This window comes from Pelodiscus sinensis, chromosome 26 (assembly GCF_052426305.1).
Source record: "Pelodiscus sinensis isolate ZL-2025 chromosome 26, ASM5242630v1, whole genome shotgun sequence".
NCBI lineage: Eukaryota > Metazoa > Chordata > Testudines > Trionychidae > Pelodiscus > Pelodiscus sinensis.
The window spans coordinates 5,108,434-5,179,429 of record NC_143077.1 but is presented as its reverse complement, the minus strand read 5'-3'; positions in this window follow the sequence as shown (position 1 = coordinate 5,179,429).

Sequence of the window (70,996 nt, the reverse complement as noted above, 5' to 3'; positions counted from 1 at the left end):
CCTTCTAATCTGTGAGGTGAGACTGACGACTAATCCAGCTCACTACTCCGAGAAACACAGCTCCTATTCCCCTCTGCACTGCCCCGGTTGTGCCCTTACATTGCTGAGTCTTCAATACCTTCGTAAGACGGGGCTCGGACAGGAATGAAGCAGGCAGCAGGGTTAAGCAGGCCGTCCAATCAGCAATGTAATTCCACGTTAGCATCCCTTTCGCTCTCTCTCATCCCGGCAGAAGTGAGCCCGAAGGAGAAAGGCAGTGAAAGAGCAAGGAAACGAGGGGCAGAGGGGGGGAGGGGGAACATCTGGGCTTGGGCGTAGCATGTGGAGGGCTGCTACTCGCAGTCTAGGGCAGAATGGAGGTGAGCGAGGCAGAGGGAAGGCTGGGAAAATCCCCTGCCCTAGGAATGTAATTTTCCACTGGGCTGTATTCATGCATGTTAGAGCAGGAAAGGGTGGCTTTGGCCATGCAAAGGAAGCGCAATTAAATTGTCTGCCCAGGGTGCCGGAATGGCTCGGTCCGGCCCAGGACACCACCCAAAAGGACGGCATAACAAGCCAGCAAGCCGGCCGAGTGCCTTTAGAAGTCGGTAACGATTTGGAGGATCCAGCTCCAGACATTGCAAGGGGAGCAGATTTTCAGAAAGAGGCGAGGCGCCAGCCGCTGCAAATCAGGCCCGTTTTAAGGGGGTCTCGAATTGGACCCAGCGACACTGAGATCTCCCTCCAAAATCCCGGCTCCCTTTTGACAATTGGGGGCCTAACACTGGAGCCGAATTTGCAAAAACCAGGCAAAAGGCTGCATATGGGAGCATCAAAATCAGGGCCCAAGTATCATAATGGGAGCTGCTGGAGGGGGAGCCTTTGTGAGTGTTTGGCCCTGAGCTCTTTGGAGCATGAGGCCAAGCCGCGGCGGTAACGCCCTCCCAACGTCCCCCTTTTAGGGTGCCCTCCATCCCGCAGGATCCCAAAGCTCGGTGCAACCTAAAGAGCTGCGGCGCTCGGCTCCCGCAGCATTAAAATGCAGCTACTTCAGCACACGGCGAGGGAGCCGCGTGAACGGCGCGCTGCCACGGCGTAGGGCAGGAGGTGAAAAAAACAGGGCATCCGGCCGTAACGGCAAGAGACACCTTGGGAGGCAGAGGGGAGCCGAGATGCATATTCATCGAGAGACACGGCGAACATCACAAACACGGTAGCAATGCATCTGGCTAATTATTAGGACAAAAAGACTTTCCGCTGGATGTGTGAGGTTCTTATTCCTGTTACACAAGGGACAGGAGAAGGGGGAGGGGGTAAAGGAAGGAGCAGAGGAGAGAACAGACAGGCACATGTCAGAAAAATTCTTGTACGCCGGAACATCACAGGACTACGAATCCCCGACTTCACAGGCGGAAGGAGCATTTTGTATGGAAGACGAGCTGCCGAGGCCTCACCAAAAAACACAGGCGGCGAAGGGGGAGGGGGGCGGGGGATAGAAAACTGCCCTTGCTCTGCGTGTGTTCGCTAGCACGCCTCCATCTTAAATGAGTTTCCCGGAGAACAGCACAGCCGCCTGTTGATTTCTCACGAGGGCCGGGGCCTCTGCCATTCATTTGTGTAGTGTCGCCGGGAGATCTTTGAATAAAAACCACCACAAATACACCAGCGCTGAGCGGCCTGCTTCTAGGCTGCAAAGCAGCTCCAAGGGCAGCGTGGCTTGCACGGCTAGTAGCTCGGGCCTGCAGAGCCTGTCGGCCGGCTGGATATTCCACCCCTATTTGCTTACAGAAGCTGGCTGCCTCTCCCCTGGAGTGGGCTGCTATTCTAAACAGCAGCACGGTGCTCTGGGAGACCTCCCCTTGGCCAGCCGGCATGGGCAGGAATGAATAGCCAGCAGGGGAAAGCAAACCCCGGCCCCGCCCCTTTTGCCTGAGGCCCCGCCCCTTTTGCCTGAGGCCACGCCCCTTTGGCCTGAGGCCCCGCCCCTTCCGCAACCCACTCCATCCCATGGAGCCAAGCCCAGGCTCCACAGCAGCAGCCGATCTCCATCCCAGGTTACTGTCCCAGCCCCTGAACACCCGCAGCTACCTTAGACTCAGCCAGCCCAGCGGATGGTGCCACCCCACCCTTCCTGGCCAGCTGGAGGGCCTGGCAGCCGAGATCTGGGCAGCCGTGTCACAGCCTGATGCTTCCTGGCTGGCCAGCGAGCCGGGGGGGGTGCAGCCCCAGATCTCTAGGGTGGCAGGAGCATGGGCAGCTGCCTACATTACCCCTCGCCCCTGCCCACTGGGACAGCAGACCCTCAAGTTGTTTCTTCTCAAGGGCAGCGAAGGGGCCACAACGGAGCTGGGGAAAACAGCAACGGAGTTTAAAGAAGAACTGGCCGAGGAGGACTATTCGGGGTGTCCCACAGCCTCTCTCCACGGCCAGCCCCCAGCTTACGGCTTTGGGGAAGTTAGAGCCGATTTCACAATCGTGCCAGGACTGGTGCCGGAGCCCACTAAGCTTTCCTGGCATTTGGCGCTGCGCCCCCCAGACCTCCAGCCGGTGCCTTACGTCACCAGAACAAAGTCTCCGCCAGTGATCCAGCCTGGAAGGCACCATTTCAAAAATTAACCCTGGGCAGGGCGGGTGACGGAGCAGGCCAGGTCTGGGCATGGCTGAGGGCGTTCACTCAGGGTGAAATGCTGACACTCAGGGCTCCTTACAGCCCCTGACTGGCGACCATCCCAAACAGGTCACAAACCAGTCACACCGAGCAAAACCCCTCAGACACCCCAGCTCTCTCTGTGCCACCATCAGCCCCGGGCCTACACACAGGTGAGGGGTTATAGAACCCAGTTGCACCTACCCCAAATGGGTCTTTCTGGTCCCAAAGAACCAGCCCCAGTTCCCGATCAATTCACACTCTGGATCGTACCCGCAAGATCACGCTGGGCCAGTCCTTTAGAATCTAAACCATAAAGATTTATTAATAAAAGAAAGAAAAGCACGAGGGTGAGGTTGTTAAGGAGAATGCGTTACGTGCACCGAATCGCCCAGTTCTCAATGCAGGCTCGCAGCAGAGATGTTGCACACTGCTGGCTTAAAAGTCTCTGCTGTACATCCTATGTCAGGATGGGTCCATGATTCTTCCCGGCTCTCTGTCCCTCGCAAGGCTGCATCTGGGATCGGGAGCAGAATTGAAGACAAGATGGAGTCTGCCTGATGGCACTTTATATCCATCCCTGGTACCTGCCAAGCTGGAGCGGGTCACGTGGCCCAGTGACCTATCCCTGTGTCCCATGTCAGCAGTCCTGACACTGGCTGGTTCGCAGGTCCTGGACACATTCCTCCGGTGTGTGTTGGCCTCTCTGAGGGTATGTCTACACTACCCCCCTAGTTCGAACGAGGGGGGGTAATGTAGTCATACGGAGTTGCAAATGAAGCCCAGGATTTGAATTTCCCGGGCTTCATTTGCATGAAGCCGGCCGGCGCTAGTTCAGATAGGAAGCCTAATCCGAACTAGCTAGTCCGTGCCGCGTGTAGCTGCACGGCACGCAGTCTGAACTAGCCGGCATTTAAAAATGGCGCCGGCCGGCTTCATGCAAATGAAGCCCAGGAAATTCAAATCCCGGGCTTCATTTGCAACTCCGTATGACTACATTACCCCCCCTAGTTCGAACTACCCCCTAGTGTAGACATACCCTGAGAGCCTTGCTAATTAGTATAGTCACTGACTGAGCATTTCTGCCCCTTTGCTCTGTCTCGGACAGAGACTCTTCCAGCACCAACACAGCGTCCATGTTCATAACTCCACATACAGACACAGGGGCGGATATACGGCAGGGCGAACGGGGCGGCCGCCCCGGGCCCCACGCTTCGGAAAGCCCCGCGCATGCACCGTGGCAAAGGGGGGGCCTCGCGGAATTATGCTGCCCGGGGCCCCGCAAAACCGTCATCTGCCCCTGTACAGACATCACACAAGTACGGGAGCAGAATGCATAGAATCAGTAGGGGTATGTCTACACTGCCTCTCTAGTTCGAACTAGGGTGGCTAATGGAGGCATTCGAAGTTGCAAATGAAGCCCGGGATTTAAATATCCTGGGCTTCATTTGCATCTTGCCAGGCGCCGCCATTTTTAAAATCCCATTAGTGCGGACTCCGTGCCCACGGCTACACGCGGCACGGAGTAGGTAGTTCGAATTAGGCTCTCTAATTCGAACTACCGTTACGCCTCGTTAGAGAGCCTAATTCGAACTACCTACTCCGTGCCGTGTGTAGCCGCGGGCACGGAATCCGCACTAACGGGGATTTAAAAATGGTGGTGCCCGGCAAGATGCAAATGAAGCCCGGGAGATTTAAATCCTGGGCTTCATTTGCAACTTCGAATGCCTACATTAACCACCCTAGTTCGAACTAGGGTGGCAGTGCAGACATACCCTAGGACACAAGCTTTCATTTGACACCTCCCATGGCCCCCTTTGTACAGGCTTTGGGGCAAACACTCCACCCCCCATGCAGGGCCAGCTTGAATCATTCTTGCGCCCCGGGCAACGGATGCACGACGCATGCATGGCCCCGCCCCTGGCATACTGTGCCCCTTAGAGCTGCCATCAGGCGACACACACCTGGGGCCGGGGCCCACACAGCGCCCCTTACAGCTGCCATCAGGTGCCACGTGGCCCCCGGCCCCAGGCGCATGGCGCCAGATGGCAGCTCTAAGGGGCGCTGCGTGGCTCCCATCCCCGGGCGTGCGGTGACTGATGGCAGCTCTAAGGGGCGCTGCGTGGCTCCCATCCCCGGGCGTGCGGTGCCAGATGGCAGCTCTAAGGGGTGCTGCGTGGCTCCCATCCCCGGGCGCATGGCGCCAGATGGCAGCTCTAAGGGGCGCTGCGTGGCTCCCATCCCCGGGCGTGCGGTGCCTGATGGCAGCTCTAAGGGGCGCTGCGTGGCTCCCATCCCCGGGCGTGCGGTGCCAGATGGCAGCTCTAAGGGGTGCTGCGTGGCTCCCATCCCCAGGCGTGCGGTGACTGATGGCAGCTCTAAGGGGTGCTGCGTGGCTCCCATCCCCAGGCGTGCGGTGCCTGATGGCAGCTGCCCGGGGTGCTGCACGGCTCCCCCTTAGAGCTGCCATCAGGTGCCCCCCCCATAGGTTGGCACCCCGGGCAGCTGCCCAGCTAGCCCCCCCTTAATCCAGCCCTGCCCCCATGGATGCAACAGTGATCTGGCTTCTTCCTTTAAAATCCAGTAACGTGACAGGGGGTCACAAGCCCCACACTCAGGATGGACCCACTCCTGGCTGTGCCGTCATCTCCGGAGAGAGATTCGGCCCGCGCTCCCGAGCGGATGGAAAGAGGCGCGGCTGCCTCGTCTTCAAGGCCACACGGACGTTGGCTCAAGTGGAGCGACACCCCGCTCGCCGGCCGGGGACCCCTACCCGCTCCCAGTGCGGCTCTAGGCCACACCAGGACCTGCTGCCGTGGCAACGCTGCCCACCCGCCCTGCGCACCAAAGAGCTTCCGCAAAGCGGGCCCTGAGCACCGACGCTGTCCACGAGACCACAATCGACCAGCAGCGAGAGGCTGTCGGGGCAGGCGACACGGCATTTAGGGTTCCATCGATCTTCGGGCTGCCGCCGTTTTCTGGCAAAGACAGAACAGCCTGGCCGAACGGCATCCTCGGTGTCTCTTCAATACCCAGGCCCTGCCTTCCCTAATTATTATTGTTGTTCATTATGTGGCGCTCTCAAGCCCCAGAAGTGCCCGTGGAGAGCTGCTTAATGCTGACAGCCAGGCAGGTGGCCTGCGAGTGGTGATTTCCTGCCTCTCCCGGACTCATCACACATGCGTCAAGCAACGTCTGGACCCCCCCCAGCAGCCGGCGGCGCTTCTTTATTGACTCATCTCGCCACGTTTTTAAAAACCGGGCGACGTGCCAGTTAGCTGCCTTCTTCCCCGGGCGCGGCCGTGTCTGGACAGCCGGCCGTCATGCCTGGGCTCAGCTGTAAGTGCCCGCTGCGCCGTGATCCTCCTTGGGGTTCAAATAGGCAGGGCCAGGGGGTTTGCAGGCAGGTTCGCTGCTCGAGTGATGTCTCTCCGGCACAGGAATCCTGAGTTCAGACTCAGCAGTAAGCCCCAGCCCCATTACTGCTTGTAACGCCGACAGACCCCGTCATCTGCGGGGGCATCTGGAGCCTGAGCTCAGGCCCACCACCGGGGGAGCAGAAGGGGCAGGTCCTCAGGGCCTGCTGGCACCAGTGGCCCAAGTACTGAGCCCGGCGGTGGCCGGAGTACTGGGCCCTTTAAATCGCCACCAGAGCCCCGCGCAGTGTGCTCCAGGCAGCACAAGAGGGCTTTTTCCCGAACGGAAAATCATAGTATTTGCAGAAGAACACTGACAATCTGACATCAGATCGTTGGTGTTCTTGCACAAATTCAAGCGGCCAGTGTAGATAGCTGGCAAGTTTTTCCGCAAAAGCAGTCGCTTTTTACTAGACATAGGAAAATGAAGCGGCGATTATTTAAATCGTCACTTCACTTACATCAAAATGGCTGCCGCGCTGTGCCGATCAGCTGTTTGGCGGCACAGCGCGGTAGTCTGGATGCTCCACCGTCGACAAGGGAAGCCGTTGTGCCCCACGAGGCATAATGGGGCAGTCAACAAAGGCTTCCCTTGTCGACCGCGGAGCGTCCAGACTACCGCGCTGTGCCTCCAAACAGCTGATCGGCACAGCGCGGCAGCCATTTTGATGTAAATGAAGCGGCGATTATTTAAATCGCCGCTTCATTTTCCTATGTCTAGTAAAGTAATCTATATGGCTCCGTTGACAGAGCCACATAGTCTAGTTAGACAAACCCTAAGAGCGCACGGTGTATTGCACTGGGGCTATGCCTTAATTGGCTCGCATGGCGCTGTTGTAATAGAAATAGCAATTACCATACCCGCCGGTGTTCACACAGTGCCAAAGCACCGGGCGCCAGATTAAACCCAAATGCAATGTAAAACTCACCCCCTTTTCCGACGGGAACACGTTGGCGCCAGCGAGGAAGGGAGCGGCCCTAAATACGCAGCGTGGAGGGCTCTGTAAACGCCGGTGGGCTGAAGAGAAGAAGCGTCCAGGGGTGTTTGAAAACAGCAGCGGGAATTGGGGGCAGGGGAGTTCCCGCCTCTGGGCTGTGGCCGCCAGCTCCCACCCACCCACCCACCCAAGCAGGGCTGGAGCAGAGATAGCCGAGGGTGGGGTAGAGGGAGTGTTAGGTGCACACGCATCACATGGCTGGAGAACACAGGGCAAGTTTCAAACCCGGCACTAGATGGCCTCACCTGTGCCCAAGGGGGCTGTGGCAAAGCAGGGACTCGAACCCCAGTGTCCCAGGCTCCCCGCCAGCAGGGCATCTGGAAGGGGGAAGGGCAACAGAGAGCAAAGCCACTGGGAAATGACCCACGCTGAGGATCAGCCCCAGCCGAGATGGAGCCTGGGTTTTCGGCCTCAGAGGGGTCGCTGGGTTAGTCTGAGGCCGCAAACCCAGGGGCGCATCAGAGACTCACAGATGTATTAGGGCTCCAGCTTGCGTGGGTACAGCCACTTGGTCAGATGGGTCGGAGTGGGCGGTGCAGAAGCAGGGGCGTATAGATGAGGAAGAAGTTGCTTGCGTTAATGAAGTGAATCGAGGCCGGGAGGAAGCAAGCTGTTCAGTGAGGCCCAGCAGCCTGAGACAGCAACCAGCCCCTGCCTTCAGGGCTGTGAGGCCCAATGGTCAGAGTCCCAGAGTCAACATCAGCACCCCTTTTGCACAGAGTCGCCCGGCCTAACAGACCACAGCGACCGTTGTAGCATCCCCCTTGGGAGTAGATGGGGGTAGCGGAGGGGGAACCCAAGCCCAGTCTCTCCACCAGGGCCCAGCCTGGGATCCTGGCAGCAGCGAGGTGGCCCACCCCTGGCTCGGCAAGGAATCCACCCAAAACATGCCAGAGGCTACGTCTACACTGGCAGCTTCTTGCTCAAGAACTCTCCCACAAGAGCGCGTCTACACGGCCATGTGCTTTTGCGCAAAAGCCTCCATGGCGGTGTGGACACTCTTGCGCAAGAAAGCTGACGGCCATTTTAGCCACAGGGGCTTCTTGTGCAAGAAATTCCTGTTGCCTGTCTACACTGGCCTCTTCTGGAAGAGCTCTTGTGCAAGAGGGCTTATTCCTTGTGGCTGTGTCTAGATTGGCCAGTTTTTCTGGAAAATCAGCCGCTTTTCCGGAAAAACTTGCCAGCTGTCTACACTGGCCGCTTGAATTTCTGCAAAAGCACTGACGATCTCATGTAAGATTGTCCGTGTTCTTGAGGAAATACTATGCTGCTCCCGTTTGGGCAAAAGTCCTTTTGCGCAAAACTTTTGCGCAAAAGGACCAGTGTAGACAGCTCAGATTTGTTTTCCGCAAAAAAGCCCTGATGGCGAAAATGGCAATCGGGGCTTTTTTGTGGAAAAGCGCGTCTAGATTGGCCCGGACGCTTTTCCACAAAAAGTGCTTTTGCGCAAAAGCATCCGTGCCAATCTAGACGCTCTTTTCCGAAAATGCTTTTAACGGAAAACTTTTCCGTTAAAAGCATTTCCGGAAAATCATGCTAATCTAGACGTAGCCCGTGGGGAGAGGAATAACTCTTCCGGAAGAAGCCCTGGTTTACAACGCTAGACTGTAAATCTACTTCTGGAAGAACGCGCGTGCAGTGCAGACAGCCAGCACGTTTTTGCAGAAGAACGGCTGTTCTTCCGCAAGAAGCTGCCAGTGTAGATGTAGCTGCTGACTTCTCGGGGAACTAACTCCCCACGCTCCCCGGCACGGTAGCAGCCTTCTTCGCCCCTTTCCTCTGGCCTGGGGGCTTCTCTGGCCACTCCCTCCTGACTGGCCTCCGCACCTCGGTCCAGACGTAGCCCTTCTCCCCCCCCGCCCAGAGCTCCAGGAGCACCTCCTTCCTCAGTGGCCATCAGCCCCGACTGAGCTGCTCCACCGGCCTTTATATCTGTCCTCCAGCTGGAGCATGCCCAGCAGAGCCGTGGGGCGGGGCTTTTGGCCAGGTAGCCCTGGTTAACCCTTGCAGGCCCAGAGCGGGGTTGGTGCACCCCAGCCCAGATCTGAAGATGTGAATATCCAGAGAGGGGAAACTGCCTTTGTCATGCGGTAACCAGCTGAGATCCTAATTCAATCCTAGGTGGATAGTGCTGAATTTGGGTTTCAAAATTCTGTTGCAGAAGGATGGCTCCTTTCTAACCCGTTAGGGCCTGTCTGGGGATGTTAAAGTGTCGCTGACACCGCGGCCTCCTCTCACGTGTTCATACCTGCTGCTGCCTGCTCCGTTCTGCCAATTCAGGGTCACCGCTTCTCCCTCCCTGATTCCACAGCCCCTTCTCTGCCCAGTCGTCCCCATTCATCGGGGGACGGAGTGCACAGGGTGGTGGTGGGAAAGGATTTGAGGAACAGGACCGGACATGCCGCCCGCAGCCCACCTGGGCTGGATTGCAAAAATGCTCCTGCAAAAATGGCCCAGGGACCATGAGTTTGAGACCCCTGCAGGACAGACTCATGGCTTTAGCCTCTAAGGTCCCAAACAAGCCCCCATGTGTAACACTAACAGACCCTGATTGTCAGCAGGTGGGATTGAACCTGGGACCTTTGGGGCTAAATCCATCAGCCTCTGCCACATGAGCCAAAAACCAATTGCCCCTTACCTAAAGTTGTAGAGCAGACTCATGGAACGAGGTGTACCAGTAGTTTGAATTAGAGATCCTAATTCGAACTACCTACTCCGTGCCGCATGGAGTTCGGACTAAGGGGGATTTAAAAATGGCGGCGCCCGGGGAAGATGCAAATGAAGCCCGGGATATTTAAATCCCGGGCTTCACTTGCAACTCCGGTTGCCCTCATTTGCCTACCTAGCTCAACTAATGAGACATATCTTCAGAGCTTCTGAGTCTCACATGTTTGGATATTTCCATCCACGTGCAGAACAATTTTTTTAATGCGCACTGAGGCATGTGTGAATGTGCACCACCAGTAGAAACCAAAACCTATCCGCAGGCGCTTTGCTAATCAGCTGGGTGGCATTTGAATGGCTCCTAAGCGGCTGCACATACGTACAGCTTACAGGGAACACTGCTCGCAAAAGAAGTAGGCAGGACCGAAAGGAAGCCATTTCATAGACAGGGAAACTGAGGCATGAAGCGACGCACCAATGCGTCCATGGTCACACTAGGAGACTGGGGCAGAGCAGGGAATCAAAGCCCAGTTTCCTGTGTCCCAGGTCACCTATCAGCAGGGCAGCTGAACTAACCAGGAAAGGAGAACGGAGAGCAAAGCCAGTGAGGCAGGTTCAGCACCACCCCATGTCCTCTGGGGCAGAAGCTGCCCCCAGCACCCCCTGCGCTTTCTCATCGCACGGAGGGGTGGGACGAGGGCAAGGTGGCGGCCTGGGCTTCCGAGAGCTGATCCCCCTAAGCAGACGAGCTTATTAACGGCAAGCATTTCCACCCGAAAGGTACAGCTTCATTTCCTCGCCGTGGTGCCATGGCAACCTCGCCTGACTTTGTTTAATTACAAAGACAGATCACCTCCCCGAGAGCGGTTCGCTCCCCGGGGCCTGCCCGCCAGGGAGTGAGAGAAGAAAGGAGCAACTCCCAGCTCATGATGAGGGCAGGGCCGCAAAGCCCCGTCCAGCGGTGGGAGGGTGGAGGAAGGTGCCGCCGCCGCCTGTGCCGAAGGGCTGTATTAGCGCATCCTTCCGGGCCTTCCAGCCCCGTGTCCCACCACCAGCGACGGCCGACAGCGCCCACCCTTCCCATAATGCATCTGGTCCTCCCCGGCAGAGTGCGCCTCCTGACCAGTGTTGGGGAGGGGCTGGCGCCCTGGAGCACGCGAGTGGCTCGCGGGAGCAGGAAGGGCGGGGCCTCCTGTTGACTCCGCCCTGTTAGCCGTCGATGGAACCCGAGGCGGAAGGGCCGAGGGATTCCGGCTGACTCAGGGCAGCTCCTTAGCCGGCCCCCGGGGCACGAGGAAGGGGCCGGCTGCCCCCCGGGCCGGGTGGAAGGAAGTCGGATTTGGGGACAGAAATTCCGCAGGGAAATCCTGGGAACAGCTTTGCGCGGGGGCGGGCGCGTAGGCTGCGCTTTCTGCCGCGTTCGTGTGATTTCAGCGGCTGCTCACAAACAAAGAGGCCCCGGAAGAGGGCGAGCTTGGGCCCGTGCCCAGAGCGTAGGTGTTTTGTTCTCCAAGCAGAGCAAGGAGGACTCAGCCCGTTTGCATTTAACCTCCTCGTGGCTCGGAGCAAGATAACCGAATCCCGGGCTGCTCACCCCGGGCAGGCCTGGCCCCCGTGGCTTTCCAGCCTAGCGCCCACGGAACCGACTGCACAGGGCGTAACAGCAGGGGAGTTGCCCCGCTCCAGTCCACGCTTCCCATCAACCCGTCCCCGAGGCATGGGGCTGGCTGGTTGACCCCGCCCGCCCCAGAGGAGGCTGCATTTCGGTGCTGCTTGAGGAGGAAAGGTGGCTTGGGAACATGCGGCATCACTGCTGTCACAGCCAACTCGTTCCCAGTCGTGACCTTATCCATGTTACACAACCAGCCCCCTGGATTCCACCGGGCAACGAATCGCACAGGCCTGCTCCCAGGCAGATCTGGAACCCCTCCGCTAACGGCCCCGGGCTGACTCCGGATTTACACCAGTGCCGCTGAGAGCAGAGGCGAGTCCCAAGCGAAGGGAGAATTCCCTTTCATTTGTTGTAACCCGCCTGCCCGGCAGAGCCTGCAGCAGCCAGCGCTGGGTTCAATATCTAGGGGTTCCTCTCCTTCCATCCAACACAGAACCGCAGCCTGCAGCCAGAAACCTGGGAAATTCACACCCCACCCCTGGGCGCCTCGGAGAGGCAATGCTTCCCCCTCATGCTCCTGCCGGCCTCACACCTCTCCACTGCCACCCTGGCCACGTCTCATGCTGGTGACTGTAGCTCTTAGCAGGCAGGGCAGACACCCAGCTTGACCACCACTTGTTACAGCTCCAAATAAGCTCCCCTCGAAATAAAACAGACACCACTAAGGAGCCTTTGTAGCTCTAGTCTTTGAACAGTGGGGAGGAAAAGATCCACCAGTCTAGGGAGTCCAGCCTCCTCCACACAATACCTACCACCCACCTTCTTACTTTCACAGGCCTCTGACAGCCAAGCCCCTGCTGAACAAGGTCCTTTCTGCTGAGGGTGACCCCTTCCTTTGGGGCAGATTATGCACAGTCCTGTTTCCCTGTGTCTGTACAATAATTACAACAGGGTTAACAGCATTTCAGTACCCCCGCACTCTGACCTATCACCAGCCGAAGGAGGAAAACACTGCTCCGCCTGTTGGAAGCTAAGCAAAACAGAAGACAACTGGATTTACATAAGCACGCCCAATGCTTCTCCCCCTCCTAGGGATGCAAATTAGACACATCGCAATTGCAAATGAAGTGGGGATTTAAATCCCCCCTGCTTCATTAGCATAAAAATGGCTGCCGCTTTTTTCCAGCTCGGAGCTTTGCCAGAAAAAAGCGCCAGTCTAGACGAGGATCTTTCGGAAAATAAAGCCTTTTCCGAAAGGTCCCTTATCCCTTTTTATGCTAATGAAGTGGGGGGGATTTAAATCCCCGCTTCATTTGCAATTGCAGTCTAGACACAGCCCCCCTGTTTGCCCCTATTGCAAAGTTAATTCCATCAACGCTTTTGCTCGGAGCAACGCAGACAGTGGCTAGTTCTAAATCACATCCATTCGCCCCAGCCGACTTCAGGCCGCGCGCCAAACTCGGTGACTTGAGTCCGTAACGAGCCACGAGGGGCTGCCTGCACGTAGGCACGCCAAAAACTCGGTAAAACAACCCCCTATGGAGGGGGGGCGACACGACAGATCTGCTGGGCCCTTGGGCGAGGAGGGGGCGTGGCCCCACATTCCTGAAAGGGCGTGGCCTCGGGTGGAAGGGGAGGGGCTGGGCCAACGAGCCGTCAGCACTGCTCAGACCATCACGCTGCCCCCTGGCAGCCACCCAAAGCGGCACTCCAGTGGCGATATACAGGGCCCGGTAGCAGCAGTGGGGGCAGGGACCCTTCTGAACGGCCGGACCCTGGGGCAAATGCCCCTTCTCTGCCCTCCCCCCTTCACAGGCCTGCACCCGCCCCACTTCCCCATGGCTCCACCCTGGGATCCCCATTCCTCGGGGGACGGAGTGCACAGGGGGGAGAGGGCAGGGTGGTGGGAAAGGGTTTGGGGAACAGGCTCGGCCGTGCCCCCCGCAGGCCTCCCTCCCTCTGTGCCCACGACAGCTCATGCTGCCATCGCCGTGTTTTGTTCGGCGCTCTCGGACTATGTGTTGTTTTTACGGTTTTCTCTTTGAAATGGTCAGCCCTCCACAAACAGTCAATACAAACGGCAGGCGAACGCGGGGCCAGGCACTGGGCTGGAAGAGGTGGGTGCCCGGCCTTTGAAAGGATCAGAGAGGAAACCCCCTGGGATTGAAACTCTCCGGGGATCCAACCCCGCTGCCTTTTCCCCCGGTGGGGAACGAGACGAAACAAACCCAAGCTGCCCTCCGCCAGCCGGGACGGTTTCCTGCTGCGCCGGCGGCCTGGGAGACGAGCAGCACCGTTTATCTGGCAGCAGATTAATCATTAATGATTACAAACACTTTTCCTCCATAGACACGGATTCCGGCCCTGGGTCTCGCTGGCATCTCCCCTGCGCTGTGAGGTTCATGTTTTGTTGGTGGAGAATTGAATACCCGTATCAATCCGCCCGGCCAGCCAAGGCGACACAGCCTGGCCTCCGGCACCCGCTTGGCTGAGTTCGCTCTCGCGGCCCCGTCCGCCAGGGGGCAAGAATTCGCTTTTCGATCTGCACCGCGCGCGCCCACTTCCGGAATCGATTGGCTTCTTGCCCCTCCGAAGTCCCCACAGGCTGCCTCTGCCGGGCTGGGCATCCGCCAAGGCCAGCGACCCTCACGCTGGCCGGAAAGGGGGGAGTTAAACGGGTTCATTGCTGCACCTGCTGCAGAGAGCATCCCCCTCCTCTCCCTCGGTGGAGGCCCCCCGCCCGGCCAGCATGGCTCTGCTCCCACGCAGAACAATGGAAGCTCTCTGGCCGTGACAACAGTAGAAGCTGCCAGGAGTTGGGCTCTCTGGACCGTGTAGCCCCCTTACAAACCCGCCCTCTCTGCGGCGCACCGGACAGCACAGGCCGCCAAGGGCGGGGGCGGCGGGGGGACTGGCCCCTGTCTGGGTAGGGTGCGGGGGGCCTGTACCACCCCTGCTCTGCAGTTACAGAGGCCTTTGGGAAACAGACCTGACAATTGCACTCCCTTAGCTCCAGAGCAGAGGCTGGTGGCTTTGGCTGCAAGGGGCACTGAGTTGTGTGCCCAGCGACATGCCACATGCCTCTCTGTGGCTCGTATCCTGTGTGCGCGACCCTGTGTCTCACACGTGCATCCTCGTGTCACACGCTCCCGTGGCTCACAGTGCATCCTCGTGTCACACGCTCCGTGGCTCACAGTGCATCCTCGTGTCACACGCTCCCGTGGCTCACAGTGCATCCTCGTGTCACACGCTCCGTGGCTCACAGTGCATCCTCGTGTCACACGCTCCGTGGCTCACAGTGCATCCTCGTGTCACACGCTCCCGTGGCTCACAGTGCATCCTTGTGTCACACGCTCCCGTGGCTCACAGTTCATCCTCGTGTCACACGCTCCCGTGGCTCACTGTGCATCCTCGTGTCACACGCTCCCGTGGCTCACTGTGCATCCTCGTGTCACATGCTCCCGTGGCTCACATGTGCATCCTCGTTCCACTAACAGGCCCTGGGAGCTACATGTGAGCCACCAGCCCAGCAGTTTTCAACTAAGGGACGTGACCCAGGACTGGGTGGTGGGATGTCGGGCGCCGGGGATCATTGCTGCAGGGGGATCGGGTGAGCAGTGGGGGCGTTAAGGCAGCGACCTGCCTATCCTGGCACCGCAGACTGTGCTGCGCCCCAGAGACAGCCGGCAGCTCCTAGGTAGGGAACCCCCCTGCCCTAGTGCACAAGCGAGCAGCCATGTCGGCCGTAGCGAAGGCTGTAGAGCCGGCCCACAAATCTCTCTGTCTCCGTGGTCTTGGAGCCGCAAGCTGGGACAGAACCCCTCACCCAGCAGTGCATGGGACACGTATGTCTCCTCACCTCACAGGCTCCATGCATGCACGTGGGCGCAGCACCACTAGTGCTCATGGCCCCTCGGGGGACTGCAGCCAGGGGCCGGTACAGGGAGCTGCCCGGAGCCGAGAGCCCTGGTACGTCTGTGTCTCCGCTCCGTGGTTCAAAGGGGGGAGAAATGCTGCCAGCAGATCTGTGGGACGGGGACCGTGGCTGGGGCCCCAGAGCGGGGGGAGAGCCCAGCTCAGACAGTCTGAGTTGGAGACTCAAAGCCACTGACCCCTTACAAGGGCCAGATCCCGCTCCTATCGGATCTCTGACGTGACCTGGATTCGATGCTGTGAAATTGGGTGCCGGTGGCTTCACCCGGGTGCCCGCGCACACACAGGAGCAGCCCAAGTCATTGTCCCAGAAGGGAGAATTTCCCCACCCTGCCTCCACTCCCTTGCCACACTCGCGGGTGTTTGAAAGTTGGAGCTAACTTGACACCAGCTTTGCTCTGACACACGGATACACCCAGAGACATGTACACCCAGAGATGTACACAGCCAGAGATGTACACAGCCAGAGATGGCTCACAGGCGCACAGATACACACACAGAACAGAACATCAGAACGGCCACAGTGGGTCAGACCAAAGGCCCATCCAGCCCAGTATCCTGTCTGCCCACAGTGGCCAATGCCAGATGCCCCAGAGGGAATGAACAGACCAGGGAATCATCCAGTGATCCCTCCCTTGTCACTCATTTCCAGACAAACAGAGGCCAGGGACACCATTCCTACCCATCCTGGCTAATAGCCATTGATGGACCTAACCTCCGGGAATCTATCTAGCTCCTTTTTGAACCCTGTTAAAGTCCTAGCCTTCACCACATCCTCTGGCAAGGAGTTCCACAGGTTAACTATGTGCTGAGTGAAGAGGCATGAAACTTTTCTTTCCCCTCCCCTTGTGGCTTTAAATTGCAGTAGGGTACCAGCCTTGTTTTATCAGCAGCTTCTTGCACAGTGGCTTTGAGAGATGCCCCTGCACTCCTAGAACGTCTGACCCTTCCGAGGAGGAGAACTCCTGAGGTCTCTGCCAACCTAATGATTCTATGAACACCAAGATAACTGCTTCCTGCTATGTTATCATGGGGAGGGATCAAAAGCCCAACTCCTCCTCCCCGGGGGCCAGCCAGGAGAATCCCAGTTTCATCTCCACAGACCTGTGAGAACCACGGCGGGGTCGTGAAGCCACAATGCCCTACGTTTGCGCGGCGAAAGGGACAGAAATGTTTCCTTCCTGGATCATTGACATTTTTCACTCTGTTAAGTTATGTAAACAGCGTGTATGACATTGCCGGTGGGGGTTGGTTGGGTTGGGTTTTTTGCACATTGATTTTCTGCACTGGTTTTTTGCCCCCACTCAATAAGCGTTCTGTTTTTGGAGAATCAAATGATCTTTCTTAGTTCACAAACAAACACTGCCGCATGCCGAGCAGTTATCAAAGCAAACAGAGGCTGTAATTGCACACCGAGCATCGCGGCGTGCATCGCTTGAGGAAAACACCCGGCCGTGCCTATAAACACGCAGCATGCATGACGCCGGTCCCCGCAGCACCCAGAGAGCCAACCCCAGCGGACACGCCAGCAAACGCTTCTGTGGCTCACTGCTTAAGTTGCTCTTTCAAAGCTTCCCTCAGCCAAAGAGCTTGTAGCTGCTGTTCGAAAGCAGCAGAGAGCAACTCCAACTCGGCAGCAGTTTGCACCTCTTTGCTCCCACATATTATGCAGGACACCACAGCCGCTATACCTGCAGGGGTGTTTTTCTCATCTAGCCTGCAGGTTTCTTTCGGAAGAAGCTTTTCCGGAAGAGATCTTCTGAAAAAACGTCTTCCAAAAGAGCATCCACACAGCAAAAGTGCATCGAAAAAGTGATCTGGAGAGATAGAGTCCAACAGATAGAGTCCACGCTGAATGGACGCTCTCTCGCGTATAAGTTGTGATTGCTATGGGCGGAGTGGCCTGTGCTTTTTCCTCTTTCCTCTTCTTGCGAAAGAACACCTTCTTCCCCGTCCACACACGCCCTTTTCTGAAAGAGCTCTTTTGGGAAAAGTCTTCTTCCTCATAGAAAGAGGGTTACCAACGCCGAAACCCCCCAATGTTCTTCCAATTTTCTTTTGAAAGAATGCGATTGCAGTGTGGACGTTTTTCTGACAAAACTCGGTAGTGTAGACATAGCCTGGGAGCCAAGCTCGTGGGTAAGTGTGATGGAGTGTCAGTACCTTGCTGGTTGCTGGGCTTGGGCTGTGGGTGACCCCTACTGGCCTCTGTCTGTAAGCACAGCCCAGCGGGGGGGCACCTGGAGGGCCCCCATGACAGTAACCGAACTGGTTCTACTGGTTAAGGGAAGGGATGGAAAAGGAAGTGAGCACGTGAGGGAAGGGTCAGTCTTGGGCTGGAACCATAAAGGGGACAGAGTAAGGAGGGGCTGGAATCTAGGGGCTCACGGACCCCATCTCATGGGGTCTGAGGCCTCCTGGTCCAGACTCCTGTAGACACATCGGCTGCGTCTAGACTGGCATGATTTTGCGCAAATACTTTTAACGGAAAAGTTTTTCCGTTAAAAGTATTTGTGCAAGAGACCATCTAGCCTGGCATGTGCTTTTGTGCAAAAGTATCCGTGCCGGTGTAGACGCTCTCTTGTGCAAGAAAGCTCCGATGGCCATTTTAGCCATCGGGCTTTCTTGTGCAAGAAATTAACATGGCTGTCTACACTGGCCCCTTGCACAAGAATACTTGCGCAAGAGGGCTTCTCCCTGAGTGGGAGCGTCGGAGTATTTACGCAAGAACCACTGATTTTGTACATTACAAAGTGGCTGTGTCTAGACTGCATCCCTTTTCCGTAAAAGGGATGCAAATTAGACACATCGCAATTGCAAATGAAGTGGGGATTTAAATCCCCCCCACTTCATTTGCATAAAAATGGCTGCTGCTTTTTTCCGGCTCGGAGCTTTGCCGGAAAAAAGCGCCAGTCTAGACGGGGATCTTTCGGAAAATAAAGCCTTTTCCAAAAGATCCCTTATTCCTTATTTTAAATCCCTTTACGGAAAAGGGATGCAGTCTAGACACAGCCCGTCAGTGTTCTTGCTCCAATACTCACGGCCAGTGTAGACAGGAAGCAAGATTTTGCGCAAAAGCAGCTGCTTCTGCGCAAAATCATGCCAGTCTAGACGCACCCGTCGTGTCCATGCTGTCTGTATCCTGGAGAAGCAATAAACCCCCCTGTTGTACTGGCTGGCGGAGTCTGTTCTTGCTGCTGCAGGGGTGCAGTGTCAGGGGAACCCCGACATGTCACAGTAAGCATCGCTAGCGTCCCTTCAATCTCCCGAAAGCCCAATCCACTGTCACTCTGCACCGCCAGACCAAGTAGCTGAATTAGCTTGCTGCTCTTGGGATGGCTAGTGTACTCTGGCTTCATGAGCTAGAGGGGCAAAGGGCCGACTGAGTCCCCCAGGATCCCTACTGGCGTTTCACTAGCGATAGGGGCAATTTTCCAGTCCTGTGTTCTCAACGATGCCCGCATCATGCACCTCCCCGATCAGCCCCCCCACACGAGTGCAGCATCCCCAATGAGCACCAAGACAAGGACCAGCCCTTTCTGTGGCTGTTCTCCCTGGTAAGGCAGGCTGGGGCCAGACAGGGACACGGGGTGCTGTTTAATGCCCCACTGCATTGTGGGAACCCCACCGCTGCCAATCTAGCCACAATTTCCTGCACGTTTCTGAGCGTCACGCCCCTGCGCAACAGGCGACGATAGTGGCCGCCTGCGACGTGGGTTTTTCCAACTCCAAAATGATTTCCCGCTGACCGTAGCAATCCAGAGTCACATCGCTGGGGGCAGGCTGAAGATCTACCCCCGATGTGTGACACTGTCAGCGGTAGTACGGTTCAAGGTGCACACGGCTTTCTGGGGTGGAGATAGCTCGGAAAACCGAATATCTGGGCAGAATTGGCAATATACTTCCGATCCTAGCGGTAGGCCGGGGCGCGTCTTCCGGCCGGATGATGCACACGTGGCGGTCGGAGGATGGTCTATGGTTTAAAGGTGTCTGACCTTCCTGATCTCTGTGGATAAGAATTTTAGCTCAGCACACGGATCCAAGAAGGGGGCCTGTTGCATCCTACAGTCGTGCAACCAGAGCAACCCACCTTTTGATGCTTGTTTCTTGGACCCAGAAGCGACGCTCCACCCTCCGCAGCTGTAACCACCACCTCTGTCTCTCAGCAAACTGCCCTCCGAGAAACCCTCATGCCCCCCACATCCTGTGGTTGGGGTATTTCCAGTAGGTCTGCAAACCCAGGAGACTTCCAGGGCTGGAAGAGACCTCAGGAGTCATTGAGTCCAGCCCCCTGCCCAAAGCAGGACCAATCCCAACTCAATCAACCCGGCCAGGGCTTGGTCAAGCCTGGACTTAAACACCTCTAGGGATGGAGATTCCACCCACTCCCTAGGGAACCCAGCCCAGCGCTTCACCGCCCTCCTAGTAAAAAGTTTTTCCTACTATCCAACCTAGACCTCTCCCACTGCAGCTTGAGCCCATTGCTCCTCGTTCTGCCCTCTGCCCCCACTGAGAACAGCCTCTCTCCATCCTCCTTGGAACCCTCCTTCAGGGAGCTGAAATTGTGGAACTATTTAAAAAAAAAGATGTGACAATTATAGGGCATGGATGACATTAACAGGTGTGTTGTGAGCAAGACTCGAGAAGTCATTCTTCTGCTCTACTCTGCGCTGGTTGGGCCTCAATTGGAGTATTGTGTCCAGTTCTGGGCACCGCATTTCAAGAAAGATGTGGAGAAATTGGAGAGGGTCCAGAGAAGAGCAACGAGAATGATGAAAGGTCTAGAGAACATGAGCTATGAAGGGAGACTGAAAGAATTGGGTTTGTTGAGTTTGGAAAAGAGAAGACTGAGGGGACATGAGAGCAGTTTTCAGGTAGCTAAAAGGGTGTCACAAGGAGGAGGGAGAAAACTTGTTCTTCCTGGCCTCTGAGGATAGAACAAGAAGCAATGGGCTTAAACTGCAGCAAGGGAGGTTGAGGTTGGACATTAGGAAAAAGTTCCTACCTGTCAGGGTGGTCAAACACTGGAATAAATTGCCCAGGGAGGTTGTGGAATCCCCATCTCTGGAGATATTTAAGGGTAGGTTAGATAAATGTCTATCAGGGATGATCTAGACAGTACTGGGTCCTGCCATGGGGGCAGGGGGCTGGACTCAATGACCTCGCGAGGTCCCTTCCAGTCCTAGTATTCTATGACATTAGGGGATCAAGAAAGTTGCATGCTGGGAACTTGGCCCCTACTTCCCAGAGATCCCTGGGCAAGTCAGGATTCTCCCAAAGCCCATCGCAGAACGTCCCCCAGGGCCCTGAGCCGCTAAGATACCTGCCCCTTGTGCACGGCCCGTCTCACAAGGCTGCCCTGGGGGCCTGCCAGGGTGACGTACAAATATCAGCGTCTTTGTGCTGACGTCTGTCCTGGATACAGGCGGGACGGGGAAGGAGGATCCCAAGCATTGCGGGTCTTGCTAAGGGGCTGCCTTCTTCAGGGGTCCAAGGCAGCAGCTCCTCTGCTGGCGGGTGGTTAATATTCCAGCAGGAGGGGCGCACACAGCTGCCTGCGGCTGTCACTCGGCCAGGGCCAACCCGAGAGGGGAAGGAAAATCACCACCCAGGCCTCCCTCTCACCCTCCTCACTATGTCTACTCAAAGCAGCTAGCCCTCCCCGGGGGCCCGATCCCCCATCAATCTGCCCCCTGCGGCCGTTGACGCCAGCCCAGAGCAGATGGGAAAAGCCACAGGCTGGATTCTCAGCTGGCAAAAACTTTTGTTGCCCTGCAGGGAATGGAGATCGGCTGCTTGGCATCAGCAGAGAAGCGCCCCTCGGCATCACCTCCCACGCACGTTGTGCCCCTGTGAACACCACCACAGGGGCAGTGGCAGACACTGGTGTAGACGGGGACACAGCGACACCAGCGAGGCAGGCGCTCCCCAAAGCGTCCGTGCCTCTGGTTCCTGGTCCCACTTTGCCGATGGGGAAACGGGGGCTCATAAAACAAAAGGGAAGTGACTTGCCCAAGGTCACACAGCCAATCAACGGCAGGGCAGGGATTAGGGCCCAGGCACCCTGGCTCACGGCTGTCTGTCCAGTCCCCGAGATCCTCCTGCCTCACGCTCTCCCTTTCCCTCTCTCTAGTGATCCATGGGGGTGAGGGAGCAGCACTGATTGGGCTGGGTCGCAGGCCGTGTTCCCTCTAATTTTTTTCCAGCCGTGCGCAGAATAGATTTTGTTCAGTGCACTGAGCCATGTGTCGATGTGCACCACTAGCGGAAACACAAGCTACCAGCTGTGGGCGCTCTGCTGGGTCCAACTGCTCAGCTTCCAGGGAACACCGGCTGCACCCATCCCTATCAACGTGCAAACAGAAATGTCAGGTTACTTTCTCCGCTGCTACTCGGCGGGCTCAGGGGATGGGGTTGCTTGGAGCAGGGGGCATGCTTTGTCCCAGAATGCACTGGGGTTCCCGTCCAACCTGGTCCCAGCTCGCTGCTCCCATCCCAGCTTTTAGGCAACGCGGTAGCGCCCACGCCAGGCGAGAGCCCAGCATCAGTGCCCCACATCAAGGCCCTGGCTGGACTCCAGATTCGGGGGACAGAACAAGCCGAGTCAGGAATTCCCACCAGCTCCTGGAGATGAAGTCGCTGATCTTCGATTATCAGGCGGGGGAGGGCTCCTAGTCGGCACAATCATTCATTAGCAACAAACCACCCCCATGGGGGCATTGCGGGACCAGTAGCCCAGCTGCTCAGCCATGGGCAGCAGCCCCGAGGCTGGGTGAGGGGCTCTAATGCCCAGTGCCCACTCTGGAGGGCGAGTGGCGCATGGAAGCGAAGACCTATGGGCAAGCTAATTAGCAAGGCCCTGTGGGACAATAGCACTCAATGGGCCAAGGACACACCTCGGGAATGGTGACCGACACCTAAGGACTACCAACAGGGAACACAGGGATAGGCTGCTGGCCAGGTGACCTGTTGCAGCCAAGAAGAGACCAGGAAGGAGGTATAAAGAGGCCATGTGGCTGACTCCATCTTGGTACTCAGCTCAGCACTTCATCCCAGAGGCAGCAGTGCAGGGATCGAAGGGCCGGAAAGAACTGTGGACCCATCCTGATCTAGGATGTGCAACAAGGACTTTTAAGCCAGCAGCTGTCACATCTCTGCTAGAGCCTGCACCGAGAACTGGGAGATTCGATGTATGTCATGTACTATCCTTTAACAACCTTACTCTCGTGCTTTTCTTTCTTGTGGTAATAAACCTTGAGATGGTAGATTCTAAAGGATTGGCCCAGCGTGATTTATGGGTAAGGTCCAGAGGGTAAATTGACCAGGGATCTGTGGCTGGTTTCTTGGAACCGGACAGAATTCGTTCGGGGTAGGTGGGATTGGGTTCTAAGACCCCCACCTGTGTATGAGGCCCGGGGCCATCTGGGGCACGGATATTGCTGGGGTGTCGGAGGGATTTTGCTCGGGAGGCTTCAGGCAGGCTGCTGGAGTGCTCTGTGGGACTGGTTTGTGGCCTGTTTGGAGAGGTCACCAGTCTGGGGGCTGTAAGGAGCCCCAAAGTTGAGCAATTCGTCCTGAGCGGACGCCCTCAGCTGTGCCCAGACCCGGCCCGGTCTGTCACAGAGACCCTATCCTGGTTTTCACCTCTGGGAAACTGAGGCACAGCTGGATCTTCTGCGAGCTCCCGGAATGCTGGGAGCTGCTGGAGAGCTTTCAAAGTGGCTGAGTCTTTGGCAGGGCCGGGGGCTGAATTCAGGAGTCCTGAATCCTGCCATGCTGAGCCTGAAGAGCCCGTCCGTGGTGGAGCCCCGCGGAAAGGAAGGCCGAAGGAGGAGGCCGGGTAACCCACGGCGACAGAGCCAGAGGGGAGGGGAGATGGAGGAAGAGAAGGGAAGCAAGTCTGCTGCCTCTTTTGTCTTTTCAGACAGACCTTTGGCTTTTCTGGACACGGAGCCCCGCGAGAACCCACGCCCAGCCGGGTCCAGCCAAACCAAAGGAATTCAAAGCCTGGGGCGTCCAGTGGGGAGAGGCACAGCGCACTCGTATTGGCAAAGGGCCCATCACCATTCACCGGGCTCTCTGCTGCCAGGGTGCGCAGACCCCGCCCCCCCAGCTCCCCATCAGCGAGTGCGGCAGTAGCCCGGCGGGGCAAGAGAAGGGGCTGCGAGGAGGTGCTGGGAGAAACGGACCAGAGATGGGGTAGAGGCGGGGGCTTCGCTCGGGGGATGGGTTGGCAGCCGGCGGAGGATGGAGCTGCTGCCTCGGAGAATCCGATAAGGCCCAGTTGCCTGGATCGATAAGCGAGGCTCTCGCTACCTGTCCCCGGAGGAGGCTGACACTGACAGATGCACAATCAGATTAGCGGGGGAGGGAGGGGGAAGGGGGCGTTTCATCCTCTTTCTGCAGCTCTTGCTCTCCACGCTGCTCGGGCCAGGCCCTTCCGTGCCGCTGCCGGCTGCTTCTGCCCAGGCCACCCCCTAGCCATGCAGGTGGCCCCGGGGGGCACTGCCATGAGAAAGCTCACAACACTGGAGCCCTCGCTGGCTCAAAGGAGGCCTGTCTCTGAGGAAGCGCCAGGACTAGCTTTGGAGAGCCCTTCTCAGCACCAGCTGGCGCCGAGAGTCTGGGGGGGGGCTCTGGGCAGGTGGAGTGTGTCCGAGCGAGGTGCTTTCCTGCCCAGCGGCTCTATGGAGCGAGGGGGAGATGTCTAGGCCCCACTCCTCAGCCAGTGCTCAGGAAGGAATATCGCTCGGCTGCATTCACACCAGCTGGCCCTTCACACTTAGCCCAGGGACAGGTTTAGACCTAGAACCTGCTCTTCTAGTCCAGGCAAAACTCCCCCGAGGACCAGGGTTCCCTGTAAGCAGCCACCCAGGAGAAATTCAGGTGCTGCCCAGCTGATTAGCAAAGTGCCCACCGCCTCCCACGGCCAGCAGCCTGTGTTTCTCCTGGTGGTGCACATCCAGACATGCCCTGTGCACATGACAAAAATTTATTCCACACATGGATGGAAAAAATTAGAGGGAACAATGCTCAAGACTGCAGGGTTGGGCCCATGGGGAGGCTATGAGCTGGGTGACACGGGTGCATGCTTTGAGAGAGCACCTGCAATCCTCTTGGCTGCCGACAGGCCCAGGATCGGGCCCTCGATTAGCCAATGACTTCCTGGCCGAGCCTCGGGGGAAACGCCCCGGGATGGCAGAGCCCAGCTGTCACAGCTGTGCCATGCTGCCCGCCTGCCTCTCCCAGCCAAGGGTGCCCCACACAAGCTCCGTCCCAGGACAGGACAATGAACAACGAGGGAGTCTGGGCAGACCCAGTGTGGAAACAAGCGCGCCCTTGCTCTTAGCTCTCGCTGTAAGTGTCTAAGTGCCACTGCATGGGCCAGTGACCCACGCTAGGTGGGTGGGTTCCGTAGGCACGTCCACCCGCCTCCTTTGCCCCAGCGGCTTCGCTCGGCTAAGTCCATCACGCCCCCCCTTGTGCTGCGGTGGGATGTTGCTGTGTGCTCTGACCGCGGCCTCGCTCCGCCCCAGCAGTGGCTGCATTTCAGCGGTGTTTTTCCTGCGGGGGTGTTGATTTCCTCTGCCTGGTATGCAGAGGCCTGGGACATAGGGGTGCCCGGGTCCTGCAGCACCCCCAGATTTTCCACCCAGCTTCCCCACACCCAGAGGCCAGCCTCACTACCAACTCCACATCCCGGCCTCTGGACAGCCGCTCTGGAGTCTGCCACCCCCATGTCCCAGTGTCTGGGCAGCCTCTCTGGGGTCCCACTGGTTCTGCTGGCTTCAGTCACCCCGCAGTCCTGCCAACAACCTGCCATCCCTGGAGTCCAGGACACCAGCCCTAGAGGCTGCGCTGCCGCTTGGGGTCCTGCCACCAGCCCGGGTCTCTGCAGCCACCTCCAGCTGTGGCTACTCTCCCAGCCTGGATGCCATTTGCAGCCCTAGATGTGACCCCCGCCTGGGGCAGGGAGGGGCGCCAACACCTTGGGAGAGGGCAGCTCAGCCCCCCCTCCCCGACCCCCCGCAAAATGGTTCCAGTGCTGCTCTGCATGTCCTGCGACTGGGGCCGGGCTGGGGAGGGAGGTGGGGGGGTGCGGGGCCAGGCGACACGCTGCGGATTAGATATAGATTTCTGAAAGGGCTTCAAGATCCTTTAAGATGAAGGAGTTTGTGATAACAACTGTGGCTCTAGCCTGTCCGCAGCAAAGGATAAATTGCCATCAAATATTACACCACCCTAAGAATGCCCCCACAATCGCGGCCTGTCAGCCCGAAGGAGAGGGAGCGCCCAGGGCGCACGAAAGGAAAGGGAGCCTCTGAACAAGGCAGAGGGCGGGGGGGGGGGGCGCACAAAAGGGGCTGTTTGCCCCGGGTCCCTGCGTGAGAGGGCCCCCAAACCAAGTGGCATTGTGACCTGCCATACAGGGTGACAGTCCCAATTACATTGATCCCGGTTGCTCCTACAGAAGGACATAAGAACGGCCAGAGTGGGTCAGATCAAAGGTCCATCCAGCCCAGTCTCCTGTCCTCCAACAGTGGCCAATGCCAGGTGCCCCAGAGGGAGGGAACAGAGCAGGAAATCAAGTGATCCCTCCTCCGTCGCCCATTCCCAGCCTCAGACAAACAGTCTAGGGACACCCTCCCTGCCCATTCTGGCTAATAACTTATTGATGGACATAACCTCTATGACTTTTTAAAACCCTGTTAAAGTCCTGGTCCGCACAACATCCTCTGGCAAGGAGTTCCACAGGTTGACTGCGCGCTGTGTGAAGAAGTATTTCCTTTTGTTTGTTTTGAACCTGCAACCTATTACTTTCATATGGTGACCCCTAGTTCTTCTGTTATGGGAACAAGTAAATCATAGAATCATAGAATCATAGAATAATAGGACTGGAAGGGACCTCAAGAGGTCATCGAGTCCAGCCCCCAGCCCTCAAGGCAGGACCAAGCTCCACCTACACCATCCCTGACAGATGTCTATCTAACCTGTTCTTAAATATCTCCAGAGAGGGAGATTCCACCACCTCCCTTGGCAATTTATTCCAATTTTGACCACCCTGACAGTTAGGAATTTTTTCCTAATGTCCAACCTAAACCTCCCTTGCTGCACTTTAAGCCCATTACTCCTTGTCCTGTTCTCAGAAACCAAGAGGAACAAATTTTCTCCTTCTTCCTTCTGACACCCTTTTAGATATTTGAAAACCGCTATCATGTCCCCCCTTAATCTTCTTTTTTCCAAACTAAACAAGCCCAGTTCATGAAGCCTGGCTTACTTTCTCCACACCAGTCATTATTTTATAGACCTCTATCATATCTCCCCTTAGTCTCCTCTTTTCTAAGCTGAAAAGTCCCCATCTTTTTAATCTCTCTTCATACGGCACCCGTTCCAAACCCCTCATCAGTTTTATGCCCTTTTCTGAATCTTTTCCAATGCCAAGAGATCTTCTTTGAGATGAGGCAACCACAGCTGTACACAATATTCCAGATGTGGGTGTGATGTAGTGGGGGTACCGTGCTGGTTGCTATGCTGGGCAGTGGATTGTGAGTGACCTCCACTGGCTGCAGCAAGGCCCAGCAGGGCAGGGAATGAGTCATTGTGCAAGGGGGCTTCGAACCTGTCTGACGAGTTATCTCCCAGGGAGCGGAACAATGGGAAGAAGGGGGGTGGAGCCCTGGCTGGGGGCAGGGCTGGAAGTGAGTTGGGGAGGTTTCTGGCTGGTATCATGGAGGAAGCAGACTAGGCAACGGGCTGGGATTTAGGGGTCTGGGCTCCCCCATCTAAAGGGGGGCTGAGGCATCCTAGGCCTGCCTTGTAACCAGATTACATCTGTGCTGTGCTGTATCCTGGAGAAGCAATAAACTCCCGCTATTCTACTGGCTGGTGGAGTCTGTCCGTACCATTACGGGGGTGCAGGAGACGGGAAAACCCCAACGCGCCGTCACAGTGGGCGTACCATGGGTTTATACAGAGGCAATAAGATCTTCTCTGTCTTATTCTCTATCCCTTTTGTAACAAACCCTCACATCCTGTTTGCTTTTTTGACTGCAACCAGCAACCAGGCCAATCCTGAATGGTATTGAGAATCCCTGGGCCGGTTCGCAATGCCTGGGACCGGGTCCTGGGGACCAGCACTGCTGCTGTAGGGCGGGTTCACTCCCCACCCTGCACCCAAATGCCCCCCCCCCCAATATTTTTGGCAGGACAAGTCTCCTCAGTGCCAGAATTTGCCCCAGGCTCCCCAAAGCCTCTGCAGCCCTGCTCAAGGGGAGCTAGGGGACAGCACAGTCGACCCAGTAGGGCTGTATAAAAAGCTGGCTGGCCAGGAGGCACTCCCCCGTGCTCTGGCGGGAGAGGGACCTAGCTGCCTGCTAGCCGGGTACCTTGGACAGAGCCTGCTGGGGGAAGGCAGGGCGAGCCAGGGGAGTTCAGGCTGGGGCCCAGGGACATACTAGGGCTGCAGAGGAGCAGCAGCGGCAGGTACTCACCCCCTTGCCTATGATGCGTGGCCATGTCAGACTGCAGTTTGCCCCCGAGGCAGAGGCTAGCTGACGACTGGCAGTGGGTCATGGAGGCAAGGTGGGTCTAGGCGGTTGGGGTTCCCTGGGAAGGGAGGACCGCAGAGTGTGGGGCACTGCCGTGGGGCAGTACCTGAAGGGAAGGGCGACAGTCTGGGAGGGATGCCGTCCTGACAAGAGGTGGAGAACAGACCCAAAGGGTAACAGTGGGCGAGACACCCCCAGCAGAGGGCGCTCTGGGGCTGGACTGAGCTAATTCCCAGAGTGGCCAGCAGGGGGTGCCATGGGGGCTGGAGTTTCCAAAGTTGCAGAGGGGGTTTAGGCACCGGAGGCTGCTTTGGCGCGCTGTGCCCTGCAACTTTACGTCCCCCTGGATTCTGCTGCAGAGCCTGGCAGCTCAGGGCAGACCGCCCCCCCTCCCCTCTGTGCTGTCCCCCAGAGGAGCCCCATCTGGGTTTTCTGTCCTTTAGCCGCTCTTCAGCCAAAGTTGCTCGGCACGGGAACCTGCGCGGAGGACGGGAACGCGCCGAACCACAGGCGGCCCAAGAGCACCACCATGCAAAGCGCGCTTGTCTACAGGTGCCCGGCTGGTGTAAATCACAGCGCTCCACTCAACTCCAAGTTGCTATGGCGACATGCACCCGTTGCAAAGCTGGCCTACGGGCTTTATCAAACAGCAGGGTCAACTTCAAATCAGCGCGGTGCTTCGTTGGCAGCCTGTGCGCGGAGCCCCAGGCCAGGTGCCACATGGCGGCCGCTGAAGCGCATGATCAGTGGTGCCAGGACAGCTGGCACAAGGTCTCCCTGTAAGATGCTGGTCTTGCTAGCGGGGCTGGGCCCGTTTACTCAGTACGACCCCCTTCCGGCTTGTCTCCATAAAAGAGAGGAGAGCAGATGGGCAGGAACCCAGAGGGGCAGGATGAAAACAAGAAAGAGGCAGGAGGAAAGGAGGTGATGTTCTTAAAAGGGAGGCAGGAGCTGTGTCCTCAGGAACTGGTTGGGGAGTTTTTCAACACGTGTGTGTGTGAGAGAGAGAGCGAGAGAGAGAGATCAGGAACCAGGTGAGGAGTTTTTCTGTGTGTCTGTCTATCTATATGTTACGGGAAAGGGGCAGGGTTGACAAATGTCTCGAAAGAAAGAAAGAAAGAAAGAAAGAAAGAAAGAAAGAAAGAAAGAAAGAAAGAAAGAAAGAAAGAAAGAAAGAAAGAAAGAAAGAAAGAAAGAAAGGTTTAAAATTGTCCGAACATCCCACTCAGATGTTTTCAAGGGGGAAAAAATCTGTTGTTTTCCCAGTTTGAAATAATGTTTTGTTTTGAAAATTAAGCAAATTCTGTTGGAAACAAACCCAAACCCCAAACGAGTGAAACTGAAAGGAAATGTTTGGGTTGGCCTGACCAGCTATTTTAGGAAATCTTTTTTTTTTTTTCCAATTTTCATCACAGTTCAGAAGGAATTTTTGTTTTCAAATCTCAAAAACGTTTATAGGCCGGGAAACGGTTTTTCCACCCACCTCCATTCTCTACCCAGGAACAAACAAGAAGGTTCGTGAGCACAGGGCGGCAGCGGGGGATGGGAGTGAAACGCGAGCAGGTCATAAAGCGAGATGGGATGCGGGGCACAGGGGGAACATGCTCGGTTTCGGGGTGTACCGGGCAAAAGAAGGTCTTTGAGAGAGAGGAATCGGCGAGGAAGGTACCAAGGTTGTTCGGGTTAGTGCCCAGGTGCTAGACGTGAGAAATACGGGAGAACGGATTCAAATACTCTGGTGTTCTCTTCCGAACTTACCTTCTATGACTGGAGAGGGGGCCCAGTCCTGCACCGGCCCCTCGGAGCACATGGTCACAGGAGGGCCCGTCCTGCTCAGGCCCCCAGGCCGGCTTTCCAGAAGACCCCAGGGTATGGCAAACATTGGCAGCTGGGTGCATTGCACAGGCCAGGCTGCCAGGCTCACCCGGGGGCGGCCAAGGACTTGCAAAAACTGGGCTTGAATCCTTGGAAAACAGGGTGGCCATCAAGATATGCCAAGAATGGAGGACAGCTGCATATAGGGGCCTCATAGGGAGATGCGGGGGGTTCAGGAGTCAGGGCTGGGGTGGAGGGGCCAGGGCTGGGGGATATAGGGGTGAGTGCAAGGGGAGGAGCAAGGCACTATTTTGGGGGGGCAGGGCTGCAGTGCACATATCAGGGCACTGCTGCTCTCGCCACCTCTGACTCAGGGCGTGAGGGGAAAGTGCACAGCCTGCTGCATCCCCCTCTGCCCTCCCTGGGCAGCTGGGAGCAAGGGGAAGGCACAAGTTGAGCATGTTCCCCTCGCTCCCTGAGAGTCTCTGGGAAAGAGGAAGGAGACCTGGTACGCGCACGGCTGCAGCTCCCTCCCCCCACCCTCCTCAAAGGGTGCTATTGTGGGGGAAGAGGGAGGCTGGGGCAGCCCTGGATAGGAGAGTGTAGACCTTTGCCCTGCCTGGCTACCTGCTGCTTAGCAAGGCAGCCTGCAGGAAAGCCCTTGGAGCAGCTGCAGCTGAGCCCCCCAGCCAGCCGGCTCCTTCCCGGAGGCCATACAGACTCCCTCTTTTGTATCCACAGCGGACAGAAGAGCCAAACCCAGGACTGTCCTCTATAAAAGAGGGCAACTGGCTGCCCCATCAGGACCCAGTGCTCACCAGCCAGCCCTGCCCTACGGAGAGCAAGGCCACGCACCGGGCAAGGTTCTCTGCCCCCCAGCACGAGACACAAGTGGCAGCGGCGGAGCGATGCAAAACCCAATCGAACAGCCCGGAGCGGCTCTTTCCCTGGCTTTGGTTTTTACAGCGGAGCCATAAAGGCCTCGCAACGAGCCCCCTGGAACTGCTGACATGCACAGTAACGCGGCGGAACGGCACCGGGGTAATATAGACTGTATAAATATTTATACCACCACGGGGCGACTCGCCGGCTCCAAATAAATAGGGTTATTTTTCTGCGGCTGAAATAAATGTTTCCACTCTTCAAAGGAATTTATTTTATTCTCCTAACACTAGGGAGAAAACGCTTTTCAGGCCTGGGGGAGGGAGGACTGTGCTACTGGCTGGCAGGGCTGCCTGTCAAGTTGTGTCCAATCAATAAGGAATTGAAGAGCTAAAGGCAGGTGACTGGACAGAGCAACGATTGGACCCGGAGCCAGCCAGTTACAGCTGGAGTTGGCACTCGATGAGAACTGAGCGAATGCAGCTGGCAGCTCGGTCTATTAATCTACTTCTGTGACTCTCTCGCTTATCCCAGTGCTAACAAAAATGGTGCTTCGGGGAGGAAGCTCTTGGCTGGATGACCCCAAATTTGTGCCATCAACTCTTCCCTGGGCGCACTGGACTGACAACGCAGGTAGATTTCAGGGCACTCAGGCTACGTCTACACTGCCAGTTTTTGAGGCAGAAAATATGCTAGTGAGATCACGACTTATGCTAATGAGTCCCTCATTAGCATGTTTTTTGCCACAAAAACTCGCAGTGTAGACGTAGCCTTAGAGAAATCTGCTTTAAACAGAAACAGTAAGCCACACGATGGCCCCGTCTCCTTTCTCTCTGTCCCATCACACTTCCCTATCTATTGTCCTACCACTATAGGACCAAAGCACAGTGAATTCAGATTTTATAGTTATCGGTGTGACCGCGGCGGGGTGTGATCACCGGTGAACCCTGTCGCCGGCCTCTGGCCCGTTGGTCCCAGAGTCTAGTCTGGGTTAGCGTCTTCGGGCGCGATCACCCCGCTTGGCCGAGTCTGGGGGATCTATGAGCCTAGGAGTTGCCTGTTCCTTTGGGTGGGGCTTTCCCCCAGGGTCTCCACTGGAGGCTCCGGCTCGTTGGCACTGGAGCGACCCGCAACTCCCGATGGCGGCGGGAGGGGAGGGGGACCTGGGCCCACCCTCTCCACCAGGTCCCAGCCCGGGGCCCTAAGCACAGGGGTCTGCTAGCTTCCTGTGCAGCAGACGTGGGATTCCTTCCCGAAATGCGTCTGCCCACGGACGCCAAAAGGGCGTTAGCTCACAGACATTTACCTCCCTCCCTCATCCCCCTTCTGTTCTGAAATGTGATTTGTCCTTTTCATATGTGTTCATTTTTTTGATTGTATCCTTCGGTATATATGGTTGTGACAATTTTCTTCCACTATTTGATCTGAGGAAGTGGGTCTGGCCCACGAAAGCTCATCACCTAATAAACCATCTTGTTAGTCTTTAAAGTGCTACATAGTCCTGTATTTTGTTTCAGCTGCACCAGACTAACACGGCTACATTTCTATCACTATTCTACATTTCTATGAATAATACAAATACACCCCCATTTGTGCTGGCTGGAATACAAACGTAGAAGAATACAAACCCTAATTGCCAACGAGGAGGAGGAAGGAGATATGTGACGGGATTATTGTCTATTACGGAGCTTGGAAGCATCTGGCCCCTATAGGAAACAGGATCCCAGCCAAATGGACCATTGCTGTGATCCAGTGGGGCAATTCCAGGGTTCCTCTGATTCCACTAGGAGCAGCTCTGGGCCAAGGCGCTCCTGAAGTGCAGCCACCTCTGGGGTAAAACCTAGCCACCGTTAAACAGCGCACTCCGCAGAAAGTGCACCAGAAGGGTTTGGAAGAAAAGTTTTCAGGAATTTTTTTTGGACGGTGGGGCAGATAAAAGAAACATAGAGAAGAGGAGGTAGTGTTGCACGAGCCCCCCTCCCCCTCCCATACAGGAAACCTCCCTCCCCATCGTGTCGGGCTGATGGCATTCATCAGTGAAAAGTGCGTGTCAAGGGATCACCCAGGTGTGGCCAGACAATGCTCCCTGTGGCTACTTTCTGCGTTGAGGCTGCTCTGATTTCCATTCACCCCCAATGTGAGACCTAGGGATGAGAAGCACTGTCAAAGTCACAGGGGGACAGAGCTGGGGGGGGGGAACGCGCCATCTGCTTGTGCAACTTCAGTTCATGAATCGCGCTCCCTAACGAATGCGAACAGGGAGAGCGGATCGCAGCCCTCCCGTGTGGCGAGCCACGTCCTGGGCCACGTCCGTTTCCTGCTTTCCCTATCGCACAGGCATCGGGCTTTGGCAGATCCTGGCTGGCATGCTGCAGGGGGAGAGCGGTTTGTCTTGGGTGGCACAGGCCCATCTGGTGGTGTCACGGAGCAAAGCGGGCGACAGGCTGGGGGCAGGCGGGTGACGGCTTTCCCCAGGACTGGCCCCGGGAGGGAGACCCCAGGGGATTTCACCGCACCCTTCGCCCCACGCAGTAGCTGTCTCCTGGGTGGCCACCTAAGTGCTCAGCTTACAGGGAACGCTGGTCCCTACCCCAAAGCGTTTGCCAAGTAGTCATCGGTTCTGCTGTAATAAAAGGCTCCTCCCCATGCCCTGCTTAGAAAGGCGACTCTGCATAATCGATTGAAGAGCAAATAAACAGGCAGGCACGTGCCCATGTGAAAGGCCAATGAATGGTAACAGTCCGATTCCGACACTCGTCCATTTCACCAGCATCTAAGCATTCTTTGGTATCGATGTTAATGCTTTTGGAGGGTTAGCCCTCCCCCTATTGTAGATTGGAAGCCCCCATTCTAAACTGGATGTAAATTGACACAGCCATGCCTGCTCGAGTCTGCTCAGAGCCTGAAACTGCTGAGAGCTGCCTCCTTCCTGTCTCAGAGAGGCAGCGGGACAATTTAAAATCTCACGCGTCGGATTTGGATTGTACAAACCGTGCAGCGATCAGAGGTTACACGCCTGCACCTCTTCTACGCTGGAGCAGAAACAGACCCAGCTTCACAGTTCTACTGCCAAGTGTTTTAAACAGAAACATCTAATTTCTCCGGGACTGTCGACACAAACTGCTAGGTGGTACAGGTTGAATCTCTCGGGTCCTGACCGGTGCCGAACCAGAGAATTTGCCGGATCACAGGAGATCAATATTGTCTATCGGCATTCCCAACACTTCCACTGCTTGCTGGGCTCTTAGACGTCATTTAGGGGTAAAACAAAGCTACATAACAGCACAGAGCACTGAGACCCAGGACTGAGGGCAGGAAACAAACTTTATGGGACTGCGGGAAACTTGGCCACACCAATAAGTGGACATCCGGCTAACTAAAATCATGCCGGACCACGGAGGTTGCTGGAGCAGAGAGTGCCGGACTAGAGAGGTTCAACCTGTAGTGACCCACCCGCCTGTTGTACAGTTAGCCAATGAAAGTTGCTCTGGTGAGGCAAAGCTTCTGGCTTGCATTCAGTTGGCTGCACACCCTGTGGAAGGCGAAGTCTGTTAGTGGTAATTAGATCAGCGTCTGATTGAATAGTTGAATCAAGCCGTTGATAAAGCCATTGTTGGCTTTCTAATCCCCACGGGCTCTTCCTAATGAGACAGCAATAAAATGATCATGGTATTAATAACAGCGAAATTGTTCTAAGCCCGGCCTTTTGGTTAGATCGGTTGTTTGTGGCTTTTGCAAGACACGCACAAAAACGGAATTCAAATCAATACAGAGCCGCAAACCAGACAGGGTTTAAAGGGCCACCGCAGAATCTAGTGGACAGCACAGCAACGGGGAGCCAGACAACATGGTTCCCAGCTGGGCAAGACCTTCACCCTCTCTGGACCTCGGTTTCTTTTTCTCCTGTAAGTAGGATTAGCGACACATGTCCGCCGACATCAGTCACTGAGGTTGGTGGGTAAAAAGTTTTTTCTTATTATCGAACCCTTCATTTCAATCAAGCGACAGAAAGCCCCAAATGCAGAACTGGGGGCGTAGATTCGGGCCCCCCCCCCCCCGACTGAGCAGTACCAGGTTAAAAATTAAACTCAGCACTTTAATGATTGAATTAAAATACGCACTTAACATTTTTTCAGTTTGCAATTTACAGTGTCCACTGAAGTCAATGGAAAAAGACCCTCATGAATTCCACTAGCTGTTGGGTTGGGCTCCTAATGAATATATTCCTTAGACCCGTGTTTCCCAATTTTATTTGGCCACAGAACCCTTTTCAGCTTGAAAAAATGTCAAGGAACCCCTAGCATTGCCAGGGTAAAATTTGTCGACCCCCCCCCCCCCAAAAAAAAAGCTCTGTCTCTTTAAGAAGGGGTGGGGGAGTGCCAAGTTCTCACAGAACCCTTACTTTCACTTCACGGAACCCCAGGGTTCTGCGGAGCACCCATTGGGAAACACTGCCTTAGACAATGGTGCATATTCTGGCTTCAGTAACAGGCATGTAAATCTGGAGTGATTTCTCTAGATTGACGCTAGTGTCCCAGCAAACTGGCTTCGCGTGAAGACGTGAGGGAAAAAGGGACAGATCTTACTCGGGCCAGTATAGATTCTTCTACCTCCATCAGCTCTGTAGTATCAGTATGCCAGAGAGTCATCCCCTACACAACACGACTAAAACTTGTCCCGCGTGCCAACAGAAGTGCCCAGCTGGTGTGAACGGGCATAGCTCAGTAGAGCTCCATGGGTTTGCACTAACGGAGGCTCTGGTGTGTGATCTTTAACGAGAGAGGTCCTTTGACATAGACCCAGGACAGAAGTCCAAGTTTACAGAATCACGCTTTCCCCTTCCAGTCATCCAGACTTCAAGTCCTTAATGCTGAACGGAGACACTCAGCGGTTTATGGGTCAACCAGAAAACAGAGCGGAATCTGAAAAGATTAGATGCATTTAAACGCAAATTGGGTCATTTCGGTCTTGGAAAATGTCATCAATACATGTTCTGCCATTTGGGAAAATCAGTGGCAGTGATCTTTTCCAAAGTGAACCCTTCACCAACTTCCATTTCAAGGGGGAAGGGAGAGGAGTGAGGAAATTATGTGACGGGCACATTCCTTCACAGGCTTGGGAAGGGCAGCATCACTGTCTTATACTACCCAAATAATTACCAGGCAATGGAACTCGAGAGCCGCTCCGTGAGATGGGCGCGTGCAAACCATGCGATCTTTTCCTCTCTGCCGCTCGGAGACATCATTCCCGCATCCCCTGCTCTGTCAGTGGTCACTGACGCACACAAGATAATGGCAAGGCTAGGAAGCGCCACACCGAACTACCCTTAAAGTTGTAATTGTGCGTCCTTGCTCATTAAGTGTCTCCGTTCATCAGTTGTCTCTAGGCTGCCTGTTCCCTTATCTGGCTCAGTTAGCATCGGCTGCTCTACGATCCGAGGCGTGGCCGGGTTCGTCTGTTTCAGCAAACACAAGGAATCTCGTGGTGCCTTAAAGACTAGCCCATTTTTAGGGCATAAGCTTTGGCGGGTGGTAGCGCACGTCATCAGCTGCACAAAAGGATTTATACAGATCTAGGGAGGGGCGCGTGACATTACTACGTGGCAGATCAATGCAAACGAGGCTAATTCAGTCCGGGCGGTGGTGGCCCGCTTCCAACAGTTGATAAGAAGAGGAGACTATCTACAGGGGGAAAACTACTTTTTGTAATGAGGGAGCACTTCTAGCTACACACCACCCAACAGAAATGCTCACCCAGGAACCAATCCACGCCACAAACCCCGTTGCCAGCTCTGTCCACATGTCTACCCATATAAGAGCAGCATAGGACCTACTTAAGCACGTTTGCCACGCCATCAGTGGCTCGTTCAACTGCCCACCTGCTAACGTGATAGCTGCCCTCATGTGCCAGCAATGCCTCTCTGCCATGGGTATGGGCCACACCGGACTAGCTGTACACTAAAGAACAAATGGACACGAATCAGACATCAAGAACGGAAACAGTCGAAAACTGTTTGACTTGGCCTCCCTGGACACCCAGTAACAGGCCTGAACGTTGCGAGAGGCGAGTAAAAAACCATCAAAACCAGACTGCAGCGTGAAACTGCAGCGCTTGGAAGTCGTGTGCAAACGTGACACTGTCAGACAAGGTCTGAATAGGATCGGGGAGTGACTCGCTCATTGCAACATGTAATTTCCCCCTTTCGGTATTTTCACCATCTTATCGGCTGTGGGAAGTGGGTCCCCTCCACCCTGATTGAATTAGCCTCGTTCGCACGGATCTGCCACGTCGCATTGTATCACTCCCCTCCTTCTGCGTCTGTATAAATCCTGGCTATGCTAAGTTCCCACTTCATGCAGCTAACAATGTGAGCTGCGGCTCACAAAAGCTTAGGCCCTAATCAATTTGTTAGGCTTTACGGTGTCACAGGACTCCTCGTTGGTTTTGTTTCCCTATGATCAGCAATCAATGAGACCGGAAGGCAGGACACAATGGGAGTAAGGAAAGGAAAACATTGGGTAGGCTAATGGGAACATCGGGGAAAATGTCCGACCAGTAATATAATCTCAGCCGGGGAGGTCTGCCCCGAGACCCAGTTACAGCTCCACCCATATGGGCATTTAAAGTCAGACTGGACAATAGGACAACGGAAACCACCCCGCCCTGGCTGCCATGCTCAATATCTTCCTCCTGGGCTGACTGCAATCCAGCCAACAGCTTTGGTCCATTTGCAGCATATGAAATGCAAGTGCAATTGACCAAGGTCAGACATCAAACTATGAGGGGTTTCATCTCAGCCACCCCATCTCTGCACCCCGCCCTTGCTGAGACCTCTGGTTTCCTGAGCCGGCCCCTCTGCTGCCTGCAGTCTTCAGTTATTTACGCTTACGGATTTCTTGCAGCTGCGGACACACATTGTCAGGAAAGGTAACTGCAGGCCCAGATACATCCTTTGCCACAGAGAACGGCCAGTCATGGTTTGCATGGTGCACAGTTTGCACCATGGCACCCGGACCGGGTGAGCATTTTGAACCGCAGAGAAGTGTTCATAATAAATGCCTGGCTGTCAGAAAGCATTTCAGCACACGCTCAAATCCTTCCCCGTTCAGCCTGAAACACCTGGGGAGCTTTAAGCAGATGCTTAATGGACTTCAGTGTAGAACTAGGCAACATTTTTTCTGCCATTTGTTTGGCAACAGCAAAACGTTTTCCAAACTGTCATGAAACCAAGTCTGTAAAAAGTCAAAACTTTGGGATTTTTCAGTTCCATTAAAAATACCTTCAAATGCTCTAATCTCCAATAAAAACTCCATTTGGGGTGGAACTCATGTTCCGTGTGACGCAAAGCGAAGCGTCTTTTGCAACTTTTTGATCTGCCAAAAGTTTGAAAAAAGTTTCTTTGCTTTTGTTTTGGCAGCCGCTAGCAAGCGAACCAGCAAATCCGTTTGTCTCACGACTCTGCTTCAATGGGATTTAATCGCCTGTTTAGCGCTGAGCCCACCTCTAAGTGCTGTCCTAACCAGCGGTTCTTTCCTGAGCCACATCCCAAACCCGTAGGCGGATTGTTGAAGCTAGGTTCATTGAGTTTTCCTACCTCTAATGCATCTGATCCGCAAACACTCCCACTATATCCATATCGACGCACGGCGTATAGATCGTTTTTAATTCCAGCCTTTCGCTGTGAACCGTCTGCTGCTTTGGTGCTAAATGAAAAGAAAAAGGGGGCGGGGAGGAATTGGAGATTGTCTTCGCTAAGATTGAACAAAGAAGAGCCTTAATCTTATTTGATTCATCTAGGTGAGAGAAGAGCAAATTTACATAACACTGTAAGTGCTCATTAACTCATGTTAAATGACAGCCCAACACCTATAGGCTAACACGGCACTCGCCGAGAATACTAAAGGGATCCCTTCCTCGGGAGCCGGGATATTCTACAGAAAGCGTGCACGATGGAGGGTCTGTTCAAAGCCACCGCCGTTCCCCGGTGGTCTGCGCACGGGGTAGCAGCTTCTCTGCCCGCCGCCTGGCAGAGACGATGGCACGGAGGACAAGAAAAATGACCTGCTGCCTGGCTGACCTTTTGGAGGCCGAGGGGGCGCGGGGAGGGAGGACCCCTTTCCGCCTGAACTACTCAGCTCTGGCCCGTTAGGCAAATGAGCTGTCACTTCAGCAGAGAGCACCTGCACACGAATCCTGCAAGCTCCGAGCAGCCATCTGTGTGGGTGACCGCGAGGGCAGCAGCGCTGTTTTGGGCCTTGTCTCTGGGGAGCTACGCCAGAGAAGAGAGTGTTACAGGAACATAGGAAATGCGAGAATGATCATACCCAGGGGCCAGGTATTATTACTGCGGAACTGACCAAGGGCAGCTGTAATGGGAGCTTCGTGGTGCTAGGGACTGTATAAATACACCGGAGGGCACCGACCCACTGGCTCTCCAAGCCGATGGTGATTTTAATTTCAGAAAGACTTTCTAAGCTCGGAAAACCAAACCCAGGATCAACCGAACAACTGCTACAGGGGAAGGGACAAAAACCAACCCTTACTGGACAGTTTATGGAATAACCTGTCCCCCTCCCCCCAAAATATCTGTCTGTCCCCATCATTGGGTGGCTGGATTACCTCCTGATACATGGGAGTGTGTGGTGGGGCGACTGCCCCATGCAGGCTGGGAAGGGGTTAAAGCGGAAAGGAACTGGCACGGAGCCCGGGCCAATTAGAATGGAGCTTTCAAGGAGCCAACCAGAGGGCAGCTTGCTGGGGCAGTCCAGTATATAAGGCGCTGCCCAGCAGGAGGTAGGCAGATAGGCTCTGACCAGGGAAGGTGCTGGACATGGTTCCTGGAGAAGCACCTTCAGGAGAGCAGGCTCAGGGGGCTACTAAGGGAGTCTCCAGCCTGATACCTGCCAGGCCGCAGGTCTTGCTACAAGGGCCAGGGGGCTGCAAGGGGTCACAGGGGAAGGACCCCAGGGAACAAGAGGCAGCAGAGGGGGGTAGAGGAGGGCAGGACAAGGCTGCTGCCAGAAGGCCCCTGGGTTGGGACCCAGAGTAGTGAGCAGGCCTAGGTCCTTCCCCTTGCACCGTGTCCAGCCACCATTGACGTGGGGCCTGGACATGTGGCCTGGAAGTGAACTGCAGGTGGCCACGGTGGCAGGCGCTAGGCTGATAACCCCCGGAAGGGGGCAAGGATCTAAGTGAAGAGGACACCGGTCCGGGGAGCCACACGGATCCAGAGTCCGAGCCTGGACAGAGCGGAGCGATGGGTGACACACAGCCAGACGGGGCCACCCTGCTGAGTCAGAACTAATTCCCCAGAGCTGCCAGCAGGAGGCGCTGCTGCGGTGAGTCAACCTCGTGACCGTGTAATGTTTTCTAGCAATCTGTGGCTGGGTGTATGTGGATCCAAATAAAATATGTCTGACCCCTTCCGGAGTCCTGCCAAATTCTCGGACTCCATTATATCTATTTTGGGATGTTATACCGCCACCTATCACTGTAGGGGCTGAGCTTTTCGTAGATCATGTGGCGGTGAGTTCCACAGGCTCGTGGTGCATCATGTAAACATCTGAACCAGGAATGGCACTCAGAAATATTTGAAGTGGATTCTTGTGTTCACTTGAAATAGACTCTTTGCTCAGCGGGGGAGAAATAAAGTCCAAGAACCTGAAATAGACTCTTGTGCTTGTTAATAAAAATGTGCATCTGGTCCAGCGCAGAGCTACCATCCCCTTAACTAATACTGCTGCGTAGGGTGGTGCCTGCTACATTAGTGTTGAAATCCAACCCGTTCATTGATTTGCAGCTCTTGGAAGGTGCATTCCTGCACTCGCCTACCCTGGGGTACTCTCTCAACGTGATCCCAGAAAGACAAAGGACTCGGACTGGATCGTTCTGCCATCCAGAAACAGACTCTTGGAAACCTTGGAGTCTACTGGAGTTGTGGGCACCGTGGCGCAGACTTCTGTCCCTTTCACAGCCCCGCTGGGAAGGCGGGGGGAGGAGATGGGTATTACATGTAATACTAGGCCACGTTTTCTTCTACCACGCGGGCGTCGTCCCCGGTTTCGCAGCCTAACTTGATAGCCTTTTTAAAAATCCAGTTGTGAAGAAAGCCGAGATAGAAGGGAGCCTCCTCTCTCCGGGTAATTGCGTTATTACTGCACAGAAGGCTTCGCAATGTCCCAGGCTGTTGAAATCACATTCAGGGTCGATTTCTATCTGCTCTCTCCCTTTCCAGTGCAGCTCTCCCTCCCCTCCCCGTGTATTCTCTAGCCATGGGAGCATTTATCTCTCCCTTCTGTGGTGCGAGTCTTCCGGCCCAAAGCAGACATGGACTTTGTGCATCTTTACCCGTCTCCGCAGGCTGGGAATTGGGTTTGCTGTTCGCACTGGAGGTAACATGATCTTGCTTGTGTCCTCAGCCTACCGAGGTGTCTGCTGAACTGTCGGTGACACGACTGCGTTGCCACGCTCGCGCGAGGACGTCCCATTCCGTTGATTGGCGGCAACGGGCCACACACCGTACGCTCCCACGCACAGGGGTGCATGCTGTGAATCCGTGGCCCGCCGGTCAGCACGCCCCCTTCTGGCTGGGCCCAGCGTTGCAAGATCCTCCCCTCCAGTTCCCACCTGCAGACAGCCACGTGGGCCCCCACACCGGGTCCAGTCTGGCCTGTGCAGGCAGTGCCTAAATCCTCTGGCCCAGCCACGCAGAGTCCCACCCGGCTCGGGTATCAATGTCTGAGACACGGGCCTGGTTATCCGTACGACATTCTCCACCCCGTCCGGGCTCCATTTCAATCCCCCTCTCCTCTCCGCATAGCTGGATCCCAGGGCTCCCCCCAACAGGCTCCAAGATCTAAACTGGGGTGGGCAATAATTTTTGCCACTCTGGAAGGGGTGGGGCCTAAACAGGAAGGGGTGGGGCTACCCCCAGGCTTGAGCTTTTTGGCCCTCTGGTGTCCCTGCTTTTCTTCCAGCGCATCAACTCCTAGGGCTACCACTGGATCCTTTGCCCCTCCTTCAGGGCCCACCCCAGGGCTTTTTCCCTACAGAAAGGGGACCCGGAGACACCTTTCCAGCTGGCATGTCCCTCCTTCCGTTATGAAACAGACCCCAGCTCCTCCCCAGCTGGGCCTGTGTCACGTTATTGGATTTTAAAGCAAGCAAAAGATTAGTGGTGCACCCACGGGGATGGGGGGGTTCGCCCCAAATCCTGTACCGAGGGGGCCTTGTGAGGTGTCAAATGAAAGCGTAGGCTCTACTGAGTCTCTGTGTGCTGCTCATGTACTTGTGTGATGTTTGTATGTGAAGTTACGAATATGGGCTCTGTTCTCGTATTGTAGATGTTCTCTATCCGAGAGGGAGCCATAGGCTTGGACTGTCTATTGTGAGGAAGGGTTGTTCAGTGACTGGCTGTGCTAACTCGCCCTGCTCCACGGACAATGGCTGTCAGAGTGGCCAATACACACCTGAGGGATGCGTCTGGAAGCCTGCAGACCGGCCAGTGCCTCATGGCGACTTGCCTGTGAAACAGAGATCGGTCCCTCGATCATGTGACCAGCTCCAATTTGGGAGACACAAGGAATATAAAAATCCCATGAGGGCGTCTCCATCTTGACTTCAGTCTTGCTCCTGAGTCCACATGCAGCCTTGCGAGGGACAGAGAGCCGGGCACAGGATGTACGTCAGAGACGTCTAAGCTAGCAGTGTGTAACATCTCTGCTAAGACCCTGCATCAAGACCTTCTACAACTGCATCAAGACCTTGGTGATTGATGTATTCTCCTTAACAATCTTACTCTCAACCTTTTCTTTCTTTCATTAATAAACCTTTAGATTTTTAGATTCTAAAGGACTGGTCCAGCGTGATCTTGTGGTAAGATCGAAAGTGTAAATTGACGGGGGAACTGTGGCTGGTTCTTTGGGACCGGGAGCATCTGTTCAGGGTAGGTGAGATCGGGTTTTATAATCCCACACCTGTGTGTAGGCCCGGGGCTGACTGTGGCACAGGGAGGGCTGGGAAGTCTGAGGGGTTTTGCTCGTGAGGCTTCCTGCTGGCCAAATTGGCAGCTGAAGCGCTCGGTGTGACTGGTTTGTGGCCTATTTCGGAAAGGTCTCCCGTCGAGGACTGTAAGCAGGGCTGGCTCGAGCCATTCCTGGTATGCGCGGCTCTGCCCCTCGGTGCACTGCGCCCCTTAGAGCTGCCATCAGGCACCGCGCAGCCCCTGGTCCCGGGCATGCGGCGCCTGATGGCAGCTCTAAGAGTCGTCGTGCGGCGGAATCCCGTGTGTGTGTGTGTGTGTGTGTGCTCAAAACCAGGGCTACTTACAGTCAGGGCTGGACTAAGGCGGGGGGAGCTATCCGGGCAGCTGCCTGGGGCACCAACCTATGGGGCGTGCAGCACCCCTTACAGCCGCCATCAGGCACCCCCCATAGGTTGGTGCCCCAGGCAGCTGCCCGGCTAGCTCCCCCCGCCTTAGTCCAGCCCTGACTATAAGTAGCCCTGGTTTTGAGCAATTCACCCTGAGCTGATGCCCTCAGCGGTGGCCAGACCCGTCCGTCACACACACACACACACACACACACACACACACACACACGTGGGATTCCACCCACCAATGACACGGTCTATCGAACAGCATTCAAAGCAGTAAAGATGAGATCAGTGGAAACGGCAGGAGCTCATGAGGCACCTGCTTGGAGTGAGTTATGTCCCAGTTTCTCCTCTTTAGCTTTTAATTAAAACCGATAAAGACAGAACGATTCCTCTAATTGTATTGAGGCGAATAAGCTGCCTTTAACCAGGGTGATTTGGCAGTGGAAAAATATGGCCCTTCATCACTTTCGTTATGATTACCTAAGACGCCCCCCCCCCCCCAAGCAATCTTTTGCTGCTCCTTAGCAAAATTGCTGGAGAAAGCCTCGATTCATGGCTTTCAGGCCAGAAGGCACAATTACGATCATCTCGTCTGACCCCGTGAGTAGCACAGGCCAGATAACCTCCCACTGTAATTTGTGCAGCAAGCCCATAACTTTTGGCTGGTGCTCCAGCGTAACCCTTAGAAACATATTCAGCCGTGATTTAAAGATGGCAAACGACGCCGAATCCACAACTTGCGTAGGTAAGTTGATCCAATGGTTAATTTCCCCGACTGTTCAGAATTTGCATCACGTTTCCGGTCCGAATTTATAGAGCGTCTCCGTCAAACCATAATTGAGCCCCTGGCTGCTCATGGCACGAAACTGACATTTCTGCCATTCGTTCCTAACTAATCACTTTCATAAATAATAAATAACAGCTTTCATTCTTTTTGCTCAAGCTTTAAGATCTAGAGCTTCCGGGCTCAACGCTGCTGCTGCTGATCTACCCAAGTGCACAGTTTGTTCCATCTGTGATCCCCTTTTTCTCCTGCCTCTGGGGCAGGATGACGGCCGGTTGAAAATTCTCCAGCAAAAAAAAGCTGAGCTTTGTTAAAACAAAACAAAAACCATTGAGGAAAGGATCTACATTCCTCCAAACTGTTCCTTTTTTTTCTTTCCGTCAGAAAAACAAAACCAGAAAGAGGAGTTTTCTGTTTGTGTTTTCCGAGTTCCAGCTGTCTTCCCCAGGAAAAAAAAGTCAAATATTTCCAATCAACGGTTTGATGAAAACAACAACCAAAAAAAAAGGATTCGCTTTTAGGGTACGTCTCTAGAGCAACATTATTTTGAAATAACTAGCGTCTACACAGCAGGCAATTATTTTGAAAGAATGTCAACATCCTGTCAAGCTGGAGGACTTCTTTCTCCGACTCCTGTACCCGTCATTGAAGGAGGAGTAAGGGAAGACAGAGGAAACGTGCTCTATTTCAAAATAAGTGCTGTGTAGACACCCCCATTTCAAAATAAGCAATTTTGAAGTAAGCTACGCAATTGACATAGCTCAATTTGCCTAGCTTATTTTGAGTTAAGCCCTGTGGTGTAAACGCATCCTTAGTGCAGATTTCTCCAAAGCACACAGCTCCCCTTTAGGGCGACATTTTCAAAAGAGCTGGATCCCTAGGAATTATTTCAGCAAAGGCGTGAGACCCGGCTGATATAGGAGGCCTCATGAGATGATCGCAAGGATCCCTTCTGGTTGTGGAATCTCTGTGCCTGAAATGCACTAAACTGAGCTCCTCTGGGTCTCCCGTATACAGCCGGTATTCTCCTTCCTACCTACAAACTTGCCTGCACTTGGGAGATTGGAAGAGTTGTGCAAACAATGGAACAACTCCAATACGTCGTCATAAAACCGTAGCGCTCGACCGGTGCGCGAACCGGGGAAGGGACTCGGCAGAAAGGCAAAGCATTTCCGTTAGTGGGTGCTGACGTATAAGATCTACAGCGGTGGTGGACCCGGCACGGTTCCACGTGGGGCCCACGAGTTATTTTGTTGGCTTTTGCCCATGCACAGGGTTGACAGATTCCACTAGTTTCTGTCCGTATCGTTGTTTTCCCACCGGTGTTACTAACGGGACCCGCCCGTAAAGCAAAGGCTTGCAAAGGGAGGTGCACACTGATTGCACACAGCACTGACTGGGAGAGCCAGGCGCTCCCTCTGCAGCCAATCACAGCACTGCGATAGTTCAGTCCCCCCCTCCCCCCCCGCACATTGTAGGGACGCGAGCATCGTGAGCAAAACTGCCCTGCTCCAGGAGACCGTCTTGGGGACGAGAATCTTGCAGCCCATGGAGAGGAAGGAGGTGGCTCGTGCGGCCCACTCACTCGCCTGTGGTGCCCCTCACTGATCTAGGCCGGGGGTTTTCAAGTGACAGGCGTGACCCAGGACGGGGTGGTGGAATGTCGCTGGGTAGGGATGTTCAAGGTCGATGAATTGGCTAATCGAATAGTCGATGCCATTTGCAAAAAGTCGATAAAGGCGCCTCCTCCTTGGAAGTGTAGCAGCAGCCCCAGGGTCGTGGCTACACTTCGAAGGTGAAAGCGTTGAGGGGAGCACGGGGCCAGCGGGGGACTCGAGCAGACCCCCGCCCCCCCCCGGCCCCGTGCTCCCTGCGGCGTTTCAAAGCGGCAGTGCCACATGGAGCCTGGGGTCAGCTGCAGACTCTGAGTCCCCAGCTGGCCCCGGTGCTGCCACTTTGAAGTACCCCCTCCTCCTAGTCAACTTATCCGTCACATCCCTAGCGCTGGGGCTCCTTGCTGCAGGGGGATCAGGTGAGCAGCGAGGGGGGCTAAGGTAGGGACCTGCCTCTCCTGGCACCATGGACTGTGCTGTGCCCCAGAAGTGGCTGGCAGCAGGCCCAGCCCCTGGTGGGGGCTGTGCCCAGGGCTCCGGGCACTGCCCCAGCACCAAGCACTAGCATCGCACTCCCATTGGCTGGGAACCTGCTGCTGGCTGCTTCTGGGGCACAGCATAGTCTGCAGGGCCAGGAGAGGCAGGAAGCTGCCTTAGGCCTTCCCCTCCCCTCGCTGCACCGCTGCCCAGGAGCTGCTCGAGGTCAGCCCCTCTTGCCCCCGTCCTGACTCCACCAAAGCCGGAGCCCCCTCCTGCCCTCCAAAGCTCCTACCCTCAGCCCCCTCCAAAGCCCCCACTCCAGTCACATGATATCAGGTTGCGGCATCAACGATTTGCTTCCACTGGGTCACGAGAAAAAAAGTTGGAAACCCCCCAGGCTAGAGCTTCCAGGCTCCAGGCCCCACCCTGCAGGTCAAACCAGTCCGCGGGCCCTCCACGGGGCAGTTATTCACAAAAGGCAGCGCGCACAAGAGGGGTTCTTATTTAGCTGCCTTGCCACGGCACCTCGGCGCCGGGGGAACGGTGAACAAACGGTACGGCCTCGCCACGCGCCACACGTGACCCAGCCACTCAGAGAGGCCCTTTCAGGCCGGGACCCGGGGCTAGCCGGCAGGAGACATGAACTCCGGGCCTCTTCGTCCCAAGTGAAATTCCACCCGCCCAGCGGCTCTGTGAGGGGCTTGGGTCTTCCCCTTTCCTTTCCCGTTTCAGGGCAAACGGTTCACACGGCGCTCCTGGCGAGCGGGAAAGGCGGGCATGAGCCGAATCCGTGCGTTTCCAGAGCCTGGCTCTGTAGCCCCCCATTTGCAAACGGAGAAACGTCCCCCTCGTCAGGGAATTAAGCCCCACACTGGGAGAGGGGTGTTCAAGCCATGGGCGCCTGCTGTCCATGGGCAAAACTCCCCCGCAACCACAAAAGGCGCACGCAGCAGGCACGAGGCTGGAATTCACCTCTTGCAGAAAATGCTGCCGGGACCGCCCGAGCCGGAGGGACTCGTTGGCTCTGTAGCACCGGTTGCTCCTCTACAGCCTGGACTGCTGCGGTCGGGCAGCATCTGCCGTCCGGCGTCCCCGCCGCTGCGCCTGGGCTGGAGCATGGATGGGCAAAGCCGGCCCCGCGCTCAGCAGCTCCTCGCCTGCCCTCTGCAGCACTGCCAAGAGCTCCCTGGTGACGCTCACGCTCAGGGAGGGAGGGGCGGGAGCAGAGATGGGGATGCTCAAGAGAAGAAGCAGGGCAGCTGCAGAGCCCAATGGCTGGTGGCCTGGAGCATGGCCTGGTGGCTAGTGGGAGGGGCCAGGAGCAAAGCCTGGCGGCCAGTGGGAGGGGCCGGGGCACAGCCTGGCAGCCAGTGGGAGGGGCCGGGGCACAGCCTGGCGGCCAGTGGGAGGGGCCGGGGCACAGCCTGGCAGCCAGTGGGAGGGGCCGGGGCACAGCCTGGCAGCCAGTGGGGCCAGCATTGACCTCCCCTGGTTCAGCAAATCCCCTGGTCCAGGACCCGTTGGGTGCCAAGTTACCGGATCAAGGAGACCCAACAGCTGACGTGCAGCGTTCCGGCTCTGCAGTGCGGGGGGGGGGGGGGGGGCGGGGGGGCGGAGCCTGAATCGGCGGATTCCTGCTGCTCCAGAAGTGCTGGGCGGGAGGGGAAGGAGCAGGTCGTGTGGGGCTGCGATGCCCCAGGGGAGGGGGCACACGGGGTGTTCCTGGGCTGCAGGTGGAGCCCCAGTGGGCCAGGGCCCATGGGTGGCAGGTTGCCCACCACTGGTCTGGGCCCCCCCCCCACTCTCAGAGCCTGGGTCAAGGGGCTGAAAAACAGCCCCTAAGGTCCCCCCTTCCCAGCAGGGTTCAGAACCCACCAGGGGTCACGGGCCTGTTGCTGGCGTGGGCAGGTAGGCGGGTCAGGCCAGTCAGACCCAGTGACCATCCTCACGAGTCCAGCCTGTAAGTCTCGGCGCCGAGGGCTGCGCCCTGCAAGGCTGAGCTGAGAGCCGGGGGGGGGGGGGGGGGTTGGTTGCAGCGCAGACGAGGTGACACATCCGACGGCGAAACCCCAACAAGAACTAGGGGCCCGATCCTGGTGCAGCAGCCCGGGGCCGACTGGAGCTGGGCCGGCGCCTCCCCGAGCTGGGCCGGCGCCTCCCCGCTCGGTCAGTCTATCATGGCTGGGCTCTAGCGGCTTTGTTCTGTATCTAGGACATTTCCTGCCCCGCCCCCACCCCTCCGATCTTGTGTCCAAACCCTCCGGGGCAATGAGCGAGGTTTGGAGACCAGACACACGCTCCCCAGTGCCTGGAGGGGCCCTTATCCCTCCTGCCCCGGGGCATCACGCCTTTTGGCTGTCCCCGCCCGACCCCGGGGGAGGCGGGACTTGAACCCACGACCGAGCGGGCGTGTGCAGGCCGGGAGGAGTCCACGTGGCGTCTTTCAAACCAGCCAGCAGCATCCGTGGTGGCGGGGGAGGGGAGGTGGCCCCTTTTCCCTGCTGCAACGCTGTCAATATCCCGCCGCAGTGCGCCCTGCCCCGCACCTGCCAGCAAGAGCAGCCCATCCATCTGCGTCCCTTTCGACGGCGCTCCCGTGTGACTCCCCGGGGGCTAATGAGGGATCACCGCCGGGCGCCCTCCAGCCAGGGACGGAGGGAAGAAGGGCCGTGGGAGAACAGGCCCCCAGAACGCCCCTGACGTGCTCACGCGAGCCCTGTCCCGCCCGGGCTGATGGATTGGGGTCGGAGGCTCCGGCGTGCCGCTGCGAGCGAGCGCTGGCCGTGAACGGCCCGCGGCGCCGCCTGACTCCTTGCTCCGGTGACGAATGGCCCCTGTCACGTCTGCCGTCTCTTGGCTATTGATTTTTTTTCAGGCCTCTAATGAGCACTCCGGTGCGCTGGCATGCCACCGCCGCCCCCTCCCCCGCCGCATCCAGGCATCACCCCGGGGCCACGGAGATGCCCACCCCTGTGTCAACCGAGGCAGGAGGGGAGTGGGAAAGGACCTTAGAGCAGCCTGCAATGGGGGCGGGGTGTAAACCAGGCCCGGATGGCTGGGATACATGGCCCTTTCCTGCCTGGCGATCTCCCCATTGGAAACAGCGTGGGACCGCAGGGCGGGTCATGAGGGACCCAAATTGCTCCTCCGTCCCGGCCTCTGCTGGAGGGTGGGGCTGGTCAGCGTCGGCTTTTCTTGGCCATGGTGAGCTTTGCACCTGGAGCAGAGAACCCTGGCCCTGCTGGCCGCCCCTTCCTCCAAGGAGTTCGCTGCTTTGGCTCCTTCAGCCTCCCGCACGGCATGCATGGCCCTCATTTTACAGTCATGGGGAAACTGAGTCACGGAGCAGTGGCATTAGTCCCATAAGCTACAGAGCTGGGAACCCAGGTGGCGCGTTCAATGGGCTCTGAGTGCTGTTTATATGACAGTAGAGGTGCCACTGAATGGGATGCTGCGCACACACCCTCAGAGACAGTCCTGGCTCCAAAGAGCAAACTGTCTATAAGAGACATGTTAGGTAACAGGGGCTAGGACCCAGTGCTGCAACATCACACTGCTGGCTGAACCTCTGGACCACTCTGCAAACTGACTAGAGGCCTTTAGGAAGAAACCCCACTGCCCAATCAACGTTTCCTCTAATCTTTTCCACACGTGTGCGGAATAAATTTATTGTGTGCACCGAGGCATATGCGAGTGTGCACCACCCATAGAAACACAGAACCTAGCAGCGGGCACTCTGCTAATCAGCTGGGCAGCAGTGGACTCTCTCGTGAGTGGCCACACAAGTGCCCAGCTTACTGGGACCACTGCCCCCAATCCTCTCCATGCTCCATCGGGAGTCACTGGAGGAGTCGCAAGAGGAACCAGCTTAAGAGCTGCTCCATGGTGCTGTCTTTAATAATTCCTCTCGCTTCTTCCACTTCCCTTTGGTGTCCCCCTCCTTGGGCCACTTTCTGTCACTTCATTGGCTACTGCCGAGTGACTTTTCCGGCCCCCACCCCTGCAGCAGCTGGTTCTCTGCCAGACGCACGGAGAGTTATGTGACCAATAAATGGGATTATGCGTGTAACTCCCTGCCCATTACAAGGAAATGGATCCATTAGTGCCTCCCCACGTCGCCTGCCTTCAGCCAGGCCTGGCACAGCAGGCGAACTGCAGAGGACAGCGAAAGACATGACGCTCTCCCCATGGCAGTCCAAAGAGTCCCAGCCCCACTGCACTCCGCTAACCGCTTTCCCATTGGCCAGGCACACCAGGGGTGCATGGGGATGAATTAGGTGTCTCCGATGACCAGTGTTCCCTCTGATTTGTTTGCATCCACGCGCAGAATAAATTTTGTTACCTGCACCACGGCACGTGCAGATGGGCACCCCCCAGTAGAACCCCAGGCTGCCCACAGGGGGCGCTCTGCTAATCTGCTGGGCTGCCTTTGAATTTCTCCTGGGTGGCCGCCCAAGCGCTCAGTTTAGAGGGAACGCTGCGGAGGACCCTTGGTTGGGGTTAGGTGCCTTTGTGATGGCACCCAAACACCCAGAGGAATACAGCTGCCGTGGCTTTGACGGAGGGGGTCTAATTCTGTTCCAAAATAGCTCAGGATCTGAACCCCCCTCCCCCCCCCCCAGATCCAACGGGGGAAGCTGATGGGGTGATCGGTGCAAAACTTTCCCAGAGAGCAGCCAGGCCGTCTGCTTCCTGCATCAGTTCCAAAGAGGGCCAGGCTGGCAGGGTGCCAAGGCCGCCCCTCTTCCTTGCAGGACTTTTCTGGGGTTCCCATCCCCAGATTTTAACAAAGGCTTTGTGCAAACATGTGGGCTGAAAGGGCAAGACGCCAGCTCGCTGGGGACAGAATGGGGAGCTCCGGGGTCCTAACCGCTTCCCAAACAGTTGTCCTTGGTGCGAGGGGAGGGGCCACTTGGATTGTCCGCCCCCTTCCCGTCTTGTTTCCACCCAGGAGATTAACTCCTTCCCCGCCAGGATGGAGCAGGGCCTTGGCGCTTCGCACGTTGGCTGAGAAATTCCTTCCAGCGCTGAGGTTCAAGCTCTCTGGGAACCCAGCTCCGCGAGGATTCCACAGGTTGGAAAAAGCCGTAGCCTCCCACGGCCCGCTCCGCCACTAGCTCCTCTCTATCAAACCCATTGCCCGTTCTTCACCCGCGTCTCGCTTCCGTGTCCGCCCATGAGAGCTTGTTCCACCTTTGGTATTAAAAACACCTCTGCTCCAGGCCAGCGTATCTCCCGCCGCCTCTTTGTCGTCTCCTTGCACGAGAAGTTTCACCCACCCCTCGGGGCAGGGATAAGCCCAATGCCCCAAGTCGGCGCAGACTCCGGTGTCTTCGCTGCCCCCCTCGCCAAGTTTTTGTTTGTTTCTTTAATGCCACGCTGCAATTGTCACTTAGCTCCAGGCTCTGGCTGCAACGCAACTGACTCGCTTTAAGGGAGATGTTTGTCGGAGCCAAATGCAATCCACAGCGCAGCTGTTTAAGTGCCATAAATTATGTCTGGGTTACCTGCTGAATGCCTAATCGAAAGAGCATACTTCATCCGAGGGGATGGCAGGTTCCCGCTCCACTGTTAGTAGCTCTTTTTCCAGCCTCTTTTACGCCGCTACGGAGCCAATATCTCCGGCTGCCTCCACTGCCATAAAAATAAAAAATGGGGTAATTGTAGTAAAAGTTTGTTGCGCAGAGAAACAACACATACACACACACGCATTCCAAACCCAGCAGACACCGGTATGCAGATTTCTTGCACGGCTAGACCCTGCGGAATGAATCGATTCATTCCCGGAGCCGGGATCTTGCATTTATAAATGTTTCCTTTGACATTTCCAATCTTCTGAACACGGCAGCAATCTCGGAAGATGGCAGCAAGTTTTGAATATTACAAGATTTCGGTGTGTGGAGGGGGGAATCGCTGTATATAACCGAGGGTGAGAAAATAAATACAAATTGTATTTTCTTGGGGGTCCCTGGGGAATGTGGGAATGAGACACTTTGGGTCTGGGATGAAAGGAGTGAGGTTTAGTGTTTTACAGTCAGCTGCATTGATGGGTCTCAAGATACCCGCCCTCCAAGTACTCCAGACTGACGTTCATAATATGCTCTCACCTGAAATGACAGCGGGCACGTGTGCAGGTTATAAAAGAGGAAAAAAGGGAGCTTTCGATTTTGCTCCCCCTGCACACACCCCCCCCCCCCAAATTTGCCACCTCTGTGACTGACCAGCCCTGGGAATGCAAAGGGAGGAAGAGGGCAAGGGCAGTTCAAACTAGCCAGCAAGAATTTTAAGGCTGAAACCTGCACCCCTGGATGATTTGATCCACAAACTCCCCCATGCAGAATCCTCCCGGGGAGTGCAGCTGGCTCTCCTAGGGGCCGGTCTGCTTCCACCTTCTTTTCACTTTTCAGGCAATTTAATTGAAGTAGCCCGCCGGGTCTGCACATGCCCCCCGGGTCAGTGTCGGCCACGAGAACCTTACCCCGCCCTGACACGCCTCTCAACCGCAAGAGGGGATCTTCGGCAAGCAACGCTCCCAGGCTCTGGGGGTGCTGGGCGCTGGTGGGCCTGGAATGGGAGGTGCTGGGTTGACACAAGAACGCCCAGTGATGGCAGATCGGCAGCCCCAAGAGAGCGGGGCAGTTCTGATAGGCACCCAAAGCTCTCTTGAGGGTCTGATCCCCTGCTGGCAAGAGGCGGGTTTCTTCCATGATCCTCATTGGTTTGTTTGCATTGTGGTTTCCCATGGGGACAAGGGGCCCTTTTTATTGATGACTAGGGTGGGGGGTATGGGACTAGAGAGAGACAGAGAGAGTTTTGGGGGCATGTGAGGAGGGCAGGTATGGGACTAGAGAGAGGGGGGGGAAGTGTGACTAGATAGATAGATAGACAGACAGAGGATGGACGGACAGCCAGACAGGTCAGGTGTGTGAGGAGATGGAGGGGTATGGGACTAGAGAAAGAGGACGGAGGGAAGAAGGAAGGGTGGGAAAGAGAGAGGTGTAGATAGATAGATAGATAGATAGATAGATAGATAGATAGATAGATAGATAGATAGATAGATAGATAGATAGATAGATAGATAGATAGATAGATAGATAGATAGATAGATAGAGGGGGTGTGTGGGGATAGATAGATAGATAGATAGATAGATAGATAGATAGATAGATAGATAGATAGATAGATAGATAGATAGATGTGTGAGAGGGTGGACAGACGGATGGACAGACAGACAAGTCAGGTGGATGAGGAGACGTGGTGAGGGGCTGACTGAAGGCCCATGTCTCAGACTGTAAACAAGCTGGCTAGCTAAATCCATCTCTCTCGCCCCCTCTGTCTCCTAGGTGCCCATCCCCCCTGCATCTAGGCACTGCTGTTGTAGCCCAGGATGCGAGTAGCCCAGGAGCCTGGGGCCGGGACTTGGGGCGGGTTTAGCTGCTGCCTCAGTTGTACAGCGGGTCACCCCTGCAGCTGGGAGAGCACCAGGGCGGCCAAGAGAGCAAAGGGCGACCGTGAGGAGGTAGGCAGGCGGTAAAGCCCTCCCCTGCTGCCCAGGGCGTGGGCGAGACGGCGCAATCCAGGGCTGAGCAGGCTCGGTGCCCCGGAGCCTGTGGCATGGCAGAAGGGATGAGCGTGGCCCATTCTGGCGTACGTACGGGGTGGCCGCGCTACCGTCTGCAGTGGCGCTGGGTGCAGAGGCTGGGCGCTGTCGGTCCCAATTCAGGAAAGCACTTACCAAATAACAACCCCCAGCACATTTCAGCCATGGCTCTCAAAGGGCCCGATACAGGAAGAGCCGTATCATTATCCCCCTTTTACAGCTAGGGAAACTGAGGCACCAACCAGGGCCACGACTTACCCAAGGTTCCTTACCAGGCCAAAGCCAGGAACAGACTCCCCGCCTCCTCAGCCCCCATGCAGTTCTCTGCCCCCCACACCTCACCACTAACACGCGCTTGAGTGGTGTCTAGACCACGCTCTGGAAGCCAGCCAGAGAGCCGGGGTCCTGGATCAGTCACTAGACAGCGACTCAGGAGAGGGGCTTCATAGCTCTACCCTGAGCCCCTGGTGTGGCCTGGAGCAAGCGCCTCAGCCTTCACCATGGGGCTCACCCTTCGTCTATATCGATTGCAAGGGTCCCGGGGCAGGGATGGTCTCTTCCCCCGTGCTGGCCCAGCACCCGCCCAATGGGCCCTGATCTTCGAGTGCTCCTGCCATGACGGCAGGGCGTGGCATGTCTCCGTCCCCGCCCCCCCACAAAGATGGGTAGGACTCATTGGCTTTTTTCCCCCTTCTTGGGGGGGAAACCAAAGCTTAGAAAGAGGCGGTGGCTCACATGTCTTGATGTAAAGACAGAAAACCCCCCAGCTGTGACAAACTCTACAAGGCTCTCGTGCCCTCACGGCTCTGGCGGGTTCATCCCGGGTCAGATGAATCCCTGTCAAGAAAGCCCGGAAGAGCCAAACACCGCAGGGAAAACCAGTCCAGTGCCCCCGGGAGCACATCAAAGGGCAACCAAGGCCGAGAATGCGTTTTCTTGCGCAGGCCCTGCTTCTGCAAAGCACACGGTGCCCGCTGATTCCCGCCCCTGCCCATAGTGACACCCGCCGATCCATGGTCTGCCGGCGGGTCGGGCAGAGCGCATCCCTTGTTAGGTGTGTGGAGAGCAGCCCGCTCTCCCCTCCGGTGCCCTGCAGCTAAAAGGAGCCATTCCAGGGAAGGTCCGGCCCCAGCCACACACTCCGAGCAGACAGCCTGGGTGAAGATGTTTGATGCCAGCGTCCATCAAAGCTCTGCTGAGCAAGCAGAGACGCAACAGACCCCGAGAACACTCCCCTGCCGCAAAGCCAGGAACCGAGGAATCCCATAAACTCTGGAAATGCGGCCTCACCGCCATGCGGGTGTCCACGCGCAGCAATCAGGCGCACGCCGGGGGAGCGATTTCTAACGCGCGCTCGCGGGGGGCGGAGGATGGACTTGGTCTGCATACGCCCTGCGGGGGACGCACTCTGCTGCCCTAGCGCGCTTGCACGGGGCTCGGGTAAAAGAGGCGTGCCAGCAAGCACCCCAGGAACGTGGCAAAGAGATTGGGCTAATGTCACGAGCCAGGTCACTCCGACAGAGCAGTACAGAGAGAAACCCTGGGGGGGAACCAAACTCAACACTGCTCAAAATACCCCCCCCCCCCCAGAAATGAATCTCCCCCAAAGTACAAATTCATTAGAAAGCATCAGGCAGCCTGACCCAAAGCTCACCACCAGCCCCACGTGTGACAGCCGCAGTCACATCTGGCAGCATTTTGCCAAGCACCCCCGCCCATCCTGATGCTGTCGCATCTGCGCTACCGCGGGGGAGGTGGCTACGGATCCCCCCTCCCACCGGAGCAGCATCGGGGCCCTGACACGCTAGTTCCACTCTGGGCCATTCTCGCCGGATTCTGCAACGTTGGCAGGCGGCTACACTCCCAAAACGATTTTTAACAGGCACGTTGGAACACCCCCCCACTCAGCCTGTGAGCCGGGCCTGTTCCTGTCCCTGATAGCCCCCCGCCAGCTATTTCCGCGCGGTGCTGCTCTGCCGCCGAGATAACCACCGGCCAGCGAGACGTCTGCTTGTTCTGCCTAATGCATCGTCGCCCGCTAAGTCCCGATGCCCGGCTCTTCGTTGGCAGCAACGCTGGAGGCGTCCGACATAACCCAGTGCAGCTTTGCAGGCAGCAGGGTGGCGGCGAGAGGAATCCGGTCCTGATCCGTAAACACGACAGCGTTATGTGGGCGCCACGGCTGGGAGATGGAGAGAACCCCATCACGTTCTTGGCCAGCGGGGAGTGTAGGCAAGGGAAGGCCCTGCCGTCCCAAAACTGCCCAGGCGCCCCAGGTGCCAGGGAACGCTGGGGCCGCAGCACGGCCGCCCTGGCTCTCCAGTGGGCAGGAAGGATTGGTGGGCGGGGCTTGGCTCTAGGGGCGGGGCCTCAGGCAGAAGGGGTGTGGCTGGGGCTTGCCTTCCCCAGCTGGGCCTTCCCCAGCGGCCCATGGTCGCATTTCCCAACTATCGCTGCACATTCAAGGAGACTGAAAATAATGAGCCAAGAAATAAATAAAGAGCCACCGTTACCCATCGCTAATCGAAGCAGCAAGCAGTCTGCCTCGTCCAGCCGTTGCTTTCTCAGGCCCTCGCCCCATCCAGGTATCTAGGCTCAGACGTAAACTCTTCCCCACAGGGGTGCTTGGAGCCAGAGATCAGAGGGTGTAAATCACGGACCTCACTGGAGCGAGGCGGCTTTTCACCAGCTGGAAGTTTTGGCCCGGAGATAGACCATTGGGGGCGGAGATGTAGCCAGGGAGAAGGAATCCAAAGGCTTGGGGGCTGCTCCGGTTCCAGAAGAAGGATGGCCCAAGGCTTAAAATGCTATCTGGGGCACTTGGGCAACTGACTTTTAATTCCCTGCTGTGCCACAGATGTCCTGTGTGACCCTGAGCACATCATTGCATCGCCCCGTGCCTCAGTTTCCTCTCTGTACCATGGGCATGGCGGCACTCCCTTACCTCTCCCGGGTGTTGAGAGGGTAAATACATCAAGGCCCAGGAGGTACTCTGATCCTGTGTAATAGCAGCCATAAAAGCACTTCAGGTAGATAAAAGCCTAGCGCCTTTATTTATTCCACAGTCCACGCCGAGGGGCTGAATAACAGCGATTCATCATGATAACGAATGTTTCCTGTAATGCCTGCTCGTGCCGTTTCGGCGCATACCGAGCACTCTGTGGACTGTCGCGAAAGCTGCGCGGTGGGGTCCGACCAGCAGAACGTACTAGGAAGCATTGTCCTTCGCCCGCTGGGGTTTCTGTAATGTGCCGGCTCATCCAGCACACGGGGATGTGATATAAACTGCCCGAGCGCTGGCTCACAGGAGGACTGGAGAGCGCTACACACTGGCCATACTGCAGACTCCCTTGCAGCCCATATGCCACCTTGCTGGGGGGGCCAGGGGAAGAAAAGCTCTGTGCTGCAGTGTGGAGGGTGCCTGGTGGAGCACCATGCGTGCGTAACGCCGACAGGAGACCTGGGCTCAAATCCTGGCTCTGCCACCGATTTCCCCGAATGCCCTTGGGCCAGTCACTTAGGCCATGTCTACATGTGAGCTGGGAGGTGCCGTTCCCAGCTCAAGGAGACATACCCTAGGACCTCTGGAGCTTCATGCACGAGCCTCTATAGCTTGAGCTACAAGCCAGCGGGCTCTCAGCTACAGCTGTAGAGCAGACTCCTCTCTGTCTATACGTGGTCTCAGTGCCCCAGCAGGTGTGGAGGTTACACAGGACCGGGGCTCTCGGCTGTCTGCGGGCTGGGACGGGGCAGGGCAAGCTTCCTGCAGTCCCATAAAGTTTGTTTACAGCCACCAGTGCTAGCTCCCAGTGTCCTGTGCTGTTATTTAGCTCTAATTTACCCCTAAATGTCTCCTAAGAGCCCAGTAAGTGGTGGAAGTGCTGCTAGACAATAGTTGACCACTTGTGGTCTAGCAAACTCTCTGGTTCAACACCGGTCAGGTCCTGAGGGTGCCGAACTGGAGAGATTCAACCTGTATTTTAAAGGACTTTTCTGCCTGCTCTCTCCTCCACTCCAGCCTTTCTTTCTCCAGCCCAACCTCCTATTTCACCTCCTTCCCCGGATCTTTTTCCCTCTGCATCCTGCCCCTTGTTCCTTACCCTGCTGCATTCAAGTCGAGTGGTCTTTCTCCTCCACACGCTCTGGATTCAAACCAGGGCAGCCTTGAGAGCACAGGAGAGGAAGTCTCTCTGCTCTCATGTTTGGGGCACCACAGTGGACCCTGAGTGAAGGGGGGAGCCACCCTAGGGACTCTCCTACTCAACCCCTGTAGTCCCAGGACAGAGACTGCTCAGTGTAGACAGAATCTTTGATGACTAACGTGACCACATTCTGCCCCCTTTTTGATTTTTGAGAAACACTCATGCTCCCCCACAAAAAGCAGCAAAACTTGTAGAGAAAAAAAAAAGGAACTGACTGGGGCCCGAAAAACAGTCACAGCCCCTTTAATTCCCGGGACCAATGTAAAAAAGGGTATCCGTACCCCAGGGGAAAAGTTGTTGACCAAAAAAAAAAAAAAGGTTGCCCTTTTAAGAGCAGAACAGGCTTTGCCCTTTAAGACGGCCATTTTGAAGTTTGCCCGGGACACTCCATCGTCTCCCTGCCCCAGCCAGCCCGAGCTGCGCATGTTCCGGCGGACGCCCGAGCCAGGAAAAACAGAACATACCAGACATTTCAAATGGGATTTTCTGAATTTTTTTTACCAGACGGACCAGGCTCTTTCTTGGGAAGGGGATTGATGGGGGGGGCGGGTCACCTCGTACCTCCCCTGGAATTTCTTCATGCCCCCCAGGGGGTGCGCCTCCCCAATTTGGGAGTCTATGTTTAACAAGACTCTACTAAGCTTGTGCTCTCTACCATCTTCCCAAGTCTCAGAACTTGGCTACATTTGGGCAGCTCTTTATATACGCACGTCCCTGACACCACATGACCGCCCCGCCTTCCAAAACAATTGTCAAGGCCTTCTCCAGAGCACAGAGGTGCAAGGGATTCTCAGTCAAGCGGCTGGACGAATATGTTTAATATGGGGCCAAACTAGGTGTTTTTCCCTGCGTTCGTTCTCACAAACGCCCAAGTCGTTTGTTTTAATGAAAACACACAAATGGAGGCAGAGAGCCAAGATGGAAAAGGTAAGACCAGTGTGGCCATTACAAGCACCTGGAAACAGGCCTTATAATGGAAAATACCAAGCAACCTTACCTACATGGGACGTTTGCCGCATCACCTGTCATAAAAGAATTTTTTCACTGTCGCTATGTTCCCATTAGATATATAAATATCCAGTGTTCCTTTAGGCTAGAACTCATACAGGAGGCACAGGGAGTTGCTTTCTCTTCTTAAGTTCTCTTGAGAAGCACAACCTTACATTCTAAATGCCAGCTTATCTCTTGGGGCAACGACTTTCACAGGTTAATCAGCCGCTTTTGTTAGCTTGCTGCCTTTTAATTCCACGGCTTGTCCTTTTGTTCTTTTATTATACGAAAATGCAAACAACACCTGCCTTACAGCTTCTCCTGTTCAGCAGTTTGTGGGTGGCAGGGTGGGGGTGTATCTTTTTAGTATCAGTCTCTAACATTTTTTCTTGATAGTATCGTTGAAAATACACGATACAGGAATTTAACATATGACAAGTATTCTTGTTGTTGTTATGCGAAGAAGCCCCGCTCAAGACCAGGGCCCCATTGTGCTACACATTATACACACATAGAAGAAAAAGATTGCCTCTTTCTGAAAAAGCGTCGCGTCTAAGACAGGGTGCCTCCTCACATCTTGGGGGGCCGTGGTCTAGCACTACCAAATCACCGCCACCACGTTCCAGTTTCCTACGTCTGATCAATGCGTGTGTGTCGCGTATTGTAGCCGTGGGTTCTCGTCCGAAGGAAATGTTGGTTTTGCTCGGGTGCGGTGTAACCGTTGTGATGCTAGAAATAATCAAAGTGCTATGCTCCTGTATTTCACAGGAGGCTTTGATAATGAAAGAGGCCTAGAAAGGCACCAAGCATACACAATGCCGAGCCCTGTGTTTTCAAGTGCTGCTCCGGAGATAAGGTGTACTGCTAATTAAACTACAATTGAATACAGCTACACTGCAATTAAAAGACAATTATGTGTGCAAATTGGCACTTAATTTAGGAGCAATAAATAAATGCACTTTGTCATAGAGGAAGCAAAAAATGGTTCTTTCTCTCCCTAGCAATTCCTACTAATTGACAAACACCTTCTGTCTCTGCATGTCCTATTTAACAGGAGACCAGAGGCATATTCTTCTGCCAATCAACGTCAATTTCAATGAGTCCATGCATAATTTTGGGTCCTTCTTTTTTTAGATGCAGAACAACAAGAGCGGCTCAGACCCATGGTCCATCTCGCTCAGTGTCTGACACTGGCAGGCTCATCAACGCGGGGAAGGGGCGAGAAAAGGGGGCTACTGCCCTGGTGCCCAGATATTCAGAAGGACCCAGAGCTCCCCTCTGCTACTGCTGCTACCGTAGTAACAGCAGTGGCCAGAGCCCCGAGCCCTTTAAATTGTCACCGGAGCCCTGGGCAATGCAATCCAGATAGTGGTGAAGGGCTGGCAGGAGGAGGCTAGCCCAAGCCCCGCCCCTTCCATGTGAGGCCCCGCCCCCTCCCCCACTCACACACCTAGCTCAGGGGCCTGGCAATTCTGTCAGCCACCCTGGACCGTGGCCAGTTCAGATGTCTCAGAGGAATGTAGCGGAACTCCACACTGGCCAGACATGGGATCCTCTGTCTACCACATTGGTCTCAACCTGATCTCTAATGCTTAGAGATTGTTCTAAGCTCTGGTGTACAATGCTTAGTTAGTGCCCCTTCCAAAGTTGTCACTGAGACCTGAAAAAGGACTGATTTTCAGAGTCTGGGGGCTCATTGTAGCAGGTTAAAAAAAAGGGGAAACATTTGCAACCTTTCATTTGTTTTCATTTTGCTCGGTTTGAAATGGACCCTTTCCTCACCACATTTTCTGTGACTCTATGACTTTCTCCCGACCTTGTTAATTAAAAATTTGCGTCGAGCTTTCGATTTTCTAAAACCGTTGGTGCCAGTACAAAAGCGTGGTCAACAGGAAAATGCCAATAGCAATGTCTCGCCTTTTAGCAAAAAGATCATAGAACATTTCCCCCAAAAGCCCTAGACGGTTTCCAACAAAAATTCTGTCAAAGTTTCCTTTTTTTAATTTTGGAAAAAGGCCATTTCTCTACTCTCGCAAAATAAAATGTAAAAAGCCTATTTGCACAAAATACACGTGTGCCCAGCTCACTTTCTGAAAATCACCGCCTTTAAGGTGTCTCAGTTTTGTCACCCCAAAACTGAATAACCCGCAATGACTAATCACATAGGAAAATCATGGACAACAATAATATTTTGTCATGTTTCACACACCTTCCAAGAAAGGCCTTCGAAAGACTGATGAATTCAGCCTCACAATACACATGAGGAGGGAAGAATTATTATTAACCCTACTTTACAGGTGGAGAAATTGAGGCACGAAAGCACATGACCTGCCTAGAAGCAGCATGCCTGGGCCAGCATGAGGCACAGAACCCAGGGTTCTCTGCAGTAATAATATTACTCAGTTTCTCTAACCGGGCTTTTCACCCACAGATCTCTAATCATTTCCCCAGGGAAGTTACCTATGAGACCCATTTTACAGATGAGGAACTGAAGCAAAGAGAAGGAAGCGACACAACCCAAGGTCACGCGTAACGCTGGTGGGGAGTAGAACGCTCAAGGCTGGATTTCCAATAACTCAGCGAGGTTGAAAATCCAGGCTCTCATTTAGGAGCAGATATTTTATTAACCTCTGGCTTTGATGGTAGGTGCAGCACCTATGAAAATCTAGCCCCGAGTCTCCTAACCCCTTAGCTCTTTATCCGCAAAACTCTCCGCCCTAAGAAGGTTGCAATGCAGAGGTAGCTGTCAGGAGTGCGTGTTTGGGGCCTTTTTCCTGGCTTCCACTTGCGTGCAGCTGCTATATTTATCCATCTGATGCAACAGAAGAATTCCTGGGCATAAAAATCAATTGTCTCTCTTTTTTTTCCCCTTTACAATGTGTCAGCCACTTCCCGCTGGCCTTGGTGCTGAACTCTCTAGTGCCTCTCTGTGCACGCAAGCCGGCGGCGCCCACGGCCATCAAAGTCCTAATGGACCGCTCCTCTCCTGCAAAGAGGCCGGCAATCATAAAAGCAAGGACAACGTGGGCTTCACACAGCTGGCAGCCCGTGACGGTGGCGAAGAGCCCCCCAGCGTGCAACCTAATCAGCCTAGCAGCTGCACTGATGAGACATCCCAGCTCTTCCATCCCTAGCAGGGTCTCCGCTCCCTCTCTATGAGCTGGGAACTGCGCTCGTGGTTAGAACGGCACCATCTCAGAACAAAGGCTACGGCGTTCCCAAGGGTGGGTTTCCATGGGAGGAGCATTGTAGCTTGGGTCATGTGGATCTGCTCCAATGCCCGTTCCCATCTGTGGATGGGCAACCCTTGACTTGAAGGCGTAGTTGACATGGTACTGCAACAAAAGCAAACATGATTCTAGGCTGCATGAAAAGGTGTGTTGTGAGCAAGACACGAGAGGTCTTTCTTCCACTCTACTCCGCGCTGATTAGGCCTCAGTTGGAGAATTGTGTCAAGTTCTGGGCCTCACGTGTCAAGAAAGATGTGGAGAAATTGGAGAGGGTCCAGAGAAGAGCAACAAGAATGATGAAAGGTCTAGAGAACATGAGCTAGGAGGGAAGGCTGAAAGAATTGGGCTTGTTTAGTTTAGAAAAGAGAAGACTGAGAAGGGACATGATGGCGGTTTTCAAGTACTTAAAAGGGTGTTACAAGGAGGAGGGAAAAAAATTGTTCTCCTTGGCCTCTGAGGATAGGACAAGAAGCAATGGGCTTAAACTGCAGTGAGGGAGGTTTAGGTTGGACATTAGAAAAAACTTCCTCACTGTCAGGGTGGTGAAACACTGGAATAAATTGAGATTTAAGAACAGATTAGATAGACACCTGTCAGGGATGGTCTAGATCAGTAGTCCCCAATGTGGTGCCCGTGGGCGCCATGGCACCTGCCGGGCCATTTATGTGCACCCGCTGAACAATCTGGGCTGGCCCCGCCCCCAGGCATGTGGCACATACATGGTGCCGGCCCTGGGTGCAAGACGCATGGGCGGCCTCTGCCCGGGGGTCATGGCACATGCTGGTGCTGGCCCCGGGCACGCAGCACATACACAGCCCCGCCCCCGGGCACCCGGCAGCCCCAAAAGCTTGGGGACCACTGGTCTAGATGGTGCTTGGTCCTGCCGTGAGGGCAGGGGACTGGACTCGATGACCAGGTCCCTTGCAGTTCTGTGATTCTATGAAACTGAGACAGACTAAGCTGTACAGGTTGCTTTCAGGAGCCACGTGCTTTGTGTCATGCCCACAGACCCCAGTCGTCAGGAGGAGGAATCAAACCTGGGATTCTGGAGCTTAGAACATGAGCCTCTAGCCTGAGTGAAAAAACCTGTTGGCTGGTAGCAAGGTTGGACAGCAGACTCTCCTCTCAGTAAAGTGGTCAGAGGGCAGGTCTATACCACACACCTGGAAGGTGGCCATAAGGTACACAGTTCTAGGTATGTAAATAACCCAGCTGGAATTGACACACCATCTATGCAGCAGGAGATCAATGGAACTGGCAGGAGGTCATGAATCGAGGAGTATCAGCATCGACCAGGGGCACCCTCGGGATTTGATTTAGCAGGTCCTTGCTAGACCCACTAAGTCGAGCACCAGAAGATCGATCTCTAGTACAGTAAGTACAGACATAGCCTCCATGCCACTCAAGGGGGCAGTGCACTAAACCCAGCGGGTGTCTGGGTTATGTACATTGCATAACAAGGCACGAGGGAAACCAGCAGGTGCTCAGAAGAGGCGGCCAGTGTTTAGAAACAAGGCCAGAAACCCGACCTCCACCATCTGTTCCTGCTTCTGCCATCCTGTTGCCATGTGATGATAGGCAAGTTGTGTCTTCTCTGCCACAGCTCCCCCACGTTTGTCTGGAGTGAGAGCTCTTCAGGGCAGGGACAGGCTTGCTCTATGCTTTTGAACAGGGCCTAGCGCATCAGTAGATCTCCAAGTGCTTTTCAAAGGGTCACTCTCCCCATTTTACGAAGGAGGAAACTGAGGCACCGAGCTGTGACTTGCCCATAGTCACCCAGCAAGCCAGTGGCAGAGCCACGAACAGATCCCAGATCTCTTGAGTCCCACGCTAATGCTGCGTCCACTCAGCCACGCTGCATTCCCGTGGCTTTCAGCGTGTTGTGGTGGGATTCCCTGCTGAGCAAGCAGAGGCCTGCACCACTGCTCCCAGGGCCCTGGGCTGGCACCTGGTGGAGCAGGGAGAGCCTGGGTTTCCCTATGCCCCCTGCCTCAATACCCCAACCTTTGGGGCCTACATCCGCCATGTAGTGACTCCAGCCACAAGGCTGCTCTGCCGCGTGAGAAGGGTGTCTATTAGTGACTCCAGCCACTAGGCCGCTCTGCCCCTGTGAGAGGGGCACTTATTAGTGACTCTGGCCACTAGGCCGTACTGCCCCAGTGAGAAGCGTGTTCATTAGTGACTCCAGCTGCTATGCCACATTGCCCCAGTGAGAAGGGCATTTATTAGTGACTCCGACCACTAGGCCGCATGGCCCCAGTAAGAGGACCAAGGGTTTAGGCCTGGAGAGAAATTGCTGGACACATGGGGTTGGGGCATAATTTCAAGAGCCCTTAGGACTTGACTACTCCCCCTGGGTGGGGGGTGGGGGTGAGTGGACGACCCCGCGACACTGCCCAACACTCGTGTCAGTACGGAGTTTGTTGATTTTCCCCTCCTAGTTTCTAAACTCCAAGCAAGTGTATTATGGCTCCGATCCTACCCGGTTACATCACGCAGGTCTGTTCACTGCATCCCCTGCCAAATAAAGGCACGAGGCAAAATCTTGGGCAGAAAGGAAGGCAAAGGGGGGAGGAGAGGACCGGGGGGGGGGGTGAACCCCGGCGGGAACTCCCAGCTCTAATGAGAGGGGCCAATACATCCAGACGAGGAGCAGGAAGGTGATTGCGGGCGGGGGAGCAAACGCTGAAGGCATGGACACCGCCGTGGAGCTCCGCCAAGCTCAGTCAGCAGTGGCGAGGCCGCGATCAGGGCGTCTTTCCTGAGCTCGATCCTCCAGTGAGCTGCCCACGGGTGCTGCCTCCCTCACCCCCTCGCCTTTCCCTCCGGACCCCTACCCGGCCCGGCGCCCCTTTGCCGGCAGCGTGTCCTATGCAGGCAAAGGACGACAGGTGGGTGTCTGGCTGCGGGGCCAGGCGATGCCCCGGCGAGGCCTTTGCCATCTGCCTGGGCGTTTCCACGGGGACGGCGGGCAGGGAGATGTGTAGCGACATGACAGGAAGGGAGAGGCAGCCCGGGGCACTGGCGACCTTTGGTTCGCTGGCTGGCATCCGGAGAAGCCCAGAGCAGACGGCGGGGCAAGCGGGCTCCTGGCCAAGTGCCAGGGAGACGGGCGGCGGCGGGGCCTTGTAGCACGGCAGAGGCTGGTCCCCGCAGACTGGGGCAGCAACAGACGAGGGTCCGTATGAAACTGCTCCCACCCCGGCGGCCTTGCGAGTGTCCGTGGGGAAGGCTGCAGTCTGGGCTGCCAAATCGGGGGGTGCCCACTCAGTCCGCCCCGGGTAGATTCTCCACGGGGAAGTCACCGGAGACAATTCTGAGGGAGGGGCTCACAAGGGGCCTCCCTGCTGCTCGGAGCTCCCCGGGGGGGGTCTGTCCGTCCCTCTCCTCCCCGCTGCCTCTCACTCAGCTGGGCTCCGCCTTTCGACGGGCTCCTCCTGCCCCGGGTGCAGCAGGGCGGCGCCGTCTGAGCCCCCGGCGGCTCTTTCACCCTTTCTGGCTGGAGCAGGGTGAAGGGAAGCCCCCGCGACAGCCAGGCAGCTTGCAGGGGGGGCGAATTTGACTCCCAGCTCCCTGAACGAAAGCCAGCCCCAAGGAGAGCGGCTCGCCGTGCTCCAGCCCAGCGTCCGTCACCGCGGCGCCGAGCTCCCTGAATCCAGCCGGTGTCCCTGGGAGCCACAGGTGCTGCCGTCAGCACCACCCCAGAGAGACCCTCTGCGGCGGGGGGAGGCAGGAATTGCTCCCACAAACCGCTGAGCTCTTCAGGCAGCCTGGGCCCAGCCGGGCTGGGGGTGGGTGGCTACCACGGAGCCAGGCGGAGCCTTCGGGCCTCCGTCGCCTGGGCCGGGAGGTGGCCGCGTGTGACTCTTCGCCGCGGGACGGGCGCACATCTCACGCTGGGAAATCCACTGGCCCGTCCACCGGGGCACGCCCGCTTTGTGTGGGGGGGCTACCGAGCGCCACCTGCTGTGGGGTTTGGGGAGCTCTTGGAAGCCCCCCCACTAAATATCGAGGTGCTGACCCCACGTACACCGATGTCCCTTCACGCAGATGGCCTGACGTGGGCAGGACTGTCCTCGAGGTCCCCTTTCCCCACCCCAGCTCGGGCCAGGAGGACGAATCTTGCAGACGGAGGCTCTCTGGGGCGGGGGTCCCAGCTGGCCCCAGACGATGCGGATGTCAATGGAGTGGTGCTGATGGGCAGAGGAGCCGCCTGGCTGCTTCCCTCCCCAGGCCCCTGCGCGTGACATGCTGAGCGCTGCCAAAACGCCTCACCCCGACCCCACCCGCCCGGCAACGCTTGGCCTGATCAGAAACCCAGATTTCCCACTGTTCTCTCGGGGTCTGTCCCCGCCGGCGTAAAGCAGCACAGCCGGAGCGGCTGTCACACCGTGGTGCCGGTGTACTCCAGCCCAGGATCTGCCCTGTGTCGTTCATCCTGTGATGGCAGCGCGGTGGGGTGGCTGGTGGATGTCAGCTTCCGAGTCGATTTCAAGTGCATGCAGAAGACAATCTGCTCCAAGCCCCAAGGGGCGGCTCTGGACAAGGCCCAGCTAGAGCCCAGCTGTTCAGCTCGGCTGCCGCTCTGCTTTCTCCGGGCCTTTGATTTGCTTTTCTGTTGCTTTCTCCCGCACCCTGCGCCTCGGGGAGAGAGGGGATGAGGGAGGACGGTTCTCAGGTCTGGTCGCATTGCATCCCGGACAGAGAGATGCATCTTCCTTCCCAAACTGTTGGGACTCTCCTGCAGCAAAGCCGGCTCCATAGGGAACATGGCAGGGGGCTGGCGGAACCCGGGACATAAAAGCAGCTGTGATGGGAGACACAGGTCTGGCCCTGCTCAGAACAACCAGCAGCGGGTTGTGGAATTCAGCCTCCCGCCCTCGGGACCATGGACCTGCAGAACACGCAGCTGCGGACGGGGACCCGATTCTCAGCTGGCGCCAATGGAGGTCAATGGAGCGGCGCTGATTTACACCAGCCGAGGGCCAGCCGGGTGTGTGCGGGGGGTGTCTCGGGATGCCATGACTCTCCTCAGGCATTCTCAGGTATGCAACGAGTTTCGCCGGCCTCAGGGGAGAGACCGAAGCTGGTAAAAGTTGTGACGACGGACTCCGAGGAAAGGGGGCGGGGCACGGGAATGCCACAGGAAGCCCTCAGCTGCCCGCCTGTCGCTGACGCCAAACCAAAAGCAGGGGGCGGAGGACGCTGCCCACAGGTCATAGATACAATTCCCAGGTGCCAGTCCTGTGTGCGGTTTGTATTTCCCAGGGGAGGGGCATGTCGGCCACACGTTATTCCCAGGGGAGGGGCATGCTGATAATATGCACGTCATGAGGAATATGGAGGGTCCGTGTGTGCATGAGCCACAGATCGAAACACTAGAACTGGAAGGGACCTCAAGAGATCAAATCCGGTCCCCCCCTCCCGGCAGGACCAAGCCCTGCCTAGATCATCCCTCACAGATGTTTCTCTAACCTGCTCTTAAATTCTCCCCCTGCATCTGTCGTGATCCCCCCAGTGTGCGTCTTGGCCTCGTTAAGGCTGACAAAGCTGACCCTCTCCCGCACTCTCTTCTTTTAAAAGAAATCTCACCCCAAACCGGCGCTTTCCCTGCCTCACTCGTACCTCCTAAAACCCCTCTCCCTCTGGTTCCAGGCCTCATGACTGAGCGTTTGGATTTATGCCTCAACCACGTGCCGCCCCTCTGCTACGCCTCAGCCACGTACCGCCCCGCCGCTATGCCTCAGTGCCACCCTGCCACTGTGCCTTAGCCACGTACCACCCTGCCACTGCCCCTCGGTCACATACCGCCCCACCGCTATGCCTCAGTCACGTACCGCCCCTTCGCTATGCCTCAGCCACGTACCACCCTTCTGCTATGCCTCAGCCACGTGCCACCCTGCCACTATGCCTCAGCCACATGCCACCCTGCCACTGCACCTCAGTCACATACCGCCCCACCGCTGCGCCTCAGCCACAAGCCAATCCACCGCTACGCCTCAGCCACATACAGCCCCTCTGCTATGCCTCAGTCATGTGCCACCCTGCCACTGTGCCTCAGCCACATACCATCCCGCTGCTGCTCCTCAGCCACGTGCCGCCCCACCACTGTGCCTCAGCCACGTACCATCCCGCCACTGTGCCTCAGCCACGTACCATCCTGCAGCTGCACCTAAATCACATATCGCCTCGCCACTACGCCTCAGCCACATACCACCTTGCTGCTACACCTCAGCCACGTACCATCCCGCCACTGTGCCTCAGCCACGTACCATCCCGCTGCTGTGCCTTAGCACCTGCATTTTTAATATAGTGATCTCCTAAGAGCCCTAATTCAATGTGGTTTGTTATGGTTACATCTCCCAGCCCCACGGAAGCTGGGCGCTCAGGCATCGTCAGGGTGAGCATGCCGGGGGCACTGTGTGGTGCATCCCCTAGGGAGCAGAGGCCCTGCCCTAGGCCAGGCAGTTCCCCTCTGACCTTAAAATCTCTACAATGAAGCAGAGAAGGCAGAAAGAGGCCAGAAAGCGCCTGTCCGAGTGAAAATAGAAGCTGCCTTTTTTAAAAACCAGCCCATCCTCTGGGCAAGGGCTGCAGGGCGCCTGAGTTCTAGTCCAGCTATGGCAGAGTGCCTGCGTGACCCTGAGCAAGTCGCTTCCCTGCTCAGTGCCTCAGTTTCCCCCCCTCCCGTGAACCAAGAGTAGCACTACAATCTCACCATAGCAACACCACAGTGAGAGCTCTGCAACCGGTTTCCAACACGTCTCCCTTTCAAAAATCTGCCTGCCTAGTCACTGCCCATCCGGAGCTCATATCTGTGGGGTCCGCCTGCCTATTTCCACCCCAGCGGCTGCACTGCAAACTCCCTAGGCCAGGAGTTCTTAACCTTTTTACCTTCACACCTCCCCTGAAAGTGAACTTCATGTTCACCCCGCCCCTCCCAGGAGCCATTTTATGCACAGCCTAGCCCCGCCCCCTCACCTGACAGGAAGCTAAGGGGCGTGGCTAGGACTATAAGAACTCTGCCAGGGAGCTCAGTTAAGGTTCAGCCTCCGTGGGAGACAGAGACCTGCCCAGAGCTCCTGGCTGATGAGGCTGAGACCTGGCCCGGGCCTCCCACAGCCGCCTTCCCTCAGGCCAGCGAAGGCTTCCCTGCCTGGGCCGCCGAGGCCTGGCCAAGCCGGCTAGCAGGGCTACCCTCTGACCTAGAGGAACCCAAGGCTCTACTGGTGCCTGGCGATTCGGAGGACCGGCCTGAGCTGAAGGCTTGGCTCAAACCCCGAGGCCTGCCTGAACCCTGGGACCTGGCAAACCCGCTGGACGCAGCCGTCCGAGCTAATTCCCAAGTCTGACAGCTGGTGGCGCTGTGGGGTGAGTGAACCCCGTTACGATGCCTAACTGAACAACATGAGCTTTTTCCTTTGAACCTGTTCCTAACCAATTTACGTAAGCCGTGAAGATGAAAGTCGGCGATGCTCGCGTACTGTTATTGTGGTGTGTCATCACATAGGCCTGATTGCTTCGCACTGCTATGGTAGTGTGCCGATCTCTAGACGTTAATAAGAAATTAATGTTTATCATTTGAATTCATAATATTAATTATGAAGAAATCTAAACTTTAGAATTGTATCCAGTGAGGAGGCAATTGCGATATGTTTTCTGGGAGGCACCTCACACCTCCCCTGAATCCTCTTCACACCTCTCCTGGGGAGGCGCACCAGGAGGGACTGTGAGGGACTCCAAGAAGATCTCACCAAACTGAGTGATTGGGCAACAAAATGGCAAATGAAATTTAATGTGGATAAGTGTAAAGTAATGCACATCGGAAAAATAACCCCAACTATACGTATAGTGTGATGGGGGCTAATTTGGCTACAACAAATCAGGAAAGATCTTGGAGTTATCGTGGACAGTTCTCTGAAAACTTCCATGCAGTGTGCAGTGGCGGTCAAAAAGGCAAATAGGATGCTAGGAATTATTAGGAAAGGGATAGAAAATAAGACCCAGAATATCTTACTGCCCCTGTATAAAACTATGGTACGCCCACATCTTGAATACTGTGTACAGATGTGGTCTCCTCACCTCAAAAAAGATATTTTGGCCTTGGAAAGGGTTCAGAAAAGGGCAACTAAAATGATGAGAGGTTTGGAACGGGTCCCATATGAGGAGAGGTTAAAGTGACTGGGACTTTTCAGTTTAGAAAAGAGGAGACTGAGGGGGGATATGATAGAGGTCTATAAAATCATGAGTGGTGTGGAGAGGGCGAATAAAGAAAAGTTATTTATTAGTTCCCTAAATAGAAGAACTAGAGGACACCAAATGAAATTAATGGGTAGCAGGTTTAAAACTAATAAAAGAAAGTTCTTCTTCACACAGCGTGTAGTCAACCTGTGGAACTCCTTGCCAGAGGAGTCTGTGAAGGCTAGGGCTATATAGAGTTTAAAGAGAAGCTAGATAATTTCCTGGAGGTTAGGTCCATAAAAGGCTATTAGCCAGGGGATAAAATGGTGTCCTTGGCCTCTGTTTGTCAGAGGCTGGAGAGAGATGGCAGGAGACAAATCGCTTGATCATTGTCTTCGGTCCACCCTCTCTGGGGCACCTGGTGCCGGCCACTGTCGGCAGACAGGATACTGGGCTAGAAGGATCTTTGGTCTGACCCTGTACGGCCGTTCTTATGTTCTCATGGTAAGAACCCCTCCCCTAGGCTCTGCAGAGGCTGCCTGGGATGCTGAACTCCGAAACCCCAATTTTCAAAGCCTTGGATTTAAGGCTCCCTCCTGCGAAGGAGCAGTCCGCCCAGGGTCCATGCAGACGCTCCCAGGAGCAAAGCGACCCGCGGTGCAAGAGTTTGCAGGGTTGGGATCCGGACTTCAAAAGCTGAACTTCAAAACCCTGAGTGTCCGCACACACACCCCCCCCCAGATTTCAGCACCTCTGAAGAATCAGATGACAGGGTCCGTCTCCTCCCCGTTCCTGTAGGTTGCACCCCGTGGCAGCGAGAGGCGGCTTTGTGGAGAAACACACAAGGTGGAATGAAATCAAAATGAATTCTCGGCAGGCTGCAGGGAGGTTTAATATCCAGCAGCCGGGGCCAGGCAATCTCCTTTTATCTTGAGGGAAATAAAGGGACCCGCCGCGAGGTTCGGCGGAGAGGATTGATAGTGTCGCGGCCTATTGTCCGGGACAAAGAGAAAGCCACGGAGCTCTCTGGCAACCAGCGATAGCAGGAG